The sequence below is a fragment of the Lactuca serriola genome, chromosome 1, assembly GCF_051521515.1.
Source record: "Lactuca serriola cultivar US96UC23 chromosome 1, Lser_US96UC23_V15, whole genome shotgun sequence".
NCBI lineage: Eukaryota > Viridiplantae > Streptophyta > Magnoliopsida > Asterales > Asteraceae > Lactuca > Lactuca serriola.
This window is the reverse complement of record NC_136408.1, coordinates 141,115,471-141,187,559: the sequence shown is the minus strand read 5'-3', so window position 1 is coordinate 141,187,559 and position 72,089 is coordinate 141,115,471. Positions and strand designations below refer to the sequence as shown.

Below are 72,089 nucleotides of genomic sequence, written 5' to 3'. Positions count from 1 at the left end.
CGATACTTGAGCATTCTGAGGAGGGATAATCTGGAGTTCGTATCGAACTCGGCTTATCGGACATTTGTTGAGCTTCAGGAAAATGCCCGGAAGAGGGAGATTGAGTTAGAGACGCAGGCCAGGGTAGAGTTCGAGTCTCAGGGGATGGATAGGCGGGCGGCACAATCTCAGCCGGCAGCCAAGCGGGCAAAGCCCGCCGATTCGAGATCTGGAGGCCAGAAGGGCCGAACTTGCGGAAAGTGCGGCAAAGGACACGATGGGGTTTTTTGATCTGGTTCTTGCTACAAATATGGCAAGGAGGGGCATATAGCCAAGGACTGCCACAAGGGATTCATGGTTTGCTTTCATTGCAACCAGACGAGCCATCGGAAGGCCGAGTGCCCGCAGCTGCGGGGAACAGCGCAGGGAGCACAACAGGGATCGGCCCCTGCCGCCGTGCGCGCTGCTAAGGTTCGTCTGATGAAGGTCGAGGCGCCAAAGGCTCGCAGGAGAGCCTTCCAGTTGACAGTGGAGGAGGTCTGCGCAGTGCCCGATTTCGTGGCTGGTATGTATTCTTTCATTTATTTATGTTGAGTTTGAGGTGTTGTGCTTATATTATGATATGTGTAGGTACTTTTCTTGTGAATTTTGTACCTGCTTTGGTGTTATTTGACTCGGGTGCGAGTCGGTCATTTGTTTCCGTGGCATTTAGTCAGCACATCAGTATCCGACGAGAGGCGGTGAGTCGACCTCTGCGAGTTTCTATAACTGATGAGCGAGCGGTGTATGCTACGGATGTGATTCAAGGATGTAGACTTGAGATCTTCGGTGAGGATTACCCGATAAATCTGGTCCCGATTGCGATGGGGGACGTATGTGTCATAATGGGCATGGATCCGTTGAGCGGATTTGGAGCTGCTATAGACTGCGAGCATCAGTTGGTGACGATACGGGACCCTAGTGGGGGAGTACTTACAGTGTACGGCGAGGGTACCCGATGCGGGTCAGCGTTTTGTTTGGCTGCCAGAGCGAGACAGAGTTTGCAGTAGGGCTACAACGGGTATGTAGCCTATGTGATTGACACACGAGTGGCCACTGGGAAACCTAGCTCTATTGATGAGGTTCCAATAGTTTGTGAGTTCCCGGATGCTTTTCCTGAGGAATTTCCAGGTGTGCCTATTGAGAGGCAAGTAAAGTTCCGTATCAATTTAGTTCCGGGGGCAGCACCTATCGCCAAGGTGCCTTATCGCCTTGAGCCACCAGAGATGTAGGAGTTATCCTCGCAGCTTCAGGAGCTGCTCGGGAACGGTTTTATTAGACCGAGTAGCTCACCTTAGGGAGCGCCGATCCTTTTTGTCAAGAAAAAGGATGGTTCACACCGGATGTGCATTGATTACCGAGAGTTGAACAAGTTGAAAGTCAAGAACCATTATCCATTACCAAGGATCAATGATTTGTTCGATCAATTGCAGGGGGCGTCTTGGTTCTCCAAGATAGACTTGATTTCGGGATATCATCAGACGAGGGTTCGGAATGAAGATATCCAGAAGACGGCGTTCAGAACTCGCTATGGACATTACGAGTTCGTGGGGATGTCTTTTAGGCTCACCAATGCACCAGCAGTTTTCATGGATCTCATGAACAGGTTGTGCAGGCCAATGTTGGATCGGTCGGTGATCGTGTTCATCGATGATATTTTGGTGTACTCGAGATCTAGAGAGCAGCACGAGGAAAATCTGAGGGAGATTCTCGGGGTATTGAGGTCGGAGACTCTTTTCGCCAAATTCACCAAGTGTGATTTTTGGTTACGAGAGGTCCAGTTCTTGGGACACCTCATTAACCAAGGTGGGATATTGGTCAATCCGGCCAAGATTGAGGTGGTTATGAGATGGGAGGTGCCAAGATCACCCACCGAGATTAGAAGTTTTCTAGGGTTGGCCGACTATTATCGGAGATTTATCAGTTATTTCTCCACGATCGTCGTGCCTCTCACCAGGTTGACCCGGAAGGGTGTTGCTTTTTCATGGGGTTTGGAGCAGCAGACCTCGTTTGAGACACTTCACCAGAGATTGTGCGACGCCCCGGTGCTAGCCTTCCCGGAAGGGATGGAGGATTTTGTGGTGTATTGTGATGCATCGATATCGGGGTTGGGTGCAACACTTATGCAGAGGGGGCATGTGATAGCGTATGCATTGAGGCAACTGAAGCCTCATGAGACGAGGTATCCCACCCACGATTTGGAGTTGGGGGTAGTGGTGTTCGCTCTCAAGATCTGGCATCACTATTTGTATGGGGTTCAGTGTACCATCTACACGGACCAAAATAGTTTGAAGTATTTGATGGACCAGCCCAATCTGAATATGTGCTAAAGGAGATGGCTGGATCTGGTAAAGGATTACGATTGTCAGATCCTGTACCACCCGGGCAAGGCTAATGTCGTAGCTGATGCCCTGAGTCGTAGGGCGGAGAGCGCCCCGATTCGAGATATTTGTATGCGGTTGAAAGTGATGACTCCGATGTTGAACACCATTCGGGAGGCCCAGGCGGAGGCCGTGAGACCGGAGAACCGGAAGAGGAAGCGAGTGATCGAAAAGGTTCCGGAGTTCATTACCGATAGTCGTGGGCTGATAACCCTTTAGGGTTGAGTTTGGGTGTCGTATGCAGGCGGAGCGCGCACCACCTTGATGGAGGAGGCACATAAATCGATATTTTCGATCCATCGCGGGGCCACTAAGATGTATTTGGATTTGAAGAAGGATTATTGATGGCCATGTATGAAGAGGGATGTAGCATGGTTTGTTGAGAGGTGCTTAACGTGACACAGGGTTAAGGCCGAGTACTAGCGACCGCATGGCCTTTTGCAGCCACTTGAGGTTCCCCAATGGAAGCGGGAACAGATTTCTACGGATTTCATCACCAAGTTGCCGAGGACCGCGAGGGGTGTTGACGAAATTTGGGTGATCGTTGACCGGCTGGCGAAGAGCGCTCACTTCCTTGCCATCAGTAAGAGCTTTTCTGCTGAGAGGCTGGCAGAGTTGTATGTGAGAGAGGTGGTATCGCAACATGGAGTGCCGATCTCGATTGTATCAGATCAGGATGTACGTTTTACTTCCAGGTTCTGGAAGAAGTTCCACGAGGATTTGGGCACGAGGTTGAATTTCAGTACTGCTTACCACACGCAGACGGACGGACAAAGTGAGCGGACGATTCAGACGCTCGAAGCCATGCTTCGGGCATGTGTGTTGGACTTCGGAGGGAGTTGGGACATGTATTTGCCATTGGCTGAGTTTTCTTATAACAACAGCCACCATTCGAGCATTGGTATGCCTCCCTTTGAGTTGTTGTATGGGAGGAGGTGTCGGAATCCTATCTGTTGGGGAGAGGTAAGAAAGCGAGTTATGGGCAGCACTGAGATAGTTCTTCAGATGATAGAGCAGATACAGCAGGTCAGGCAGAGATTGTTGACAGCTCAGAGTCTCCAGAAAAGTTACGCGGATAAGCAACGATCCGAGCTCGAGTTTCATGTCGGGGATTTTGTACTTCTGAAAGTGTCTCCTTGGAAAAGAGTGATTCGATTCAGGAAGAGGGGCAAGCTGGGGGCCCGGTATATTGGGCCGTTTAGGCTAATCGCGAGGGTGGGTAGAGTAGCATATCGTTTGGAGCTACCTGCGGAGTTGGGCCAGATTCATGATACATTCCATGTGTCTCAGCTGAGGAAGTGTATAGCCGACGAGTCGACAGTGGTACCGTTGGAGGATATCCAGGTGGACGCGAGTCTAAATTATGTTGAGAGGCCGATCACAATCTTGGATCGGAAGATCAAGGTTCTGGGGAACAAGGAGGTGCCCCTGGTTCAGGTCCAGTGGCAGCATCGGAGGGGGTCCGAACTGACTTGGGACACGGAGTCGGAGATGCGGGAGCAGCATCCGGAGTTGTTTTCGACATGAGACTTCGAGGGAGAAGTCTGGTTCTAGTGGGGGAGAATTGTAACATCCTGAAATTCAGGTAAAGCTATTTAACCCTTCTTGTTTCCCAAGTTGTCAAATTAAGTCCCTTAGGTGAAATATTAGGCATGTGAGTACGCTGAGCGTACTAAGGAGTACGCTGCACGTACTCGCGCGCTTAATTTTGGACGCGGACTCGCCTGGGTACGCTGGGCGTACCCAAGGTTACGGTGGGCGTAGCGAGCCCAGATGAAAACCCTAATTTGGGGCTTGTGCACTATAAAAGGAATGTTATGGCATTGACCTCAGCCTCCATTCCAAAGAGTCAAACCCTGGAAAGGCGTATGTGTTGTATGTGGTATTTTGGGGAACTCACTAAGGTGTTGGTTGTTTTTTCGAAGCGAAAATTCATGAAGTCTGCGGACCACCTCTGCAATCCTCTATAGCAGAAGAGGTGGAACAGACGGCTGCAGCCTATAATAAGAAGCATGTTTGTTTTTTAACATCTGCAGATTGTTGCAGTAAACTGAAATTTAAATAAACTAATTTTATAAACTGAAAATAGTTCTCAACACCGAAATTTAATAATTCTAGTTTTAAAACATTGAAATAATAATAAAAAGAACATGTAAAAAAACAAAAATATAAAACTTTTTTTTTTAAAAAAAATGTAAAAAATGTAAAAGAAGCTAATAGTTTTATTCTAGAAAAAAAAACTAATTTTAAAAAACATTAAAAAAGAAAATAATAAAAAAAATTTAGAAAGTATTGCAAACGTTGTCTACAAAGTTCGTAAAAAATTACACACGTTAAAAAAGATGCAAGTGAAATTGAAAATATTATTAATAAAACGGTAAAAAAAATAAAAAAAAAAATCAAGTTAAAAAAAAATCGTGGAAATTATAAAAATAAATTGTGTCACATCCGTAAATAAAAATTTAAGAAAATCAAAGTTAAAAAAAAAAAATTAAAAAAAAAAGTTATACAAAAATTCTTAAAAAAACACTTAGAAAAAATGAAAGGTGGAGAGGTTAGAAGAGGCAAGTCAAGTGCTGCGCCACGCAGCACAAGCGCAGAGGTTTTGTAGTATGAAGTCTTCCAAAAAACAAACTGTTGTGAGAAGGAAAGTGCTGCGCGTGTGCTGCGCCGCGCAACAATAAGTGGTTTGAAGAGGTTTTTTTATAGAAAAACAAACAACACCTAAGCATTTATGTTTACAGTGTTGTGTGATGTGTTTCAGGTACGAGTGAGGATCGCGGGAAGGCGTCGTCTTGATCAGTACACACACATTAGGAGTTATATATGTTATGATCTTGAGATATGATGTTATGGATTGTTATGTGATACAATGACATTTTTATAACAATTATGAATGAAAGTGTGTTTTTAAAATGTGAAAAATTGTTTTGAAATTTACGTCGTTACATTCCTCCTGAACGCCAAGTCGAGTTCATAATCGACTTGATTCCAGGAGCTACCCCCGTAGCCAAATCCCTATACCGTTTAGCACCGATAGAGATGCAGGAACTATCAAGTCAAATGACGAAGTACTAAGCAAAGGATTTATCAGACCTAGCTTCTCTCCGTGGGGAGCACCAGTCTTATTCATGAAGAAGAATGATGGATCATTCTGCCTGTCCATAAACTACCGGGAATTATATAAACTCACTATAAGAAAACCGATATCCTTTACCTCGAATCGATGACCTCTTCGACCAGTTACAAGGATAAAGTTTCTTCTCAAAGATTGATATAAGATCAGGATACCATCATCTACAAGTCCAGGAGGAGGGCATTCCTAAGACTGCATTTAGGACTCGCTACGGTCACTGTGAATTCGTAGTAATGCCCTTCGGTTAAACAAATGCACCCGTAGTGTCCATGGACCTGTTGAATCGCGTGTGTCAACCTTACTTAGACAAGTTAGTTTTCATCGACGACATACTAGTCTACTCTCGAAGTAAGGAGAAACACAACCAACACTTACGAAAGTCTTGGAAGCATTAAGGGCAGAAAATTTGTATGCAAAGTTCTCGAAATGAGAATTCTAGATTCGAAAGGGGATTTCCTAGGTCACGTGGTCAGGGAGGAAGGAATCCACGTGGATCCTTCCGAAATCAAAGCAATTGAAAATTGGGCAACCCCAAGAACCCCAACAAAGATTCATAAATTTCTAGGCCTCACTGGCTACTACAGAAGGTTCATTCAAAACTTCTCTAAGATCGCAAAGCCGCTCACCGCCTTGACTCAGAAGGGTGTAACCATCAACTGGGAGGAGAAACAAGAAACTGCTTTCCAAACACTATAGCAAGCCCTATGTAGCGCCCCGATTTTGTCCCTTCCAGAAGGGATGAAAGATTTTGTAGTTTATTGCGATGCGTCCATCCAAGGGCTAGGCTATGTTCTTATGTGGTGAGGAAAGGTCATTTCCTATGCCTCGATACAAATTAAGAACCACGAGGTCAACTAAACCACGCACGACCTCAAACTGGGTGCAGTAGTTTTTGCTCCAAAGATCTAGAGGTATTACCTATATGGTATGAAATGCATAGTCTTCACGGATCATAAGAGCCTCCAGCACATCTTTGATCAAAAAGAGGTAAACATGAGGCAACGACGATGAGTAGAACTAGCCAATGGTTAAAAATGCGAGATTCGCTATCGTCCAGGCAAAGCCAATCTAGTAGCAGATGCCCTTAGTCAAAAAGAGTACTCGGGCCACCAAATAAATCTTTAACTATGACTATCCATACACACTTGTCTACGCAGATCAAAGAGGCTCAGCTGGAAGCCTTAAAACTCAATGATGTGGTAGGTGAAGCCTTAAGATGAATTGATAAAAACCTGGAAGTTAAGGGTGATGGAGTTTGTTACCTCGTGAATCGAATCTCGACACCGAAGTTCGGTGGGTACAATGATGTTGTCATTAAAGAAGCACACAAAACTCTATACTCCGTTCATCCTAGTTCAGACAAGATGTACCTGGACCTCAAGAAACTTTATTGGTGGCCAAACGTTAAAGCTAAAATCGCTACCTATGTGGGGAAGTTCCTGACTTGCACCAATGTCAAGGTAGAATACCAGAAGCCTTCAATTTTACTACAACAACCAGAAATATCTAAATGGAAGTGGGATCAGATAACTATGGATTTCATAACCAAGTTGCCCAAGACCATGGGTGGTTATGACACCATTTGGGAAATAATTGACCGATTAACCAAATTCGCGCAATTCCTGCCAATAAAAGGAACTGACAAGATGGAGAAGTTAACCAGGACGTACATTAAAGAGATAGTACGATTGCATGGTGTGCCAATATCCATTATCTCTGATAGAGATAGTAGGTTTACCTCGCGGTTTTGGCAATCAATGAAAAAGTCCTTGGGAACCAAACTCGTCATGAGTACAGCATACCATCCCCAGACTGATGGGTAAAAGCGAGAGAACCATTCAGACGCTGGAAGACATGTGGAGAGCTTATGTGATAGATTTTAGTAAAGCTTGGGATACCCATTTACCACTCTTTGAATTCTCGTACAATAACAAATATCACAATAGCATCAAAGATACTCCATTTGAAGCCCTCTATGGCCATAAGTGCAGATCCCCTCTGTGCTGGGTTGAGGTAGGTGATACGCAACTAGCAGAGAAACAAGTCCTTGACAACACTCTCACCGGTCCCGAGATCATTTGTAACACCGTAATTTTTCAAACAAATTTTTGAAAATTAAAATACTTTATCTCTTTAACGCTTTTCATAAAAATCCCATTTGTTTAAGTTACAAAACATAACTCTTTTGTTCGATCAATTAATAAACCAGGATCCTCAAACAAACGCTTCCCCCGGTGTGTACAATCGAGTCGGTGCCGTCCCGTGAACCTGAGAAACCTGAAACACATAACACAAAACACTGTAAGCACGAAGCTTAGTGAGTTCCCCAAAATACCACTCTAACACATAATACCACTCAAGGCTATAACTTTGTTGACCCTCTGGTATGTGTGTCTCAATGGGACCCTCCAGTCCCAATTCTCTGTGGACCCTCTGGTCCTAACTCTATGGACCCAAAGGTCCTAACTCTGATAACTCATAATCATGCCTATAACATATCACAATAAATCTCAGAAAACAAATAGCATACAATTACACTGGCACATAACTCTAAACCTAACTCTGTGGACCCTCTGGTCTTAGCTCTGTGGACCTTCCGGTCCTAACTCTGATATACACACAGCATAAATCACATAGAAATAATGTAGTGCCACACATCGCATAGATAGCATCAAATAACTCTGTCACATAACTCTATTACCACTCTAGGTAAAGTATAGTGAGAAGACTCACCTGCTACTGCCGACTGAAGAACAAGATCACGCTGCTCCGACCACCGCCACGAACTCCACCACTGAATCACCGAAACCAATAAATACCAATAACAACCAAAATACCCCTGGAAGTCAACTCGTCAACTCTTGGTCAAAGTCAAAGTCCTTAGTCAAAGCCAACCCTCCTGACTGACTCTACTCGCCGAGTCAACCCGCTGACTCGTCGAGTCCCCATGCTCTGAAACTCCCATAACACGACTCAACTAACCGAGTCGCCCCACGACTCGCCGAGTCCCACACCCCTGAGTCAAACCGTACTCAACTCACTGAGTCATCCCTTGACTCACCGATTCTCAGCTTAACCAGAAAAGGTTAGGACCTCAAGACCAGACTCGCCGAGTCAAAGAACAGACTCGCCGAGTCCAAGGCTATCTTCAACCAACTCGCCGAGTTGTTCTTCCAACTCGCCGAGTTTCTGTCTATCTTCATGCAACTCGCCGAGTACACCCATGTGACTCGCCGAGTACCACTAGCTCTTAATCCATTCAGTGGCTTTCCAAGCCATGCAGGGGCTCCAATCCATAGATCTATCCTTCCACACGCTATTCCTCTCGTAAAGTTGCAAACTTCACGTGAATCCAAAGAGATCTAAGCATAAAACACTCTTGGGCTAGGGTTTGGGATAAAAAGGCTTCACTAACAACTCTTGGGCATGAACTTTATGGCTTCCTGGACCACTACAACCCTAGATCTGAGGTAGCAACCTCAGATCTTACACTAAACTCGATATGGACCTCATTTATGCTCCGAAAACCTCACAATTGATAAATCTAGATGCACAAAAGCTCAAGAACAGATCTCTTACCTCCAATGCAAGCTCCTATTGGAGAATGAACCAAATCTCTGCAAAGCCCCTTGCTCCAAATCTTCTTTCTCTTCAATTCCCCTCCAAGATTTCCTCCTCCAAGGATCTAATTACTCACAAAGGAAAGCTCACACGAATCTAGGGCCTCTGGAACTCAAAGGGAAGGTAAGTAGGGCGGGGAGTGGGTATTATGCTCTTTATATAGGGCTCAACCCCCGGGATTAGGGTTTTCTCCATACAGCACCAACACGCCGAGTCCCCCCATGCGACTCGCCGAGTTGGTCACTTATCACGCGACCTGAAACGCGACTCGACTCGCCAAGTCTATCCATAGACTCGCCGAGTCGACCTTCTTATTTACACTTTTAGCCTTTCAACTTTACTTCTGAATTTCCGGGATGTTACAATTCTCCCCCACTTAAATTAGGCTTCGTCCCCGAAGCCTGCTGCAGCACACAAATCCAATAACTATAACCCCACACTGCAACATCGGATCTTTACTGACCTAGATCCTTCCAACACTTATATCATCCCAAAAATGATCCAACTCCTTGCTTACCGATTCATATCCACTGTCTCAAGCCGACCACCGGCTCTTTCCTCAGATAGAGACACTTATCACTTTTGATCTCCATATACACTTGCCTCTCGCAAGACTAGATAATACCCTGAACCTTCAAGTTCTGATCGGGTACTCACTGCTACCAACTGCTATCCCTTGCCTCGATTAACACAACCTTATCGGGTTCACTGCTGGAACTTATCCCTCTTCCTTTCCGAATTCGACTCTACTCCTTTCATGCTGACAGGATGATACATACTTTAGCTCCTGAACCACTCTCCTGAGCTCTCCTCAGCAATCGCATACACATGTTGAGCCTGCTCTACATCCTCGGGTTGGAAAAACCCGACATATTGACGACACCATCAGACATCCCCAGGATGAATTACCACTATATACATAACCTCCTAATCACAATCATACTTAAATCCAAGGCTCTATCCTTGCATTTCTTCCGAACTCCTCTAGTTCTAAACCACCGGAGATTCTTCTGCAACCTCAACAGACACCCAACCCGGATGCGCTTCCATACCACTGGCACATACACAGTGTTCAACCACCATACTCTTAATCATCCATTCTCACTACTGCTTTCACTTCCGTGAACCAACACTCCTCCCGGAGTTACCTACCTTTCTCTTTCCTTACCCAAGGAAATCTACTTGTCAACCTTGCCACTTCAGACAAGTGCCACAGTGCTCACACCCCACTCTACACTATCCCTAGTAGAGTAATCGCTACTCCATGTATTGCACATGCTCTGAATCTGCTCGCAAGGACTCTTGGGTCCATGCACCACCTCTTCCCAGCAAATGGGGTTCCGACACCTCCTCCTATATAACAGCTCAAAGGGTGGCATACCAATGCTCGAATGATGGCTATTGTATAGGAAAACTCAGCCAAGAGTAAATGTGTGTCCCAACTCCCTCCGAAATCTAATACACATGCCCGAAGCATGTCCTCGAGCATATGAATCGTCCGCTCGTCCTGAAGTGTCCTCAGACATCACCATGATAAACTCTAGCTTATTTCTCATATCCCACATTGATACTGAGCACCAGGTCAGCTTTTGACTCCACAGCTGAACCTCCAAAGATCACCTATAACATGATCCAAAATATCTCACTAGCTTCCTCCCCGTGACCACTATCCCGGCCCAGTGACTCACAAGTCACAAAATTCTCTTTTCCTCATATGAAAAATACAATCCAACCGAGGATCGACTCAACTCTGACCTCCAGTTCCGCCCTTGGTTCAACCACTAGGCTCCAAAAACTCTATACTAAGGCTACTCATACCTAAAACTCTTCTGCATCATACCCTGATCGGGGTACATTCCAACATCACACTCTCTTGCCGTCTAGTGAGTATTACGGCTCCCCGCAATAACACGACAACCTCTGACTAGTGAGTACTACGGCTCCCCATAGTACCACGACTCCCTCTATCTGACTTGTGAGTACTACAGCTCCCCGTAGCATCACAACACCTTCTGACTAGTGAATACTACGGTTCCCCGTAGCTTCACCCCATACTCTCATTCTCATCCCAATGACACACTACTCCCACTAACTCATGCTCCGTAGACTATCATAGATAGCTACACACACTTGTCCCACATATGCATCACGGACTCTGGCGGCAACCGCTATAACAAAATACCTACCTCTGCGGAGATCCACTTTCTTAAATAATCCCTCTTGATGCCAATACACAAAGGGCTCCCACTGGAACTGAAAATACATGATACACCACTAGTCGTCCCAACTCAAGATTCTAAATAACTCCGAAATCGGGACATTATACCCGGTCACCACGGAACACCATTACAGAACATTGCGATGTCCTGCCTTAACCACTAATCTCCTACTCCCAGCACCATACAGATACAACAACACATTTCCTCTGAACTCCATAAATAATTCCTCATTTTACCCAATGCGCAACTTCAATGTATTCAAACACTCAATTGGAATATAAAAAAAAAAAGCGCTAACGCTTCAGAACACGCTGATGATCCTTCGAAACCCTTTCCCTTACTGCTCAAAATCCAAGCAAGAATACACATACCGGCCCGGGAGTTGGCTGCTTGATAATATTCTATCCACCCTAAAAAGGGCATAAATAATCCATACTTCGACCCAGAAGTTCTCAACTGCCCATACCATCGTTATGAGTCTTCCCTTTGAAACGGCCCTGGCCACCACCAGATTCCTGACCATTGGCCAACTGCCGAGGAGACACCCATCCTTTCTTAGACACATACCACATGCATTATCTCACTCTGCATCTTTCTTTGATCACCAATGACCCTAGCCTCATGAATTCGAGCCGCAGATTTCTGTATCCAACCCCTAACCTCTCTTGCACACATCTCTGGTTCCCTCAATAAAATACCCTGTTCTCCCCCACTTAGGGTTCGAACCATCACCAATTGACGTACACACCATCCCACAGACTGTTTCCACTAGCAATATCCCACCTGCCCTTGGAAGGTGCTACGCAACGCCCGATAATTCCTTTAAAGAGATCAAGCAACCTCAAATACCCTGAATCTCAGAAGAAATCCTTAGGAACTTCTCATCACGACTGACTCTAGTTGTTCAAAGCCGCATACCATCCCAATACCGAACATCTCAACTGTCATGTAATATCACTGACTCTTAGACTGAAACAATAAATCATCGTACTCCTCAACCTCGACTTCTCAACCCAAGTTCCAACACCTGAATCATCACAAGAACAGGGACTCCACTCCTATACTCAATATTTCTCATAGACAGAAGAGCCGCCGCCCTGATATACTCGACTGGATTACCCGCAGATACCGCCACCACACGCCCTACTATACTCAATTAGGGTGTAATGTGGTCCTTGACCATCTCAGTCCCCACTGACTACCTGCTCATGGTAGATCATTTCCACGCGGCGTACATGCTGCCTGATACTCTAGTGGAAAAATCGACATCAATGTCAACCCGTAGGGTTTTACTCCTATACCCCAAAACCGAAATCTCATGTTTCTCCTATTTCCCACAGAAACATAAATAGCACCCATCAGGTCACAGAAGGTGACATCACCTCCATTGACTCATCGCTCACTCAGGCCGCAATCCCCCATAAATGCCTTCTCTACAAATCCCTGAGTCTTGCGACTACATCTGACATCTTACCAATAACACTCTGAAATGCTCCCGACCTCCCTCTCAAGGGATGCCTCTACGGACTCAATCATGGCCCTCAGACCTAAAACTCCATTGCGTCCAAACTCCACCAATCAATCCTGATCGGACAACCAGAGAATTACAAGCATCAATTTCTAAGAACCATGGTACTCAGCCCCTGACATCTCTTCTCAATCTGCTACAATGTATGGTACTCGAACCATGACATCACTCCTCAATCTTCTACGATGTATGGTACTCGAACCATGACATCACTCCTCAATATGCTACTTAGAACCTTCAGAATACTCCCTACATCGAGTATGGGTCCTCTGCTTTCGGTAGTACGGGCCCATACTACCTGCCACATCTACCCATACTTTCCACACGGACCATCCCAGAGCTCCTAAGTAGCTGCTCAACCTTCTCGTTCACCAATTCCGCCACGCGTGCTCGCTCCTCAGCGAAATGCTCTACTCCACCAGCGTACTAATCTGGCTAAGGTCACTCCCACTTCTCCGCCATCAGCTGCTGAAGAGCTCTTAATGATGCCAGTCATCTACCTCCTGAATATCGTCATATTCACTTGGTAGCTGACTCCCATCATCGAGAGTTCCACAAAGCACGAAGCAAGCAGCATTCGGGCATCGAAGAATACATAGAGCTCACTTTGGATGATAATTCCGCTTGCTCTGCTCATTCTCAAGGTACCACCAAACTCTGCAACTCTGCCCCTCGCGGGTTCTAACTATTCTTCGATAAACACCACAATACTCATCAGGGCGTCTCTCCTAGATTACTCCTCTACTCAAATCCCATAAAAGGATTCCAACTGAATACTCTCACTCATACTCAAAAGCACATCACATATAACAGCAACTCCTAGACTAAGGCATCACAAATCAGGCCACTCTAGTCCTAAGATATGAAATACGTAGCCTGTCTCTAGCATGCATAATATCTTATAAAATGTATTATAAATATCTCATAACACAAAAGTAAGGGTATTTTGGGAAATCACCGTTCGGGCTCTGGCTGATTGTACACACTGCTCTTTCTCGCTTCCTCTTTGAACTCTTATTCACTTTTAGAAAATCATTTCTTTTGAAAACTTTTCGTACTTCCTCAGATTGAGTCCAGATTTACTCGAAGGTGCATCTGAATCCCTCAAACCAAGGCTCTGATACCAACTTGTAACACCGTAATTTTTCAAACAAATTATTGAAAATTAAAATACTTTATCTCTTTAACACTTTTCATAAATATCCCATTTGTTTAAGTTACAAAACATAACTCTTTTGTTTGATCAACTAATAAACCAGGATCCTCAAACAAACGCTTCCCCCGGTGTGTACAATCAAGCCGGTGTCGTCCCGTGAACCTGAGAAACCTGAAACACATAACACAAAACACTGTAAGCACGAAGCTTAGTGAGTTCCCCAAAATACCACTCTAACACATATTAGCCACTCAAGGCTATAACTTTGTTGACCCTCTGGTCTGTGTGTCTCAATGGGACCCTCCAGTCCCAATTCTCTGTGGACCCTCTGGTCCTAACTCTATCGACCCAAAGGTCCTAACTCTGATCACTCAGAATCATGCATATAACATATCACAATAAATCTCATAAAATAAATAGCATACAATTACACTGGCACATAACTCTAAACCTAACTCTGTGGACCCTCTGGTCCTAGCTATGTGGACCTTCCGGTCCTAACTCTGATATACACACATCATAAATCACATAGAAATAATGTAGTGCCACACATCGCATAGATAGCTTGCAATAACTCTGTCACAGAACTCTATTACCACTCTAGGTAAAGTATAGTGAGAAGACTCACCTGCTACTGCCGACTGAAGAACAAGACCACGCTGCTCCGACCACCGCTACGAACACCACCACTGAATCACCGAAACCAATAAATAACAATAACAACCAAAATACCCCTGGAAGTCAACTGGTCAACTCTTGGTCAAAGTCAAAGTCCTCAGTCAAAGCCAACCCTCCTGACTGACTCTACTCGCCGAGTCAACCCGCTGACTCGTCGAGTCCCCATGCTCTGAAACTCCCATAACACGACTCAACTCGCCGAGTCGCCCCACGACTCGCCGAGTCCCACACCCCTGAGTCAAACCGTACTCAACTCACTAAGTCATCCCTTGACTCACTGATTCTCAGCTTAACCAGAAAAGGTTAAGACCTCAAGACCAGACTCGCCGAGTCCAAGAACAGACTCGCTGAGTCCAAGGCTATCTTCAACCAACTCGCCGAGTTGTTCTTCCAACTCGCCGAGTTTCTACCTGTCTTCATGCAACTCGCCGACTACACCCATGTGACTCGCCGAGTACCACTAGCTCTTAATCCATTCAGTGGATTTCCAAGCCATGCAGGGGCTCCAATCCATAGATCTATCCTTCCACACGCTATTCCTCTCGTAAAGTTGCAAACTTCACGTGAATCCAAAGAGATTTAAGCATAAAACACTCTTGGGTTAGGGTTTGGGACAAGAAGGCTTCACTAACAACTCTTGGGCATGAACTTTATGGCTTCCTGGACCACTACAACCCTAGATCTGAGGTAGCAACCTCAGATCTTACACTAAACTCGAGATGGACCTCATTTATGCTCCAAAAACCCCACAATTGATAAATCTAGATGCACAAAAGCTCAAGAACAGATCTCTTACCTCCAATGCAAACTCCTATTGGAGAATGAACCAAATCTCTGCAAAGCGCCTTGCTCCAAATCTTCTTTCTCTTCAATTCCCCTCCAAGATTTCCTCCTCCAAGGATCTAATTACTCACAAAGGAAAGCTCACACGAATCTAGGGCCTCTGGAACTCAAAGGGAAGGTAAGGAGACTGGGGAGTGGGTATTATGCTTTTTATATAGGGCTCAACCCCCGGGATTAGGGTTTTCTCCATACAGCACCAACTCGCCGAGTCCACCCATGCGACTCGCCGAGTTGGTCACTTATCACGTGAACTGAAACGCGACTCGACTCGCCGAGTCTATCCATAGACTCGCCGAGTCAACCTTCTTATTTACACTTTTAGCCCTTCAACTTTACTTCTGTATTTACGGGATGTTACATCATTCGAGAAATCAGAGAAGATCGTCCAAATTTGGGAACGACTAAACGCATCTAGGGACCGACAAAAGAGTTATGCGGACAAACGAGAAAAACCCTTGGAGTTCTAGGTTGGTGACCGCATCATGTTAAAGGTCTCATCCTGGAAAGGAATGATTCGTTTAGGGAAACGTGGAAAACTAAATCCAAGGTACATCGGGCCATTCGAGATTCTTGGTAGAATCGGCTTGCTAGCTTACAAACTCAAACTATCGAATGAACTCAGTAACATACATCCCACTCTTCATGTACCCAATCTAAAGAAGTGTCTGTATGACGAGACTCTTGTAATTCCACTTGATAAAATCGAGATAAACGAGTGTCCACACTTCGTAGAGGAACCTATGGAAATCATGGACATGGAAATAAGGAGAACAAAACAAAGCCGTATACCAATAGTGAAGGTTCGTTGGAATACCAAGCGGGAACCAGAATTTACTTGGGAATGGGAAGATCAGATGAAACAAAAGTACCCACACACCACTTTAGAAATAATTTCGGGACGAAATTCCCTCTGATGGGGGATAATGTAACAACCTGTTATTTCGGGTCAATAAAAGTAAATCTTGTTAAATAAAAGTCAATTTGTTAAATTCATTAAATTTAATTAGTGATTTATACCCCACTTAAAGGGGTTTCGGTTTTTAGAATCAAATTCCATACTAAAACCGAAAACAAAAATTGTGAAACAATTAGAACCGAAATCAAAAGCCTAGACCGAAATTAGTTTAGGCCGAAAACCCTTCCAACCAAAATCATCTTGTGAGGACCCCACCTTCGGACCGAAAACCTTCTCTTTTTCACCGCAAACTCCTAGACCGAGAACCCCTTATGACCGAAATCAAGATGATTCCGGTGGAATCTTGACCGAAATCTCTTACTTTTTTAGGTGTAACACTTTAAAAAGAGATAAAATACACTTCCCAAGGTAAACATCCCATAATTTTTATCACATATTTATAAGCCTAAATCGAAAACACACTTAATTTCTCACATTTCCACTACGAAAACTCCTCATTTTTCTCTCAAAGCTCATCTTTAAACACCATATATTCATAAGTTTTGCCTATATTATATTCAAACCTTCTTAAATTCCTCAAGAACATTCTTATGATCATCAAATCTTCATATTTCATCCAAGAACACCAACAACACCTTCATATCTTCACGGATACTCAAGAACAACTTCAAACATCTCTATGGATTATTGTAAGTATATCTTACATAATCTAGTGTTGTCTAACACTTAAATTGCTATTTCACTAATTTACATACAATATCAGGTATAAATATTATTAGGATACAACTATTTTCACGTGTTCTAGCCCGATGATCATCGCTAGCACTTCGTTATCAAAACCGCTAATACACATAAAGTGAGTTCATACCGCTACACTTTTCACGATTTTTCTATGTTTTAGGAGGGGGTATACAAGTAAAACACAACGAATCTTGTGTTAATATTCAAACTATTTCAACTGTTGTTTTATCAATATATATATATATATATATATATATATATATATATATATATGTGTGTGTGTGTGTGTGTGTGTGTGTGTATGTATCTGAAATTTGTTTTTTTAATTTTTATTTGTGTCATTTTCTTCACATAAAAAAAATTATTGTTTTTTTTGAAAAATATGTAAAATATTATAATAAAATATTACACTGTAAATATATTCCAATGTGATTTTTACAATGTTACAATATTATGATATTCTACTAGATTTGTCAGATATATAAAATATTTTAATATTCTTGTAGAAGATTCTAATATTCTGCTAGAATATTTCACAAATATTTCAAAAAAAATGTTATTTTTCTTTTTTATTTATTTTTATTATTTACTTTTTTTGGATAAAAGAAGTGACGAAAATAATATTTTATAATTTCTTTTCGAAAATTTCCAGTTATTTTGCATTAAATTTTTTTTTCTACAAAAAGAGTGGCTAAGATTGCATCTTCACGTCTCACAAAATATGGCAGTCTTACATGAACCTAACCATATATATATATATATATATATATATATATATATATATATATATATATATATATATATATATATATATACCATCTTATAAAGAGTATATAAATGTGGGCCCCATCAAAATTAAGACTAAGTCTTAAAAAACAAGGAGAGTGGATGTTGGCCATTGGATCTAATTTACATGATTTGGATCTAATTTGAATGGTCTAAGATGGTGATCCTTGAGAATAAGAATCAGCCAATCAAAATAATAGGATTACATATTTAACTTTTACAAAAAGCAGACTCTTCATTATATAAACTCTAGCACCAGCATTATACCCTCACATTCTCTCTCTCTCTCTCTCTCTCTCTCTCTCTCTCAAACGTAGCCCCCTATTCTCTTTCTTTATTTCTTTGTTTTTTTGAACATTTTTTTTGTTCAGCCTCATTATCTTTCTATACACCACCAGGTAGCACTTTCTTCACATTCATCTTTTCCTGTCAAAATAAAAAGTAGCATAATGTTAGCCATTTTCATTGAACATCAATAACTTTCTATAAATTTATCGTTTGGTTATTGTACATGTTTTAAGCATTCAAAAGGTTCATTCTTCACTTTATTTAAAACTAAACCAGTAATACTTATTTTTGACTGGTAGGAATTTGATATCATAATGTTAACCATTTTCATTGAACATCATTACAGCAAACCTATCAAGTTTTCTTATGGGGTTGAATTTTGATGGTGACATATTAAAAAAAGAGGTTTGCATGAATCTCTCATCCTGATTAAGATAACTACTTGGTGTTTGGTGTCATGGAAGGTGGCTTTGGTGTATTTGTGTCTCATGTTAAAAAGGATTCACTTTCATCTGTTGACAAACAAGAATAGTTCCCGGTTAAAGCTTAATAACCATACATATAATGTACTTGTGATTTGAGATTTGTAGGTAACATTAGCTTCCTATTTCTTTCCCAATTTATTATTTATGATTTTAATTATTTTTAATCTTCAAATATATATAAGAAAACAATGAGTTTTTTTCAAGGTTCAGATCTAAAATGTGAGAAATTGAATTGAGAAATTGAAATGAGTTTAATCCTTGGTACTATTATATTATTTCCTTTAACAATTCTGATCCATAAACAAACTCACTTCAGTTTCTCAATCAATTTTGAAGACAAATATAGATTTTAATACAAAGTTTCAAGGTTCAAAACCACATATGTTCTTTAAAAAGCCTATAACCACCATTACACATCGCATCTGGAATACATATGGGCACAACCTTAATAATTAAAATCCAGTCGAGCCAAAATCCAGATCCAGAAAATAAAATTAACTTTAAAATATTCAAAATTAAATTGTTGAGAGTTTTAAGTAATGAGGATTTCATTTGTTTTCACCTTACAACCGAGACCAGAGTCAACAATTGTTGCTTTCGTTTTCGCCTTACAACCAAGGCCAACACTATTGATCTTCGTTTTCCAGCATCAACCCACAAAAGAAAAGGAAATAAGAAGAAATAACTAATATTTGAAATGGGACAGCAAAGAAAATTCCAATAAGCCTTACATCTACTGTTTTCGTTTTCGTTCCATTTCGTTTTCGTTCCAACAAACCAACAACCACCACCTTATATCAACCCCTCTCGAACATCACTGATAACGATCACCTTCGCCTACTGCTGCCATCGAGAATCTGAGACTAGAACCACCTGCTGGGTTGCCATTTTTTTGAAGAACATCATCACCACCCCACTGCCGCAATCGAGCTCCTCCGTCTTCGACAACCCGACTTCACCAGTAAAACCCAAGAACCTCGAAGATCCTGCAGCTTCTTCTTCGTTTTTCACATCCAAACTGGAAACCAAACTTCACGACACCATCAAACCAAGAAAGATAGATTAAGAAAAAAAAACAATATTTGATTTATTTCAAACTCTTGATTGAAAGGAAGAACAAGAAAAAAGATTTCTTGATTTCTTTTGTTTGTGTCGACTTGAACAAGGAGAAAGAACAAGAAAGAAAGAAATTATTTGTGTTCCTTTGGTTATTGATGAAAGAAAAGAAACAATAAGGATATTTGTTCTCTTTTGTCGGCTGGACAAACAAAAGATTAGGGCAACAACAAGGATTTGGGCTTAACCTAATCAATTTGGGCTAACTTCAAAAGTTTATTTGGAACCCAATCATAATCAACAAAGCAGTTTATAAATTATTTAATTTTATGTGTTTAAAGTTTAATTCCATGTTACTATTATTTGAAATTATAAACGTATTATGTTTTGGTTATATAAGGTAAAATAAATGTAATAAAAGAAAAGTAAAAAGATAATGGTATGTTTAAATAAAATCTAGGCTGTGAAATCTTAATTGGAAATGAAGAAAAAATATGGCGTGTATATTTTTGCTTGAAAATATGAAAAGTACTCGAGTCTACAATTTATTTGTAACCCTCTTTTTCCTTCATTTAGCGTATATTCTCTGTTATTGTTATTAATTTATATTATAAAAAATAATGAATAAAAAAGTTGAATGTACACAAAAAAGAAAGAATAAGCCTGTTAAAAATAATGAATATATTGTGTTTTAAGTTGAAGTCTTTAACTGATATTAAATGGAATTGTGAGATGTGAGTTTGTACTACAAAAGCAATATAGATTAATGAGATGTTATTTTTGAATTAAAGAACAATCTATATCTAGGTTCTATTAAAATTGTTCATAAACAATTTAATTTTATCTTTAACCAACACAACAAAATATATTTATTTTTAACACAAAAAAGCAACATTATATGTAACCAAAATCATCAATATCCTTATCTATTTAACCTAAAAACAATATATTACATGATTTATAAATAAAAATAATATACGAAACATATGTATTCACCGATTTAATACAATATGCCGAAACAAACAAATCGTCGAAATTAAGCAAACCAAAACGAAACTATTTGACGATCGTCAAAACGAAATGAATTTTGTCTGAAAACTAATCGTCGTCACCGCTGAAAACGAAAGGAAACTAAATGTCGATCAAACCTATTCCCGGATCCTGCATTGAAGACCGCTGCATATACTTTTACATTTAATCTAATCGTAAAATAAAAACTAGAGCAATAGATTACACCGAATTTGAAACTATTTCGACGAAACTATTCGCCGAAAAGAACTATCTGCCATAACGAATTATCTCGCGCCGCCGCATCGCGCGGGTACACTACTAGTATATATATATATATATATATATATATATATATATATATATATATATATATATATATATATATACCATCTTATAAATGGTTTATCTTTGTGGGCCCTCTATAATTTAAGACATTTATCTTAAAAATCAAGGAAACCAATTATGGACCTTTAGATGTAAATTGAATGGATATGATGTTGCTACTGGCGATCCATGTGAAATTGTTTGAACCATTGAGGATCGAGAAAAGCAAATGCACGGATCCTCGATCCATCATGCCCTAATTTACAACCTAATCTTTCTTTCTTTCTCATTCCGCCATTACACTCCCCATCAGCAATTATTGACGTCCAAAATCCCCTCATCTCGTAATCATGAATCAGCCAAAGAACTCTCCTCCTCCTCTCGTATACCATTCGTCCCTTACCCATCGTCACCACCATTGTTACACCCACCAAGTTCTCTACTTGGAACCCCATTAGCCACAAAAAACTCACCAAAATCCCCTACCTTTTTATCCTGTGTTAACCGATTTTGGTTGTTTGTTTTGATTTCATGTGCTAGGGCTTATACAAGTTGAAGTTTTTGAAGATTGTGCGGAACAAACAATAAAAAGGTTCGTTTTTTTATATAACTTGGTTTGGTTTTTGAGTTTTGTTCTCCAGAATGTCGAACGAACGACATTAGCCCCAAAAATCTCTTCAAAATCTCCCACCTTTTGTCTTGTTTTAACCGATTTTGGTGTTGTTTTCGCTTCCATGTGTTAGGGCTCATACAATCTTGAGGTTTTAGAAGATCTTGCGGCACAAACGAGAGAAAGGTTCGTTTTTTTTTTCTAGCTTGGTTTTCTTTTTCAGTTTTCTTCTCCAGAATGATGAACAAACGCCATTAGCCACAAAAATCTTGCCAAAATCTCCTAACTTTTGTCCTGTTTTAACTTCTTTTGGTGTTGTTTTCGATTTCATGTGCTAGGGCTCATGCAATCTTGTAGTTTTCAATGATCCTGCGGAACAATGAGACAAAGGTTCGTTTTTTTCCTTACTTGGTTTGTTTTATTGGTTTTCTCCTCAAGAATGTTGAATAAACACGTTTTTTTCAGGTCTAAAAAACCGATACGAAGCATCCCATGGATGTTCAACGAACCTCTGATTTTATTTGGTGTTTTAGAATATTAGCAGACTATATTTATGTTGAAGGAACCATTTCAGCATTTTCTTTTTCTATCACGACCCTTACAAGTTTGTATTTACACAAAAATTTTGATTTTGTGATTCTTTCTTCTAATGTATATATGAAATGCAAGCAGATCAAGAAGGAATGATATCAAATTTGCATCAACAAACTTTTATGTTATTTATGTATAATTATTGGTGTTTATTTAACTTCAATTAAACATTTATTTTATATATATTCATGTTAAACTCATAGTTTATATATATATATATATATATATATATATATATATATATATATATATATATATATATATATATATATATATATTTCAAATCTAATGAAAGTGTGTGCTTAATTGTTAAAGAAATACTTATTGAAGGTAGTTTGTAATTTTCTAAACTCTTAATATATTTTGAAAGGTTGTTTTAATGTGATATCATTAAAGAGAAGATATATTGTTTTTTGAAGTTTATGTTAGACATGAAAATGTAATTTCTTTTATTTTTGAAGTTTTATATTTCATATATGTAATATACATCATAACGTACAATATTTTTAAGTTTTTGGAAGATATACACGAGATCTCCAAAATGTTAGTTGAAACATTAAGTATTATGTTTGTGTTTTTTTCAAAAGATAAATTAGGAAAATTAACATTTATCTTTGATGTTTTTATATTTTAACATTTTTGTTATTTATTTCATTGTTCATAAAAGTTTTTGTTGTAGTTTTTTTGTTATCTTTTAATTTTCTAACAAAAAATGTATACCAATGATAAATGATTTGTGAAGTTGAAGAAATTGATTTGCTTTTCTATGAGGTTGTTCATATCCAAAAGAAGCGATTATGTTTTTCTTAGTTTTTTAAATTTACTTTTGGTTTTTATTTTTATAATTTTGCTGTATAACAAAGATTGTAGAACAATTTATGCAAATTATTATTATCTTCATATTATAGAATACAGATCATGGGACTTTAAAGATAGACATAATTTAGTCTAACTTATTCCTTTTTGTTTTTTTAAAAGCTTTAGTCTAAATTATTGCTTATCATAACATATTAAAACAATTTTATTTTATTATTTTTTGTTATTTTTTAGTTATCATTTTGAATATTGGTTATGTTAATTTAAAAAAATAAATGATATACGTGATGAAAAATAAGCATAGTCATTCGCATGGATTATAAGGTGAAAAGTTGAAGTTATAGATTCAATAGAATATTAGATGTAGTTTATGTTTTTTAGATCTGATGAAAGGGTGTGATTAAATGTTAATGAAATACTTATTGAAGGTAGTTTGTATTTTTCTAAACTCTTCATTTATTTGTTAAAACAAGAGAAAGAAAGATCTTCATACTTTAAATGACACCTTTAATTGATTTAAATAAAAAAATGAAACCTTTTTATTTAACTGAAATGAAATTATGAAGCTTTAAGGCAACAATTAAAGTTAAATTATTTTTATATAATGCACTATTTGATGCTATATCGTGCTTTGTAAATACAAACTTTTATTGATTCCTTTTTTTTTCGTGTTGATTTGTAATATATTTTAAATACAAAGTGTGAAATAACATCATAATTTCTTTGATCCGTTTTTTATTATGCACTTTTTTTTTCTCATTGAAATGAAAATAAGATACTCTTAAGTCAACAATTAAAATACGATGCAAATATGTATACGATTCATGATTGTTTTATGATGGCTTATATTTTAACTTTTTTTTGCTAGTTACAAGTTTTTGATGTGTTTTGACAACCTTCAAAATTAGTATGGGTAGAAATATGATATTTTTTCTATTATGTAATTCGTTCATAAGTTTGTAATTGTATGTATGTATGTTAAAGTAAGATTAAATGATAAAGAATTATTGAAAGTACCTTGTTATTTCCAGTTTTTTAATACAAAGTAGGAAATAACATCGTACTTTTAAAGATTTCTATATTATGGGATCCTACTTTTTATGCTTTTCTTTGTTATGAAAATAAGTTGATATTCATGATTATGTTTGCATTAAAGCACAATGATATTTCTTGCCTTTCCTTGTAAGGAATAAGAAATATCATCATATTTTAATTGATTCCATTATAATATAACCAAAAATTTAAATTATGATTCTATTTCTTGCATTGTAAACATTGATCATACAAATTTTGAAATGTGTCATAGCATTCTAAATTTATCTATATGTTTTTGAAATGTGTTAATGTGAAAGTAGGATTTTTTTATTAAATAATAGAATAAAAAAAATTAATGCATATCTTATAAGTTAAGGTACATTTTTCATATTTTCTGTGTTTATGTGAAATTAGGAATCTATAATAACGAATAAAATAAAAACTAAAGGTATTTCGTTTATTTTAGACACAAATTTATGGCATGTCAAAAATGTATTTTTCTGATTGTAAAGTATTTAATTAGGTACAAAATGTTGACTGTGAAAACAACAATGTAGGTAAAACAGATGTCAAAAGCAGTAAATCAGTAGGTAATTAGGTTGTCATAAATGGTATTTTTCAGACTGTCGAAAATACTGTTTATTAGACAATAAAAAACAGTAAAATATTTGTTTATTAGACAATAAAAAACAGTAAAATATTAGGTAAAAGCATGTCAAAACAAAAACAATAATTTATACTCCTAAAAACAATGCTTACAGACTGACAAATAGCCTAAAGCCTAATTGAACACTATTTTCTAGACCATCAAAATCGGTACTAGCAAAAGATTCCAAAAGTAAAACCAATATAAATATGTTCATTGTTTGACAAACAAATTGTAGATGCTCAGTTTAAAAAAAAAAGGTATGCTTCCTTTTTCTTTCTGTTGTATTTTGATATACAAAAATTAAACATAGCAACAAGTTTTTAGTTTATATTTTAGAGTGACACTTACAATTTTGATTAGATTTGATTTGGTTTTTAACAACTTATTTTTGTTTTAATCATGTCTATGATACAGGCCGATGTTTACTTTTGACTTGTGACCAAAATAGAGGTAAATTGGAAGACTTTGTTTTTCTATTACTATTTTTTAACAATATTTTTATTAACTAGAGAGAAAAAATGGTGGTGGTTGTGCCTATCTCTTTAATAGGAAGATACCTAAAAGGAGGTATGGAAGGCTGCTTATATTCTATAAATCATTTTAAACTCAATTGCACTCCCGATGATTTCCCGAAGTATGAAGGATACAACTTTTTTGATGATCAACATGTCATAATTGTCAACCAAGCTACCCGATTTACTCTACTTGAGTCGGTCATTGAAAATCATTTTCCGACTTATCAATTGGTTGAGTCTATCGAATCTGTGGTGAGAAATCCACGTCAACCAAATCTTATGGGTAAATCTTAAATAGTTATTACAATATAATATTTAACTCATTTTTTCTAAAATAACTAAAATTTGTTTTACTCAAATGGTGGTTTAGATGTTGTTGGCAGAGTTATTTACGGACGTCTTTTACACAATGATTGTACGATTGATTTACTTCTTCAAGATCAATCGTAAGTTTTTATATTATTATTATCAATATTATTATTAAGAGTTTAATTATAAGTACTATTAAAATTAATATTTCAAATTATTATATGGCAATGTAATTCAGCTGATTTTGAATGATGGCCCTGAAGCCTTACCTTTTAAACTCGCACGATCAATTCAAGAGAAATGGATCATATATGTATCTCGTGTTAAATATCGAAGCGTGAGGGGGAAGTAAGTATAAACTTTTCAGTTCAAATCATTTAAAAAATTAATTATTTTTATTATCCATATGAAGTATTAATGTATAAAAATTAATTTCAGTGAACTTTTTGGATTCTACATCCATTTCGAGGGTTGCATTTGAGTCGGTTATGGCAGAAGCAATTGCTATTAGGGAGATTTATGGATGATATAATTATGTATTTTAATTTTAAAAATGAACAACTTAAGAACCTTTATTGGTGGTTTGTTTATGTAAGAATATTAGCTATTGGTATTTTGTTGTTGTAACTTTAATATATCTATTATGTTGCAATTTATTATCGTTGATCTATATTATTCAAGTATTGAACAAATTTATGTATTGAGTTGATAGATATAATATATTTTTTATTTATGTTTTATAAACTTATAGTGTGAAATGGGGACCCAAGATAGTGAAAATGAAAATGGCGATTTGACGCAAATTTCTTTAGAAATCGAAAAAAGTATGCATAATATATTAATGATAATCATATATCGTTAATTATTTATTTGAACTAAAAAACTTATACGAAAAAGGATTTTATTATTAATATTATTGCAGAAAGAAGAAAACAATACAACAAAGAATACTGGAAAACACGATTTACGCAAAACAAAAAGCAAAAACTTGTTATTTGTGAGGAACCCCAAAGTAGTGCAGAAAAACGGAAAAAAGCTAATCGTGAATATTATGTACGAATTAAGACCAAACAACAATTAGAAAAGGTACCATTACAAAACTTGGAAAACCAATGTAGTGGTGGAATAATGCTATCTACAGATAACCATTCAACATCGCATGGTACTCGAGCCAGAGACAAAGAAAATATTATGCCACATAGTAAGGATAAAGCTACTCAAAATAGGAAAGATACTAATAAAAAGCATTATAAACGCAACAACGAATAAAGGAGAATGCTTGAAAGAGATCACCAACAAAGAAACAATGAAAGTATATTTGCTACTGTAGAGGTCATTCACAAACATCAGTTAAATGTGTTGAGGAAAACAACCAAATATATTCAGGGTTAACACACCAAACATTAGATGGTTAGTCCTAATTTAATTCTACAACAAATATTAGTATAAACCATCATTATTTAAAATGAACAATTACATCTTTTTTTATCTTTCATTTTAAATAGTTTTTTTTTTCATATATTATAGACGTTGGAGATTGTAGCGAGGTCCATGTCAATCAAATAATTCTAGATGACATTCTTCTAGAGGATCCCTACCAGTCTATTTTCAATGGTATCCCTGAAGTACATTCTATTTTGGAGGGAAGTAATATATGTGTTCATTGTGGAGCCAAACGATTCAAACATGAATTTGCTACTTTTTGTTGCATGAGTGGGAAAACAAAGTTGGCATCTTCCCAAATTCCTGATGAGTTATATCGTCTTTTTATATCAGAAGAGGAGTCAAGCAAAATATTTAGAGATAATATGTGTGCTTACAATACAAACTTTTGTTTCACATCAATGGGAGTAGAGTTGGATGATGATTTGAACAATATGAAATCTGGAGTATATACATTTCTTGTCAACGGAGCAATATATCACAAAATTGATCAGTTAGTACCAAGGGATGGATCACCTAGGTACTTACAGTTATATTTCTATGATTCCGAAACCGACTTTACACATAGACTTCAATGGCCAAATATTGATCGAAAGATCATTCAAGTGTTAGTGGGCGTTCTTTCAACAAACCCGTATATTACAACGTTTCGAAGCCTTCGTGAGCTAGGACCTCTCGATAACTATAGAGTCACTTTAAATGCATCAGTGGAACTTGACCAAAGGGTATTCAATCGGCCGACCACATCTGAGGTTTGGATATAATAATTATTTCTCTTAATTTGAAGTCATCATATCATTTATCGTATTATATATTCACCATACTAAAATCACAAATTATATAGGTTGTTGGTATTTGGGTAAAAGGTAATGACAACATAACAACATATAAAAGAAGCATTGTTGTATATGGGAGATCTGACTGTAGTACACAAATTCAACCTTACGAAGGTTGTTATGATCATTTGTCTTATCCATTGTTCTTTCCTAATGGTGAGTCTGGTTGGCATGCAAAAATAGCAAGGGATGGGGTGTCTATCAATGAAGTTGTGGGTAATGGAGAAAATATTGTGGATGATTTAGAAAGTACATACATTTTTGAAATATGAAAATGAATGATTTTAGTAAAAATATACATAAATAGAAAATTTACATGTTTCTAACATTACCCTTATGCAGGGGCTAACTCAAAGAAGGGTAGGAATACTGTAACAATGTATGAGTACTACTGTTACAAATTCCAGATTCGTTCATCTAAAAATTTAATTCTATTGGGAAGAAGATTGTTACAACAATTTGTGGTAGATATCTACATAAAGATCGAGACTTCACGCTTGATTTTTTGTAAGCTAAACCAAAAGAAGATAAGATCTGACCTTTACCAAGGAATTGTTGACTGTGTTAATGCCGGTGAAGTTGAACCAAGTAGAGTTGGTCAACGGATAGTCTTACCTGCATCTTTCATCGGTGGACCATGTGACATACTGTAATGACCCAATTTTCAAGACCAAAAAAATTTCTTTTTAATTAACTGACTCATAAAAACATTCATAAGAAAATACTGTGAAATCACATCATCTCGTAAAACAATGTATCATGTCTGAAAACCCAAGTCATAAAATAAGGACATGTCAGAGCACAATCCCAAAATATCCATAGTGCGGAAACCAAAGAGTGTGTGTATGATGTGCCGCTACAGCGCCAGCTCCTTCCCTTTCGCTGAAGGGGTACCTGAAACCAAAACTGTAAACTGTAAGCACGAAGCATAATGAGTTCCCCCATCGTACCACACACCATACAATCACATAGCATACATACTATCGGGCAATTCTGGGGTGCCCGAACTACCCGGTTCGGCCATTCTAGGGTGCCGACTTACCCATACGGCCGTTCTGGGGTGCCGACCTGCCCGTGTCAAGCCATTCTGGGGTGCTGACCTTCCCATCAGCCCTAACAACCGACCATCGGGGACTATTCCACCCCTACTACTACTATCAAATATATCTAACATAAACGTACTATCAGACATATCTGGGGTGTCTGAACTACCCTTCGGTCCTAACAACCGAACTTGGGGACTATTCCCCTCCTACTACCACTATCACGTATAACATATCATGCCCACATATAAACATGTCAGGTAGTAGCAAACCTAGATGATATCACAAAGACAATCATCTAATCGTACAACTCCTACTGGTGGGCCGACATTGTGGTCGTAGACCCACTGCTACTGGAAGGTAACTCACCTCGAGCAAGTAGCTGCTGATAATTCGTATGGGAAGTCTTTGTCTGCTGCTACTCCGGAAATCCTCCGGCTACAATCCCCACAAAACACTTAATCAGAAACTTACATCTACTCTTAGGGTAAGATGACTATTTTACCCCCAATCCAGTTCAAGTCAAAATCAGCTTCAAGTTGTCCCGACACATCTAGTTGAGCCGTCAACTCGTCGAGTCCATAACCCTTTACACGTCCACATCCCTGACTCGACTCGTCGAGTTTGGCGATGAATCGACGAGTTCCTCTTCTATAAGAGCATCGAATGATCCTTCATCGGACTCGCCGAGTTGTATGAACAACTCGTTGAGTTCATCTTCAATCTTAAGGAGATTGCCTTGGACTCGCTGAGTCTGTTCTAGTACTCACCGAGTCTGATGAATTCCAGGTCTAAAACTAAGTCCAATGCATTGGGTCACTCTTTCTATCCTGCTATAACCCTTCTAATCACCCAACTGAGTTCTTTGACCCTCAATAGATATGGGACTCAAAGCCTTGGACTCGTCGAGTCCCAAGAACGGACTCGCCGAGTCGATAACGTCCATGCTTTATTTCCTCGATTTCTGATGTACAAAATTTAACCAAATGATAGATCCAAGCCCTTAAGCTCGATCTAGCACGTAAAGTTTCGAACTTTACGTGCATGCATGGGACTTTTGAGCCAAAAAGGCTCTAAAATGACTCTTATGTTGCATGGGACCTTCCTTGGGTGCTAAAGCAACCCAAATCTGCTTTGTGGCTCCTTCCAAGACTTAGATCCGAAGTCTTGACCCCCAACCATGTTTGCAATCATGGTTGGCCACCTCATTTGGCTTAAAAAGCCCTAAATCTTCCCCAAAAATGGATCTAACAATCGAACAAGCAAGGTACAGACTTTATACCTTTCAAGGACTGCAAATGATGCACCAAACTTAAATTCTTCAGTGTCCTCTTGTTCCTTCTATGCTCTTCCTTTTTCCTTGAGGCCAAAACCCACAAAAATCACCCAAGTGCCTTAGATCTTGCACCAAAACACTTAGGGTTTACTAGGGAGGGTTTCTTGGAGCATAAAGGGACGATGGAGGCTGTATAAGGTTGTTTAAATAGGGTGCAAACCCTCAGATTAGGGTTTTTCCCAGTCAGAGCCTACTCGTCGAGTCCGGGACCCGACTCCACGAGTCCATCAATTAAATCCTGTGTCTCAGGCCAAAAATGAAAAAATTACTAAAATAGGATGCATACCAGGAATCAGGTGCTACAAATCTCCCCCACTTATTTTAGACTTCGTCCTCGAAGTCTGCTGCTCGTTCCCGGAATAGCTCTGGGTAATGCTCCATCATCTCATTCATTGGCCCCCAAGTCCATTCTGAGCCCTTTCGGTGCTGCCATTGCTCCTTCAAGAGCTCCACTCTCTTGTTTCTTAGATCCTTCGACTTCCGGTCTAGGATTGCCATAGGTCGCTCGATGTAATTCAGGCTGTCATCAACCTGAATATCCTCTAAGGGTACCACTGCTGAGTCGTCTACCAGGTACTTCCACAGCTGGGAGACGTGGAAAGTGCTGTGGATCTGGCTGAGTTCAGCTGGCAGATCCAACATGTACGCCACCATGCCCACCCGGGCTAAGACCCTGAACGATCCAATCTACCTAGGGCCCAACTTGCCCCGTTTCCTGAATCAGATGACGCCCTTCCATGGCGAAACCTTCAGGAGAACCATATCCCCGACCTGAAACTCCAGGTCTGATCGGCGCTTGTCGGCATAACTTTTCTACCGACTCTGAGCAGTCTGAAGCCTGCTCCGGACCTGCTGAATCCTCTCTGTCGTCTTGAGCACTACTTTAGTGCTCCCCATTACCCTCTGGCCAACCTCGCCCCAACATATCAGGGTCCTGCACCTCCTCCCATACAGCATCTCGAAGGGAGGGCGGTTAATGCTCGCTTGATAACTATTGTTGTAGGAGAACTCTACTAATGGAAGGTAGGTATCCCAACTACCTCCAAAGTCTAACACGTATGCTCGTAGCATATCCTCCAGAGTCTGGATGGTCCACTAACTCTGGCCATCCGTCTGCGGGTGAAAGGTGGTGCTAAAGTGCAGACGAGTACCCAGCTCGTCATAAAACTTCTTCCAAAATCTGGAAGTGAGCCGCACATCCCTGTCTGAAATCACAGAAACTAGCACCCCGTGTCGCGCCACTACCTCCCTGCTGTAGATGTCGGCTAACATCTCGGCCGAGATGCTCTCCTGAATCGGAATAAAATGGACGCTCTGGTTAATCGATCGACAAGGATCCAAATAGAATTCACTCCTCGCGCGGTCCTGGGAAACTTTGTGATAAAATCCTTCGTGATGTCTTCCCATTTCCACAACGGAATATCCAACAGTTGTATCTTGCCGTGAGGTCTCTGATGCTCGGCCTTGACCTTCCTGCAATTCAAACTCCGTTCCACATACCATGTCACATCCCACTTCATGCAGGGCCACCAGTAGTCCACACAAAGGTCCCTATACATCTTTGTTGCCCCGGGATGAATGGAAAATCAGGATTTGTGCGCCTCCTCCATCAGAATCTGGCGCACACCCCCGAGGTATGGCACCCACACCCTACTGTGTAGTGTCAGTAATCCTCGACTGTCATAATCAAAGGAGGAGACCTGCCCCACTATCCGCTCGCTCTTCCGATGTTCCTCCTTCATAGCCTCCTGCTGGGCCTCCCTAATCCACTCCAACAACGGATTCACCACTGTCATCCTCAGACAGATATCCCTAATCGACACTGCCTTGCGACTAAGCGCGTCGGCCACCACATTGGCCTTCCCCGGATGGTAAAGGATCTCGCAATTGTAATCCTTTACCATCTCTAACCACCGACGCTGCCTCATGTTCAGATTCGGTTGATCCATGAGGTACCTCAAACTCTTATGGTCCGTGTAGACGGTACACCGAACCCCATAGAGGTAATGACGCCAAATCTTGAGGGCGAATACAACAGCCCCTAGCTCCAAATCATGTGTCGGCTAATTCGCCTCATGAGGCTTCAGCTGCCTCGACGCGTAGGCAATGACATGCCCTCTCTACATCAGTAATGCGCCTAATCCCGAGATGGACGCATCGTAGTACACCACAAAATCCTCCATGCTCTCCGGCAGGGCTAAGATCGGCACCTCACACAATCTCTGCCTTAGTGCCTTGAATGCGGCCTGCTGCTCAGACCCCCAACGAAAGACCACGACCTTCCTTGTTAGCCTAGTCAGGGGTACAACTATCTTGGAGAAATCCTTGATGAATCTCTGACAGTAGCCGACTAATCCTAGGAAACTCCAAATCTCACATGGAGACTTCGGAACCTCCTATCTCATCACGGCCTCCACCTTTGCTGGGTCCATCGAAATCCCATTCTTCTTGACGAGGTGCCCAAGGAACTGCACCTTGCACAACCAAAACTCACACTTGGATAACTTAGCATACAAGTTCTCCCTCTTCAAAGTCTCCAGCACCTCCCACAGGTGCTCCTCGTGCTCCACCTGCCGCTCCGAAGGTATCCCAGGCAACTCCTCGGGGAATACGTCCGCAAACTCTTGTACCACGGGCACATCGCCCACTGTCGCCTTTCCGGCCTCCCGGGTGTCCATGACATAAGCGACATATCATGCACAACCCTGCTGAAGGTAACGCCTCGCTCTTGCTGCTGAACATACCGCTGGTCCTCGTTGTGGCCTCTCGCCCTGAACTACCAACTCTCCCCCACTTGAGGTCCTGATCCGCACTAGCTGTCGTGCGCAATCTATCACTGCCCCATTGGGGATCAACCAATCCATGCCTATAATTACCTTGTTCCCTCACAGCGGAATATGAACCAGGTCTACCAGGTAACGCTCCTCGAATAATCTCAGCACACAATCTCAGAATACCGCCGATGCTCGCACCGATCGGTCATCAACAATCTCTACCTCTAAAGGGCAATCCAACATGCCCGAAGACTCAAGAAACTTCTTGCTAAGCGCAAGAGAGACAAATGGGCGGGTAACCCCCGAATCAAACAGTACCTAAACTGGAATACCGTTCACATGGAACGATCCTAAACAGAGAACATACATAACATATCAAAATCATAGCATCATATCATAATAGCATAAATAAGAAGACATACCCATCACCACATCGGGTGCACCACATCGGGTGCAGCGCGTGCCTCCTCGGTAGTCAACTGGAAGGTCCGATTCCTCACCACTAGAGCCTCAACCTTGACCTGCCGGCCATCAGTAATCCACAGGGTCGCTGGAGCTGGTGCCTTCACTGGCGTTGCTGCTGTCAACTGGGGACAGTTGACCTTCTTGTGGCCCCTCTGGTTGCAGTGGAAACACAACAACTCAGACGTCTGAATAACCGATACAGGGGTAGTACAATCCCTGCTGAAGTGCCCTGAATTTCCGCACTTGTAGCAGCCCGACGATCCCAATCTACATGCCCCCTCATGTGGCTTGTCGCGTTTCCTGCAGCGGCCTGGTCGTGTCTGACCTTTCGGCCTGCCATCTGATCCCTTGAGCTTCTTCCCCGAAGCCCCAGTCGTCTGCCCTTCTCTACCTTCCTGTTCCGGACATGCTCCAAGTCGATCTCCCTCTCCCTTGCCCTAGCAATCATGGACTCCAGGGTAGGGCAAGCTGAAAAACTAACATGCTCCCGAATTTTGGTCCACAGCATGTCATAATTGCGGGTCCTCCTCATATCCTCATCTCCCTCATACTGGTGCACCAGCAATGCCCTCTCCCGGAACTTGGTGGTGATCTCCGCCACAGTCTCCGTAGTCTGTCTCATGTCCAAAAACTCTTTGGCCAGCTGTTGAAGCTCTACAGCTGGTGCAAACTCCGCCCTGAATCTGGTCACAAAGTCTGACCACGTCATAGCCTCAACAGTCGAGGCTCCCAATGAGTCACCAACAGAATCCCACCAGTCTCTAGCTTTGTCTCTCAAACACCCTGCTGCATATCTCACCTTCGACCCCTCCGGGCAGAAGCTAGTCAGCTGTGCAGACTCAATGTTTGCAATCCATCGTTTGGCAGCAATGGGGTCCTTTGCCCCATGGAAATCCGGCACACCACTGCTCCTGAAGTCCTTAAAGGAAAGTGTGCGGGATCCTGACTGGCTGGTCACCATGTCACTCCTGAACGCCCTAAGGCGATCCTCCATCAGCTCAACAATCCCTTCCTTGATCGATCCAAATATGACCGGGGTCGCATCAAGGATGCCTCTTGTGATCTCAGACGTGATGAACTCACGTAGCCTCTCGTCCACTGGTTCGGAGCCTGAACCCGAACCCGATCCCTCTCCTGAGCTGCCCACTGCTGGCCTCAGACGTAGGTCCACCATTCTTCAATTCATCATGACAATCGTTAGTGATACTGGTACATCAAGAGGGATCACACCTACTACAAGTTCCTTTGTCTTGCCTCAGCCTTCCCCAATTCGAGTACGGATCCTCTGCTTTCAGTAGTACGGGCCCATACTACTATCCACATCTATCCGTACTTTCCTCGAGGACTACCTTGACTCCACCAAGTCCCTTTTACCACTGTTGATCTCTGCTACTCTCATCCTAGGCTTACCCTAGGGAAAATATCTGACTCCACCCAAACCGGTCCTCAGCTGTTGAAGGCCTCCTTGTGATGCCAATTAGCCATCACCTGAATACCATCACATATAACGAGGCTCAGATAATCCTTTAAGTAAAAGACTTGTCCCTACAATGGTTAGAATCAAACGAGAGCTGCACAATAGGGCCAAATCCATCACTCTGAGATTATTCAATCCTAATCACATGTGACACAATGTACTCACCTAATGGCTAACTCCCATCATTCAGAGTCCCACAAGCACGGAGCAAGTAACATTTGGACACAGGAAACTACTCAATCAACTCTATTGTCCTAACGAGAAAATGTACCAACATACAATGTTGAGCTCATAGTATCAGGCATAACCTAAACAGGCTATCCTATTACTGTCTACTCAATACTAGCATGCAATTCTCATAAGTTGGAGCACATAAAGCAGGCACATAAGGCATCACTCCTAGATCCTTAGTCCTATTCTAGCATGTTGTTCTACTGATATTGATAAACATAATATAAATTTGTATGGGTACATTAGGGAATACTTACTTGAGCTTGGCCGGTCGCGCACACCACACACTTTGTTCTTTCCCAACACTCTTTTATCTTAGCTTTTAGGAAACCATTTTTCTTGTAAAAAAATCTTTTAATCCCTCTATTTGAGTTCAGTCACTCCCAAGGGTGTGTCCGAATTCCTCAAACCAGGGCTCTGATACCAACTTGTAAGACCCACCGCTACTGGAAGGTAACTCACCTCAAGCAATTAGCTGCTGATAATTCGTATGGGAAGTCTCTGTCTGCTGGTCCTCCGGCTACAATCCCCACAAAACACTTAATCAGAAACTGACATCTACTCTTAGGGTAAGATATATATTTTACCCCTAATCCAGTTCAAGTCAAAATCAACTTCAAGTTGACCCGACACATCGAGTTGAGCCATCAACTCATCGAGTCCCTAACCCTTTACACGTCGACATCCCTGACTCGACTCGTCGAGTTTGGTGATGAATCGATGAGTTCCTCTTCTATAAGAACATCGAATGATCCTTCATCTGACTCGCCGAGTTGTATGAACAACTCGTCGAGTTCATCTTCAATCTTAAGGAGATTGCCTTGGACTCGCCAAGTCTGTTCTAGTACTCACCGAGGCTGTTGAACTCCAGGTCTAAAACTAAGTCCAATGCATTGGGTCACTCTTTCTATCCTGATACAACCCTTCTAATCACCCAACTGAGTTCTTTGACCCTCAACAGATATGGGACTCAAAGCCGACTCGCCGAGTTGAGCTGTACAACTCCTACTGGTGGGCCGGCATTGTGGCTGTAGACCCACCATTACTGGAAGGTAACTCACCTCGAGCAAGTAGCTGCTGATAATTCGTATGGGAAGTCTCTGTCTGCTGGTCCTCCGGCTACAATCCCCACAAAACACTTAATCAGAAACTGACATCTACTCTTACGGTAAGATGACTATTTTACCCCCAATCCAGTTCAAGTCAAAATCAACTTCAAGTTGACCCGACTCACCAAGTTGAGTCGTCAACTCGTCGAGTCCCTAACCCTTTACACGTCCTCATCCCTGGCTCGACTCGTCGAGTTTGGGAATGACTCAACGAGTTCCTCTTCTATAAGAACATCGAATTATCCTTCATCCGACTCGCCTAGTTGTTTGAACAACTCGCGTACAGTAAGTACTCGCCGATTCCCATGAACTCCGGGTCTAAAACTAAGTCCAATGCATTGGGTCACTCTTTCTATCCTGCTACAACCCTTCTAATCACCTAACTGAGTTCTTTGACCCTCAACATATATGGGACTCAAAGCCTTGGACTCGTCGAGTCCCAAGAACGGAATCGCCGAGTCGATAACGTCCATGCTCTATTTCCTCGATTTTTGATGTACAAACTTTGACCTAATGATAGATCCAAGCCCCTAAGCTCGATCTAGCACGTAAAGTTTCGAACTTTACGTGCATGCATGGGACTTTTGAGCCAAAAAGGCTCTAAAATGACTCTTATGTTGCATGGGACCTTCCTTGGGTGCAAAAGCAACCCAAATCTGCTTTGTGACTCCTTCCAAGACTTAGATCAGAAGTCTTGACCCCCAACCATGTTTGCAATCATGGTTGGCCACCTCATTTGGCTTAAAAAGCCCTAAATCTTCCCCCAAAAGGGATCTAACAAATGAACAATCAAGGTACAGACTTTATACCTTTCAAGTACGGGAAATGATGCACCAAACTCGAATGCTTCAGTCCCCTCTTGATCCTTCTATGCTCTTCCTTCTTCCTTGACGTCAAAACCCACAAAAATCACTCAAGAGCCTGAGATCTTGCACTAAAACACTTAGGATTTACTGGGGGGGGGGGGGGCTGGGAGCATAAAGGGGCGATGGAGGCTGTATAAGGTTGTTTAAATAGGGTGCAAACCCTCAGATTAGGGTTTTGCCTAGTTAGAGCCTACTCGTCGAGTCCGGGACCCGACTCGACGAGTCCATTAGTTAAATCTTGCGTCTCATCCCGCTTCTACTCGGCGAGTTGGACCTTCAACTCGCCGAGTCCCAAGCCAAAAATGCAAAATTACTAAAATAAGATACATACCAGGAATCAGGTGCTACAGATGCGACGATGGTTCTTAGATGCAATGACGTTAGTTCAAGATGACGGAAAGCCTGCTATATTCCTTACAGTAACATGTAATCCAAACTAGCCAGAAATTGTTGATGATTAGAAACCCGGGCAAAGTCCACATGACCGACCAGACCATGTATCAAGAGTCTTTCATGCAAAATTAGAGGTTATAAAGGACCAACTTCTATAGCACCATATCCTGGGTGTGGTTCGAGCATATGTTTATGTGGTGGAGTTTCAAAAGCGTGGTTTGCCACATGCACATTTCCTCTTGATAATGAGACCAGAACACAAGATGACAAATGCTGACCATGATGAGAAAATGGTGTGTGCTGAACTTCCCGATCCGAAAAAGTATCCCAAAATGCACGAAATTGTTGTGAAGCATATGATGCACGGTCCTTGTGGTTATTTATGAGAAACTAGTCCATGTATGCAAGGAGTGCCAAAACAATGTTGGTGGAGATATCTTAGACAATTTAATGAAGCGACGACACAAGGAGAAGACTCATATCCATTATATAAGAGGAGAAACAATGGGATAGAGGTCAAGGTACGAGGAAATACACTTGATAATAGATGGGTAGTAGTATATAACCCGAAGCTGTTAATGATGTTCAATTGCCACGTGAATGTCGAGGTTTGCTCGAGTATAAAATCTGTGAAATATGCTATTAAATACGTTTACAAGGGACATGACAAACAAGTTGTCGACATTGATCAAGATGGAGCGGAACCCATCATCAATGAGATCAAAAGATATCAAGATGCACACTACGTCTCACCCCGTGAGGCAATATGGCGGATTCTTAGCTTTTCGCTTTCTCAAATCCACCCTTTTGTAATGTCTTTGCATTTTCATCTCCCGAACCAACAATTGGTTAGATTCTCAGATAATAATTCAATGATTGATATTGTCGACAGGGAGAAAGATAAGAGTTCAATGTTGACCGCATTTTTTTGACATGAATAAAATGGATGAGAATGCGAGACAATATCTATATAAAGAATTCCCAAGATACTTTACATGGAAGGCAACCAAACGTTGTTGGAACCAAAGGAAAAAAGGAGAAATGAGAGGCCGATTGGTTTCTGCTAACCCTGCCGAAGGAGAGAGATACTACCTTCGGGTTCTCCTATCACATGTTAGAGGGCCAACATGCTTTGAAGTTCCTTACACGGTGAACAACGTGTTACATCCAACATTTCGTAAAGCTTCTCTTGAGAGAGGGTTAATAGAGACCGATGATAACCTATCTCAATGTCTTACTGAGGCCTCATTATATCAATTTCCAGGTGCTCTTAGATGGTTATTTGCAACTATACTCATTTATTGTGAACCCGGAGATGTTCGCAAGTTATGGGATGACCACTATAATTCACTTTCTAAAGATTATATGTGACAATGTGAAAGTGTTGAGCGAGTTCAAACCATGGTTCTTATGGATATCTCTATAATTTTGCAATCTATGGGTAAGCATCTCAATGAGTTTCGTCTTCCTATGGTAAATACAAACATCAAATTGGAATCTGGAGATTATTGCGAGGTCCAAGAGGAGTACTCCATCGTTTTGGATGATGAACACCTTCGTGCAAAATATTCTGTCAATACCGACCAAAAAAATGCATATGATGAGATCATGAGCCACATTAATCATAATCATTTGGGTGTGTTTTTTATAGATGGTCTTGGTGGAACTGGAAAAACATTTTTGTACAAAGCCTTACTTGTCGAGGTTCGTTCCCATGGTCATATTGCACTTGCGACAACTTCATCCGATGTTGCAGCTAATAATATGCCCGGGGGGAGAACATCTCACTCACGGTTTAAGATTCTGATAAATCTTGATAATAACTCAATGTGCATAATCAATCAGCAAAGTGGGGTTGCTCAACTACTTCGTTTGGACAAAATAATCATATGGGATGAAGCATCAATGGCGAATAGGCAAGCAGTAGAGGCGGTTGATCGAACGATGCAAGACATTACAAAGGTGAGCCTCCCTTTTGGTGGAAAGATAATGATCTTGGGAGGTGATTTTAGGCAGGTGTTTCCAGTAATCAGACGTGGTACTAGAGCATAGATTGTAGACGCCATCTTTAGGATGTCACCTCTTTGTTCTTTGATTAAAAAAATACGTTTAAGTATAAATATGAGAGCACTGGCCGATCCATGGTTTTCAGATTTTTTAATACGAGTTGGCAACGGAGATGAAGAAACCATCGATGAAAGTTTTGTCAAAATACCTGATGATATGTGCAATCCTTACATCGACCAAGACATATCAAAAAACAAGTTGATTAATGCAATCTTTCCTTCTTTGCACATCAATGGAGGCTCTTCAGAGTATATTATTTCCAGGGCGATACTATCAACAAAAAATGAAAGTGTTGATGAAATGAATGATCAAATGATTGATAGGTTTTGTGGAGAAGAGAGGATTTACTATAGTTTTGATGAGGCAGAAGATGATAAGAACAATTTCTATCCGATGGAATTCTTAAACTCTATAAATATCAGTGGTTTGCCTCCTCATTACCTTCGACTCAAAACTGGATGCCTTATAATACTATTAAGGAATATTGATCCTTCGAATGGTTTATGTAATGGCACAAGCTTGATATGCAGAGGTTTTCAGATGAACGTGATCGATGCGGAAATAGCGGTTGGCCTTCATGCTGGAAAACGACTTTTTTTTACCAAGAATCCCTCTTTGTCCATCTGACGATAACATGTTTCCATTCAAATTGAAAAGAAAATAGTTTCCAATTCGGCTTAGCTTTGCTATAACAATCAATAAAGCTCAAGGTCAAACAATTCCAAATGTTGGTGTTTATCTACCAGAGTCAGCATTCTAGCATGGGCAACTTTATGTGGCGCTTTCTAAAGAGATATCACGTGAGAATACAAAGGTCTTAGTGAAACCTACAAAAGAATTTCAGGGGAGAGCAATCTACACATTAAATGTGGTGTATCAAGAAGTTCTGCGTGATATACAAAATCAAATTTTGTATAAACCTTATATATATATATATATATATATATATATATATATATATATATATATATATATATATATATATATATTAAAATGGTAATGATATTTTTCAATTTATTTGTGTTCTTAAAAATATTTTATTTTCTATATATAACTAATTGAAAAAATTCAATGAAATACAACCGATCCTCAATATTAAACTATTTCATTTAATTATGAATGTGATGAAATCTTTTTTACATGATTCTTGTGAAAAAAATAAAAATAACAAGTCTTTTACATTAAATGATTATAAGCATTTGTTGTATGAATTGATAAAAAAGAAAACATATTTTGATTCCTTTAAAAATCTCTAAACAACAAAAGAAAAACTCTCAAATTGGAGGAATATTGGAAACATTATGGTTTTCATTTATTATCAGATACAATTACAGTCGCACCGCCTCACTGAGATAACTTCACCTAACAACAACTAATCGGCGCCTAGAAACATTTTGTCGAAAGGAACAATCGTCGTCAACGCATCGCACGGTTACCCCACTAGCCCACTAGTATATATATATATATATATATATATATATATATATATATATATATATATATATATATATAATTTACGGTTTTGATGTAAACTAGATGGAATTAGATGTGTCGTTGGCGCTGTGTACCTTGTTTTCTTTGGTTATTTGAAACTGTGGTAGATAAGCAAGCATATTATAATATTTATGACAGATTGTAGTGTTGAAACTTAAAAACACTCACTCACATTGCATTATTTTTGCTGCAAGACATCCAACCAACCTCGTATCCATAACAAAAATAAAAGTTAAAATCCATTTTTAATATATATTTATAGGAATGTATAATGCTATTTTTGGTTTCGATGAGAAGATAATAAAGATCACCGTGTCATTATGTCAGTTCCAGCATATGCAAGTTGATTTTGCTCATGATTGTGAGACTGATGAGGGTTTGCTCAATCACTTCTGAAACCAATTTGTAAAAGAAAAAAAAATTAATGGATATTTTATAAATATAAATTATGGAAATAAGTGAATAAGTAAAAAATAATTTACTACCAAACTGAAGAACAACCATCCCTGGTGGCTGGTGCACCAATTGATTTTCTAAGCTGGACTACATCCTCTGTTATAACTCCCTGTTATTTCTAAAAATATTTAACTTTATATATATATATATATATGTTTCTTTTTATTTGCTATAAAAAAAAACCAGAAATAAAACCTACATTTATCATTGTTTCTAATTGAAATCTGTAATTGGTATTTGAAAAATGGCAATCCGAGTGAAAACATTAAAGAGAACCCGCTGAACCTATTGTGCATGGAGATCTTTCCAGGCGGTACCCCCGGTACAGCCGTAGACCGCTAGTTAACCCACTCACGACTCCGAGCAGCCGAAAACAGAAAATAAAATTAATCTTAAAAATATAATAAATTAAAAAAATTACAATATGTAAATGCTGGTAGCCATTATCGTCCAATGAGAGCACAGATTCCATAGTTGAGGTTTCCATTGCTGAGATGGTATCTTTAATGACCATAGTGTCACTTTGGAATTCCTGAGTTGGCAAATCTTAAATATTTTAATTTACTCAGGGGGAACTGACTGATTAGCCTTTAAATGGATCTCAATCTCACAAAGAAGCAACAGTTGTTATTCTCCCACATCCTACAACAATTTATCGGAAACTATAAGCACATAATAGGAAAATACGAAGAAGAAAAAAATAGCAACAAACTTAAGTTTCACTAATAAGGAGCGAAAAACACATGGTCAACTTACCGTAGGTCATAGCACAAGTTGGACCTGACTTTTCCACAGATAAGCAGGTGTTATTCCAAGAAACAGATTAGGAACACCAGCAACTGTAAGGATCTCCTGAGTCAGGCATAATGTTTGTGCATTGCCTTGAGTTTGGGCTTATTGTGCTATAAGGGAAACCTCTCGATAATCCACTCCATTTATCTAATTCATACTTATGAATCTCACCATGTTTTGAAATTAAAGGAAGTCTCTTAATTAAGATACAAATTAAGAAAATAAAACCCACATGATATATAAAATAATTATACCTCAGCTTTGAAAACATCAACCGCAGAGCTATTGAAATAACTGATAACAACCTGCTGAATGTTTGAACCGATATTATTAGGAGTTTTTGTCACAGAAAGCAGCAGCCCTTGGCCTCTGGCTGTAAAACATGTGTATATTCATCTTTGGTTGACCTTAATCTACAATTTACCGTAATTGGTTGTCTTGTGGGGGAGAGGGTGGCGGTGAGGAAAGGTATTTTATTTCTATAACGTGGTATCAACAACAAAGGCATAGTAATTGAAGATCCAGAAAAAACATCAAATTTCCCAAATATTCCATACTTGAACAACAAATCGGTTTAGAAAAAATTGAGAATAAGACGAAGTAATTGCGGTCACCTAAAGTCGAATTCCAACTTCCTCTTTCTCTTTCTCCCATTCCATTCTCCGTGTTTCTGTTGTTGTCATTGAGAGATTCCTTAAGGCGCTGCGTTTGGAGTACGGTAGTATTAGCACAAGTAGGCGATGGTAGAGGATGGTGGTGGGCGACATGAAAAGTGTGGTGGCTGCTCTATGGATTTAAGGTTAGAGAGGGATCGAGAGTATGTTCAGCAGTGGAAACCAAACCTAAGAACGTCATCGGAAGGCAAGGTCGGTGGTGGCCTGTTGATGGAGGTGGGAATGAGAATTAAGAGGGAAAACGAAGTTGAGGGCATCCAGCAAAACAGAAAACCCTCATCCCGACCAATGATTTAAGGTCGAGAATCGGGCTGTGGTGAGGGATCGAATTTTGATGAAATTATGCCGATACAAATTGATTTTTGGGTGAAGAAGACGAACGGGGATGAGATGGAGAAAGTTGGAAGGACACGGAGAATTGGTGCGAAGAAGAAGGATCTACAGACCAGTTAGAAGGACTACTACTGAGTGGAGGCAGAGAGATGAGGCGATGGGATCCAAAAAGGGAAGGCGAAGGAATAGTGAAAAAGAAAGAAGAGGAAATAAAGAAAAGCGAAAGAAACGGTATTTGACAAAACATCAAATCATGGCTATAATAAATCGTAAAGGATATTTGTTTGATAATTAAATATTAAAAAAATTAAATAAGGACCATGTATTTGGTAAAATGAATTTATGATTGGACGTAACTAGTATTGACTACAATTAACATTACCGGTAATAGTACCTAAACCGGTTTCGACGTTACTGAATAACGAATTATGTGATTTTGGAGTACCATTCCATATTATTAAGTTCGGTATTAAGTTCGGTATGGTATTGTTATGGGATCGAAATTTTGTACAAAATGTTCATCCTTATATAATAGAATAAACAAAAAAGGTTGTTTATATAACTAATTAGGAAATGATATTTTGATTATAACTTTGCGAGAAAATACTAGAAAGGTGAACAAATTCGTTGCTAAATTTCATCTTAAGTTTCTTTTACAAATGTCAAATTAGTGACGGAATTTTTTTTCTAAAAGTCACTTTCTAGCTAGTTTCATGCTAAGGTAAATTAGTAAACCAACTTCTGTGAGCTCTTGACGTAAGGTTCAATCAAAATCATAACATTATAACATATATATACGTAAAAAAAAATCAATATTCTGTAAATATGCAGGGATCACATTTGACAAGTTTATCAAATGCCTCAAAGGCCATAATGTTTTTGAGAAATTATAGATGAATATATCATGCTTTAAATTCCGAGAATGCTATTACGGAGTTGTGTCCACCAATACCAAACGAACTTGAAATTGCTGCATGCATAACGAAAGCGATTGAATAAGTTAACTTTATTAAACATGACATCTGAACCATGGAGAAAGAGAAACCAACTCACCAACGTTGATTTCATGCTGTTGCTTTTCATTTGTAACTGTGTCGAATTCAACTTCAGGTTCTGGGTTCTACAGTTGCAATTAATGAGGACGTTAAGATCAAACTAAATATGATAAAACGCAAACAAATATGAATGTAAGTAGCACATACAAATTGATTAATAGTGGGATGCAACCATCCTGTTTGAATAGCTTTGATTGTAGCAATGGCTTCCAGACCTCCAGCTGCTCCCATACAGTGCCCAATCATACTCTGAATAAAAACACAAAATAAGATAACGTCAATATCGAGAAGACACACTAAGAACACAAAGTTGACTATGGACGTTCTCAGTTCTCACTTTAGTAGCGTTCATTTTGATCTCTTCCTTGCTTTTAAACACCTTCTTGAGAGCATTAACCTCTGCCAGATCTCCTACCACTGTTGAAGTTGCATGTGCATTGATGTAATTTACCTACAAACAAGATTTAGCTCGACAAGATAATGTATGAAGCTCTTTTAATTTTCAACATTCTTAACATAAAACTGAAGTACCTCCTCTACAGATACACCAGCATCCACAAGGCAGCTTCGAATGCAAGATGAAACACAGAGCCCATCATATCTCGGATTAGTTATATTATAAGCGTCACAATTAACCGCACCTCCTAAGTATTCCGCAAGTATCGGAGCATCCCTTTTCATTGCATGCTCTAAACTCTCCATTACCTACAAACAAAGGAGATCAACGTTCACATGTAACCAACAAGATGGACTAAAAAGATAGAAGTGTATCTAATGAAAAGATGAGTGCTAATTAAAGTTACCAAAACACCAGCACCTTCGCTCAAAACGAACCCATCTCTGTCTTTGTCCCACGGTCTACAAGCAGTCTGGGGATCATCGTTTCTTTGAGACAACGCTCGACAAGCAACAAAACCCCCCAATTCCACAGGAATAATGGGAGCATCGACCCCACCAGCAATCATCAAATCAGCCTTCCCTTCACGGATATGATTAGCAGCAGCACAGAAGCAAAAGTTGGATGTCGCACAAGCAGCTGAGATGGAGTAGTTCGGTCCCATAAAGCCAAGATCTTTAGCAAGTAACGCAGGACCCATGTTTGATATGCAATAAGGTATGAAAAAAGGTGTAATCTTCTTATAACCTCTCTCCATCAGAGAGTCGACGTTATCAGAAAAGATCGTAACGCCTCCCAATGCTGATCCTACAACCACACCAGCACGATCCTTCTCGATCTGCACACCATCAAAGTTTACTGTAACAAAATGTATCAAATGTTTAGAAACATGAAAAATGGAAGAAATTACAAACTTTGTAGAGTTCTTGGTTTCCAAGACCAGCATCTTCAAGAGCTTTTTTCCCCGCAACAATACAATACCTTTGACAATCATCAAGTCGATTGTCACTTTTGGCGTCTATATAACCTTTTGAGTTGAATCCACGAATTTGGCCACCAAACCTTGTTGGGAATGATGAAGCATCAAATTTGTCTATTAAACTGATTCCACTCTCACCCGCTAGGAGGCTATCGTAGAACGTGCCGACGTCACTCCCAAAGACGGAGACGAGACCCATACCCGTTACAACAATCCGTTTTTTGGCATCTTTCTCCCGTTTCGGTGCGATGGCTGAAGGGTGGGAGGCTAGTAACTGGCGACGTGTGGCACGGATTCGTTCTTGTGATTTCACAATTATCCGTGAAGAGGTTTTGAAGATTGTGGGCGCCGAGGGAACTGGTAACAGCAGAATAGCTTGAGCTTCCATTATTGGGTGCAGTCTAACGTTTGAAGAACGTGAAGCTACAAAAAAATTTCTGTAGAATATATACAAGCCCTGCAGCTACATTTTAAATAACCCCAGGCAGGTAGCTTGTAGCCCTACTATTATGTTAGTATTCAATTTTTACGTCAAAGTCTTGTTCCGGGTTTGTTTGTTTTGGATTGTCGACATATTGGTGTGTATCCTACTTGCTACATTGGGCATAGACTTCACCTTATATTTCACACATTTTAGCGAAAACTTATCATTGCATGTTGTGGGTTCTCATATTTATCATGCTATTTTTTTTATTAATATAGAAAAAATAAATACTTCAAACACAATATTTTTTAATTGAAATTCAAAAAAAGAAAAAAAAAACATAGAAATTAAAAACATCACAAGACCAATAGAAATTCAGAAATAGGGATGTTATTTGGATCGGAACTGGACCGAAACCGAATAAACCGAAAACTAAATAAAAGTAATTGCATTAACCCAAAACAAATCGATTAAACAATATAGGTTCGGTTCGGTTCGGGTATTAATCAGTTTGGTTCAGTTATTACCAGAATAACCCGAATAACATGTATAAGATTATTAAGAACCTAATATAACTGAAAAAAACCGAATAAGCCGTATTAGGATTGTATACGCCCGAATAACCCGAATAATAAATTAAGAATGTGCTTTTATACATTAACAAAAAAACATTCAAAGACTAAGGTGGTGTTTGTTTTTTTTTTTAAAACAAATATTCATGAAGTCTGCAGACCACCTATGCAACCATCTGCAGTGGAAGAGAATAAACAAAAGGTTGCAGACTATAATAAGAAACATGTTTGTTTTTTAACATATGCATGTTGTTGCATATATATAAAAAAATAAAATAAACTGATTTTATATGACGAAAATAGTTTTTTGTCACCAAAAATTTACTAATGTATAACATTTCAACAAGAATTTATGATATTTCAGCAAAATAATAATGATATTTCAACAAAAATAATGATATTTCAGCAAAATTATCATTATTCAATATTAAAAAAACGAAAAAAAATCATTTTGCAAGAAAAAAAAACAAAAAAAAAAGAAGATGAAACAAGATTTCAACAATATATAATCAAGATTCATCAATATTCGAGCATGAAAAAAAGAGGTTGGAATAGGCAATACAAGTGTTGCCTCAAACACAACAAGCTTAGTGGTTTTTTACTCCGAACACTTCTAAAAAACAAACAACTCCGAAGACTTCTAAAAAACAATCAGAAACATCACACTAGAAATTAAAACACACAATCTACTAGAAATTAGAAGACAAACACTTCAAATTGGATTTCATTTGGGGCACTGCCTCATAATTTCCCAAACTCAACAAGCTTGAAATATTTGTCAGTTTCAAAACGGTGAGCCTCAAGAGCAATTTCTAGCAAAGTATTTTCGTTTTCACCATTTTTGACTCCATGCATCACCCTACGAAACACACTGGTAAACCGAGTTGCGAGTGCATGTGTGTTTCTCCATTTGGTGTAGACTATATCTTTTCCTCGACGTGGAAGGGTTTGACGGTTGTAAATGTCGACGACTCTCCTCCAAAAAAGTAGTCGAAGAGCTGTCATTATGGGTTGGATCTTCAGCTACATCAATCCATAAACGAGCGAGTGCAATCTCTTTTTTCAATAGACCAAACAATAACCATTTTTAGTGATGAGGTGTACAAAAATATGGAAAAATAAGAAAATTAAGAGAATAGAATTAAGGAGATTTGAAGGGGGTGTAAAGAGAATAAGGATGGGGGTATTTATAATTGAAGATTGACGATTTAAAAATTGAAATTTTGAAAAACAGAAACGATTATATTTTTGAAATTCGGTATTTTTTTGGGAAAAATGGTATTTTTTGAAAAATGGAATTTGAATAATAAATGGTTATTGGTATTCTCTCTTATCGCTAACTCTCTGCCAAATTGTTGAGCCGAGCTGGGCATGCCGAGGCCTCGGCCCGTTTACAACGCTGAGCATGCCGAATGGTTTCCGAAGGCACACCGACTAGCCTAAATAACCACTGCACTTAAAGAACCTATGCACGGTAAGAATAAAAAATACAATTACATAATACTAAATGGAAAGCAACACCAATCTACCCGCTTATAATTCCCAAAATACCCTCTGTTTAACCCAATTAAAAACTAAAGTAATCGCTTCATCAACCAATTTATCCAGAAAAGTACAATTTTTCTTGAACACTTTTTCATTTCTTGTTTCAAAATGCACCAAAATAACCCGTAAATGATCCAGATTAGGATCTTCGGCTTTTTTTGGCAACTCCCCTACTTTGCTGCAAAAGCAACAACATCCCTTATGGAAACAAAGCCATGAGTCGGGATGTTGAACCACCTTAAAATCTTACCCATAACTTCCCGAGCAAACGCACAACCAATGAAAAGATGCACAAACTCATCAATACCATCAGAACACAAGAGGAAGGAAGGGTCGTTAATAGGCACCCCTCGACACAATAGATCACTCGTAGTGGGAATTCATCCGGTTCAAGTTCTCCACATGAAGTATTTCACTTTAATAGGAAGAAGAAACAACCAAATAATGTCATTAGGCATTGAATCAGTCAAAAAGGAATCAATATGTGACCTCAAGTTACGAACATGGAAATTCCCATCCCTAGATAAGGTCGACCTCCAAGAGTCCTCCATATCAGTAAGAGGGAGATGGGAGACCGCTAGTTTCAAATCAACAACATCATTAATTTCCCTTTGAGTCTTCGGCTGACTCTTCCAAACCCACTATAACAATTGCGACTTTTGGCCACGAACGTTATTTACAAAAAGTGACCAATGTCAAATATAATAAGCTTAATAAATAATATATATCAATATATGACAAAAATATATGTTTCGTATTAAGATAAATAGGAAAAATCAACCGAATCATCCGTAAGTTTTAAAAATTAGTGTGTCGAAACATATATGTTATTATATATTTAGAAAGTACATGTCACCCCAACTCGAAAAATATAAATTTTGTAAAAATCTGAGTTAGGGAGAGATGAATTTTATAAGATATAAAAATTAGTTGTGTAGTTAAAAAATATTAACGTTAAAAGCTACAAAGAGAATGGTTAAGTTTTGAATAAAGTCACCAAAAGGAAAGTGGTAGTACTCCGTACTTGTTAAGATATAATTTTTTGTAAAATGAACGCCAAAACTGGAGTCCGTATAAGAGAGTTATGATTTTTGCAAATTCATTAATTTTTTTAAAAATAAGGGCTAAATATAAAATTCAGATTTAGCCAACGCAACTTAAAGGAAAGTTATAGATCTCGTCGATATCTTTTCGTCTATACAAAGAACGTCGAGAACAGAGCTTGTATGAAGAAGTTATAGATTTTTGAAGTTTTGCGAAAAACGTCTCGCGCAGGAAGATTGCACGTCACACATGCTTCTAAATGGAGATACGCGGACCACCAGGATTATGCCATGTGTAAGCACCGGACCCCCTCTTGAGTACGCTGGGCGCACCACTTTAGTATGCTGGGCGTAAATCACCTATTTGGCCCTATAAATTCGCTGCAATGTTGATTCCTTTCAAAATCATTTGTCTTTCATTTTCTCTTGATTTCCTTCTATATTTAACTCCAAAAATCATAAGAAAATTTATTTTTATATTTTAGTTATATATATTTTAACCTCGAGTTTGGTCAATCCCGAGGCGATCTTCGAGTCCCAAGTCTCGATTCTACCCTACATCAGCAGTATTACGCTTCAAATGTGTGAGTTTCACGACCGTTTTTTCTATCGTTTTATAAAATATAGGGAGAGGGGGAATACATGTTATAAAAATACTTTATCGGTTATACAAAATATTATTATTTGTAACATATTAGTAGTTTATTCAATAAATACGTTAGGATAATATGACGATATAAACCCTGCCTAGTTTTTAAGCAATGATATTATCCCTAGTCGTTATACTGGCAAAGTTCATAGGATAAACTTACACCTAGTCGTTAGGTTGGCCACTTCTAGGTGATATTTATTATACGTTGTTGTCACTATGCCCATATAAATAGTGATATTTAGCATACGCCGCCATTACTCTGCGCCCATATTTATCGATAATTAGTATACGACGTCATCACTTTCTCCGTATAAATAGTAATATTTAGAATACGCCGCCGTTACTCTGCCTGTATAAATATCGATAATTATTCTACGCCGTCGTCACTCTACCCGTATATATAGTGATATTTAGTATATACTGCCATTACTCTGCCCATATAAATGTCGATAATTATTATACTTCGTCGTCACTTTACCGTATAACTAGTGATGTATAGTATACGTCATCGTTACTCTGGCCGAACCTCTAGAGCAACATTATACAGAGTTGTAGCAGAAGCTAACTTTAGGATAAGGCACCATACCAAGTTTTTACTCTACCCAAATATCTTGTTTCCAAATAACCACATTTAGGTTATATATATATATATATATATATATATATATATATATATATATATATATATATATATATATATATATATATATATATATATATATATCGTAAAATAAAATATAAACATATATATGCAAAATAATTGTAAGATCTAAAAGATATAATTATCAAATATAAAATTATAGGGGATATAATTATTTGTACCCTAAATATTACACACTAAAATTGTGTATAGTGGTAAAGGATTGTAATCACAAAGATTTGTTGAATTTGTTACTTCTATGAAAATCTTGTGGTACAAATACTTGTAAAACTAAATTAAAATAAAATTGGGGGGCTTTGATGTGACAACCAGAAATTTTTTTGCTTTAAAGACCCTGCCAATCAACTCAACTGAGTGTCAAACTCATTAGTACTAAGTTCTAGCCCGGTTAAAGGTCATTTTAAGGAGTTTTGAGCCTAATACACTTAAGGAATAAGTGTTAGAAAGTACCTAATAGAACCACAGTGTAGCAAATCGAACCTTAACCCCATCTAAATGAGTTCACGGCCACAAGACCATGAGTTTATGTCCATAAACTCATGTGACCGAAAACTCAAGTGCATATATAAGGCATTTGGTCATTTCTTCTCATTTCTTCATTCCTTGGCCGGTTTTTCTTCAAATCCTCTCAACTATCATCCAACTTTCACCTTAGATCTTCAAAAGTGTAACTGTTCTATCCCATGATTAGTTGATACCTCGTATTAACTAGCTACATACATTGATTTCATCCATGGAAATCATGTTTGTTTAGATCTTCAAGTTACACCAAGAACACCAAGAACACACACTAGTATTCTTGGCCAATATCAACCATTTCAAGCTTCTAGATCGTAAGTACTCTTCCCTATACTTCATATCTAGTTAGTATCCATGCTTAGAGACTTGAAAACATCAAGAACACAAGAACAAAAGGAGTTTACGGCCAAGCCATCTCCCAAGGCTGTAAACCCCTTTAAGGTTGCCATTTTGGCCACAAGCCCTCCTAGATGCAAAGCTAGTTACCCAAGACCCTTCATGGATAAGATTAGGACCTTAAACTACTCTCAAGTACACAATGACCATGATTTTAAGGCCGTAAACTCCTTAGGGCCGTAAACTCATCAAAAGCCTCAATGGAGGTGGTCTTTCTGATACTAGTGTAGAACGAAAGTCCCTAAAGCTTCCCTAGCCTTCAAACTTGCAATCATTGTAAGTCCCTAAAATTAAGGATCCAATTTAGTAATCAATGAAGTTAATTGCAATTAGATTTAGATTGAGAAGAAGAAGAAATTGAATCAAGCATGCACACATTTATATCATATAAATGTCAGGTACACCTTGGGAAAACACACACATACGTCACTGACTTCTAGCAAAAAGTAAAGACTGACACACCTCAGTTGCTATAAATAGTACTCCTCCTACCAGCACAAGTGTGTGCAGCCAAGCACATGTGTGCGGCCGCACACCCAATGTGCGGCCGCACACACACATGTGTGGCAGCACACATTACATGACTACAAACAAAACACTGCAAAATGACACAATTAACTATACAAAATGATGCCGAGCTCAAACCATAAATTATGTTCTTTCAGTCTCCCCCTTGGTTTGAGACTAGCATAGTCTTGTCATCATTCCTTCGGCTCCTCAGCAGGCTTCTCAAACAGCCTCAGATCTGATCTCCCCATTGAACCCATCCACAAACTTCCATTTATGATTGTAGCTACCATTGCAGTGTATTCTTTAGTGGCAGCTTCCATTACTTCTTTTCTGCAGATTATCTGGTGACGAGCCAGAGTCCGGATGTCCCTTTCTCGAAAACGAAGAAGATCTTTTCAATTTATCAGCCTCAAAACACGTTCTTGATCCTTGAATTTGATGGCAGCAGTTGCAGTTTCGTCATCGTATGCCCAAAATTCCATATTGTCAAGATATCCCTCCTGGAAATGCTGAGGGATTGGAATTTCTTTCTGCTTTTTTGTAGCAGGCCATAAGATTATCTTCATAGGTTTTCCTGTTTCTGGATCAAGAACATCTTTATCCTTTCGATAAAGGGCTTTGGCAGTTTTCATACTGGGAAAATTTTCTTTGACCTGCCTATCAAGAAACCTCTTAAAGTTAGATGCACTTGGATCTTGTGAGGGATTGTGAAAGGGGACTCTAGATAATTCTGCTAGATCAGTCTTTGTCCAAGAATTAAAATCATGGGTGCTTTTGTAACACTCAGATATTCCTGAGTTTCGCTTTACCACCCACAAATTAGTTTCTGGATCGAAAGCCCACATACGGATACCAGATCTGTCACCGTACTCATCGCCAAACTTTCTCTTTTTCAAATCTGTTATAGTCAGGGCAGGTTCTTTTGCTTTGCGATTTTCATTTGTATTTTTCATAAACAAAAGTCCTTCGCGTTGGTTTGCAGTCACAACTCTTTTGCCCTGTTTAATTGTGATTCTAGCTCTGCTTCCTTCTGGTTCATTTTCAAATCTGTCGACAATGGCAGTTGTTCTTGGAGCAGGTGGGTCAACAGGAAGATCATCAGTTGCAGGAGGTGATTGAGCAGAAGGAGGATCAACTACTCCATGAGGCTGTTGGAAGAGGGCTTTAACTTTTTCACCAAAAGCATCACACAATACGTTCTTGAGATTAAAATAACTGGCTAGAACGGATCCAAGACTCGTTTGTAAATCTTTGATTTGTTTGGTCTTTTCTTCATCCTTTGCCCTGAGCTCAAAGATATATGCAGAAAGTTGATCCATTTGAATTGATTTTTCAATGAGCTGTTGGCGGAGAACTCCAACTTCCTCTCGAAGATCAGATGAAGAGAATTTGTCATCATCTGTCCGACCCTCGTTAAATGATATTCCTTTCCCGCGTGAAGAGGTTGGACTTGATTGAGCCAAATGTCTTACTAGTTTGATAGAAGCTTCATCTAGAGAAGGTCGATTTGGAGAATATTTTGGAACATAAGAGGATCCACCAATCTCGAACATTGTGCTTGGACCTTCATTAGTCTGCTTTGGAGGAGAGTAAGCAAAGGTTGCAGTGATTGTTGAGGTAACTTGAGGAGCACTTTTTACAGCGGGAATCTCCAGACTTTCAAGAGATTGGCTTGTTCTTAAGGAAGTCTGAGAAGTCTGAGGTTCAGATAAGTCGGAAATGATTGGAGCTGATGTTGAGACAAGTGACACAGAGGGAGGAATCTCTGATGTCACATCTCCTTGGCTTGTTGTGACCTCCAAGGGCTTTGAGGTGGAGAGTAGAATTTTGAGAGAATCTTCTTCAACTCTAGTCTTGGTTGCTAGAGAAACAACTTCATTGACTTTATTTGAGCGGCTGCTGGTGATACTGAGAAAAGGATCAAAGTCTTCATCATTGAGATCAAATTCTATGTTTGCTGGAATGTTATCATTGATTCCTGTAAAGTTAATTTCTTTCAAGAATTCTACATCATCATAAAGATTATCGTCATCATCCCCTTCAGAAGATTTTGAATCATTTGCCTTCTGATAATCATGTTCATCAGCTACATAAGCTGTAGGGGAGTGATGAATCTCCTCCATTTCAGGTTTAGAGGGAGAATGATGAGTATCTTCATTTTACATTGGCATAGATTGTTCTTCCGATTCGTCTCTATCATCTTCTTTAAAAATTCCAAATTTTATCAATGGGAATTTTCCTTCAAAAACAAATTTCCCGCCTCTCTTCTGTTTCATTAGCCCAAAAGCACTTGGACCAATGGATTTAAAATCCAAGACATCATTTCCTCTCTGCAGCTCGGCGTGATTCACGTTGAGGATGATTTGCAGAAATCTTGGATACATCTAGAATTTGTCTCTTTTGTTCCCTTCAAGATTCACGATCATTTCATTCAGTATGAATTTTGAGAAATTAAACTCAAAACCTGCAGCCAATGCTGCAATGGCACCAGTGTTAGCAAGAGAGATCTCATTAGCTCCAGATCTCCTGCCGGAAATACAGCTCACGAACACATGAGCCAAATACTTCCATCATGGAGGAAGCAACTTCTTGATTGGAGGGGGAATGTTCCCTCATTGCCCATATGCTCCAAGACATCCTGAGTCTGATGAATATCAATATCCATGGTATACTCAGGTCTGTCCGATATTTGAAGGGATTCTCTTATGATGCTCTCCGTTACTTGAATTTTCTTTTCTTCAATTGTTGCTTCAACAAATTTGTCACCCTGACCATTTTTCTTTACGACAACATTTCTCCAAAATTCTTTGATCAAACTCTGGTAGATAGCAGGACTTGTTGTTAGGGCATGAACCAAAAATGATTTCTTCAATCCATCCACAATGAATTTCATGTCACTGTGGGCTGCAGGAGGATCTTCAAGAAAAATTGCAGAATTATGAGCTTTAGCAAATTCCTGGTGTCCCATTTTAATCTAAAAGTAAACACATGAAAAATTAGGGCAACAAGAAAATGTTCAGCCGCACATTCACAAAATCATGCAGCCGCACACAGTCAGCCGCACACGCTTGTCGGGCAGCACACGGTCAGCTGCACACTCATGTGTGCGGCCGCACACGGTCAGCCGCACACTCACGTGTGCGGCCGCATACACAGTGTGCGGTTACCCAACCAAACATTTTTTATAAAAAACTAACAGCAAACAATAGATAAATTTTTGAAAAATGATGAAAAATTCAGCCGCGTTCATAAGAATTACCGAGTACGAGCTTGTTTTCACTGAAATTTGATGGAAATTTTCAAAAAAGATTGAGAGAGAAAATATGTATGTGCGGTTGAGGCAACAGTAAATGACGGTGAAAAAGCCTCACCGCACACACACTATATATATTCATAGTATTTACACATTCTCCCCCTTGTCTTTTAAACATTTATTCCAAAACCCCTTTTCGCACACAATTTTATTAAAAGGAATTGTTTTGAGGATTAATAGATTTTTTAATTTCAAAGTTTTAATAATAAATAAAAATAAAATAAAAATAAAAATAAAAATAAAATAAAATAAAATTTAAAAAATTATTAATCGACAAGAATCAATTTAAACCTTTATAAATTCCTTTAATCTGTTGAGGATTAGGGATCAAAGTTTTTAGACGACCATTATCTGCTTGTCGGTACCTTTCATATTCAGATCTTTGTCTGGTCGATTATCGGTATTGTTGTCCACTTAAGCACGAAAAATTGTGACAAAAATAGGACATACTATAAGTGACAAGACAATGTGATCCTAAGTTCCTAGATATTATATCTTAAGGACCATTAGCTGACGACGACCAGGGATATTGTTGTCCACCTAAATTGAGCAGCGAGATCTATAGACAATCTGTGTATGTTCAATTTTTAAGTGTACTAGAACGTGTTTCCCGCTTCCTGATATGCCCCAACCATCAAGAACTTCCAGAGTACTCCTTACACCGGGTGAGCAGACAACCATTCAGAGAGAGAAGAGATACAGAATTCTTCAGAGGGGTTGAGAATAAGAAGGTTGCATATGCTGTGTACTAGGTCGGATTAGAAGTCGCGCAAAGGAGACAGCATATGGCTAACAGATAAGAAGTTTTTCACACATTTCACACATTTATATATATATATATATATATATATATATATATATATATATATATATATATATATAGCTTGCAGAGAAATAGACTTGCATATGTTGTGTACCAGGTCGGATTAGAGATCGCGCAAAGGAGACAACATATGACTAACTGAGGGAAAGAAAGAAAATGATATTCTACAGACCTAGTTTATCGGAATTTACCAGTCGCCCCATCCAACCGGAATTAAGGACAGAATCCGCACATCGAGGAAAAGTTAAACCACGGTTCCAAGTACGAGTTCAATTAATGTGACGAGTAGATTCCCATATATATCTGCCTGCTCAACCTATCCGAGCGTCGTATTGTCAGGCTAAACGGAACTATCTAGGTCAAGATTTGTCAAGTCATTTGATTTCCTAATTTCAATTCTGCCTAGTCATGTCCATTTAGAATCTTTCGTGGCTACCGACACATCAAACCAGAGTATAGACCCTTCAACTTTGGGTACGTTACACAGACTCAGGTTTCCTGTTATCACATGATCATATCACTTCCCAAATTATGTCCCTCAAACACAATCTATAACCAGCATAATTTTATTTTCTAATATTTTGGATTTTCCTTTTTTTAATGTTTTTGGTTTTTCTAATTTTTTTAATGTTTTTGGATTTTCTCTTTTTTAATGTTTTTGGTTTTTCTAATTTTTTTAATGTTTTTGGATTTTCTCTTTTTTTTTAATGTTTTTGGTTTTTCTCCCCCTAAATTTGTGCATAAAAGAAATGAAATGCACAAATTTATTTAAAAATTAATCCTCAAAACGAATCATTTTTAGAAAATTAACTAGCACATCGAATCGAGCTTTGTTAAAAGGCTTGGTGAACAGATCTGCTACATTATTATCAGAGCGGACCTGTTCTAGCCGAATAAGCAAACGTTCATAACATTCTCGAATAAAATGAATTTTAATGTCGATGTGCTTGGTTTTTGAGTGCAAGACCGGGTTTTTGGCAATTTGAATCGCAGCCTCATTGTCACAAAAAATAGGGGTTTCTTGAAAATTGAAACCGTAGTCCAACAATTGATGTTGGATCCAGATGACTTGAGAACAACAAGCAGATGCAGCCACATATTCTGCTTCTGCTGTTGAGGTTGAGACTGTGTGCTGCTTCTTGCATTGCCATGACACTAATCTATCTCCCAGAAATTGGCATCCTCCTGAAGTCGATTTTCTATCAAGCTCACACCCGCCACAATTGCTGTCTACAAAAGCATAGAGATCAAATTCGGGATTTTTCGGATACCAAAGACCCAGTTTTGGCCACCCTTTGAGATACCGAAAAATCCTTTTAATAGCAATTAAATGAGAGAGTTTAGGATTAGCCTGGTAGCGAGCACATTGACAGACCGCAAACATGACGTCTGGGCGACTAGCAGTAAGATACATGAGTAATCCGATCATTGATCGATAATGAGTTTGATCTACGGATTCACCCTCAAGATCAGGAGTCAGAAGAGGCCGTTCCGCCATGGGCGTAAGAGCAGGTTTTGCGTCTTGAAACCCGAACTTCTCCAGTACATCTTCCACATATTTTGCTTGATGAATAAGGATTCCGGTTGAAGATTGTTGGACCTAAAGCCCTAAAAACGTGGTCATTTCCCTAAGTGAACTCATCTCAAAGCGCTTCTTCATCACCGCTTCAAACTCCTTGCAAAGTTGCTGCCTTGTCGACCCAAAAACAACGTCGTCCACATAAATTTGAACGAGAATTTGATCTGGACCAACATGCTTGAGAAATAAGGTTTGATCAATGGTGCCTCGGGAATAGCCGTGATTGAGCAAATGTTGAGTAAGAGTAGCATACCAAGCTCGAGGAGCTTGATGCAATCCATACAAAGCTTTGTCTAACTTGTAAACATGGTTTGGAAGAGATGAATTAACAAAACCCGGTGGTTGGTCAACGTAAATCTCCTCCTTGACTTTGCCGTACAAGAAAGCCGTCTTGACGTCCATTTGGTATACAGTAAAGTTCATGTAGGAAGCATAAGCAAGGAAGATACGAATGGCTTCCAAACGAGCAACCGGAGCATAAACTTCTGTATAGTCAAGACCCTCAACCTGTCGAAACCCTCGAACCACCAATCTTGCCTTGTTGCGCACAATGACACCTGAATCGTCTTGTTTATTTCGAAATACCCAACGAGTATCAAGAGATTTCTTTCCTTTTGGTAGTTCCACCAATTTCCAGACTCCGAGTTTCTCAAATTGATTTAATTCATCATGCATGGTTTCAACCCAGCTGGGCTCATTCAGAGCTATTTCGACAGATTTAGGTTCTATTTGAGATATGAAGCAAGAGTAAAGATATGTATTTACATCCCCACTTTTACTTCTGGTTTGAACCCCGTCGCCCAACTGGCCAATGACGTTCTCTATTGGATGATCTCGCTGAATGCATGAAGGGATCTGATAACTAATATCATTGACCGAAACAGGAAGATTATGAATGTTAACCGCTCCATCATTTGCTGTATGGTCTGTAGAGGATGAACAAGGTTTGTTAGAAGAATCCGCCACAAACTCTTCTGCAATATTTTCTGGAAAAAGAAGTTCCATCAAAGTTGAAGTTACAGCGCAAGTCTCGTGATTCATGAACTCTTTTTCCATTGGAGTTAAGGGAGTAGCAATGGCATCAGGAGAAGGTTGTTGAGGAGATTCAGAAGATTCAAAATGAGTAGGGGGTACCGAGGGAGGATTAGTGGAAATTAATGGAGGTCGATAAACAACTTCATCTTCTTCGTCTTCACTAGGAATCTTCGAATTAGAAGTAGATCCTTCTTGATTATCTGAAGACACATTGAATGATTTGAAAAGAGATGTGTAGTCAAACAACCAGTCAGGACCCACTCTAGCATCTGTCTCATTTTCCTCAAGCCAACGAACATCAAATGATTCTACAATCTGTTTAGTCTTCTTATTGTAAACCCTGTACGCAGTTCGAGCAGCATATCCAACAAAGTAACAGTCATCAGCTTTGGCATTGAATTTGGTATTGGATTCCAAGTGGAGAAGGGTGCAAAGGCAGCCACATACTCAGAAATGACTGACAGATGGCTTGTGTCCAAATAAAATCTCATATGGCGTCTTCATTCTGGCTTTGTTGATTAGCACACAATTTTGAACATAACACGCAGTGTTAATCGCCTCTGCCCAGAAGAATACAGGAAGCTTGGAATCACAGAGCATCGTCGTTGCAGCAGCTTTTAGAGTTCGATTCCGACGTTCGAACAGAACTGGATTGACGCACAATCCCTTTCTCAGCGCAAAAATGATCAAGAACAGTGTTCTTGAACTCTGTTCCAATATCAGTACGCAGCGCTTTCACTTGATTGTTAGTCTGATTTTCAATCATCACAATGAATCTTTTGATAAGGTTAGGAATTTCAGCTTTGTTAGACAGAAAGAAAACCCAAGTGAAACGAGAGTAATCATCTATCACAACAAGGCAGAAAGAGTTGCGATTGATGCTCAAAACATTAACCGGATCAAATAAATCCATATGCAATAACTCGAGCACATGACTTATGGAGTTTATCTGCTTTGGAAAGTGTGGTTTTCGATGATGTTTTCCCTAGGCACACGAAACACATTTCTCAAAAGTAATGAAATCTTTGATGGGTAGCCCACGAACCAATTCGTTCTTCGCAAGACGATTCAAGTTCTTTGCATTTGCATGACCGAGACGACGATGCCACAACATCGTATTTTGTTCAGAAGCTTTGGAGAAGAGACACGTGACATCATCAGGGAAATTGCTATTCATGTCTATAATGTAGGCATTTCCATCCCGTTTAGATCTTACAAGAATCCAATCATCAGGGATAATAATGCCAGGTTTTAATATCAGACATTCCTTATCTGTGAAATGAGTAGCGTAGCCCTTGTCGCATATCTGGGATACACTCAGCAAGATGTGCTTCAGTTCTGGAGCAAAGTTAACATTCTCAAAATTCAACACTCCATTGGACACAGTTCCTCTTTGAGTAATTTTTCCACCCTCTCCACCCGCAAAAGAAACATATCCCCCATTAAAAGTTTGAATGTCGTGCAATTGGGATATGTCTCTAGTCATGAGCCGGGAGCAGCCGCTGTCGACATACCAAGGTCTGGCGACATTCCTCCGCAACTGTCCCTGCATGATGAATGGAATTATTTAGTTTTGGGAACCCAGGTCATCATAATCCTGGGTTGACTCTTTCCTTTTACAAGTTTTTCATTTGATTCTTTCTTTGCTTTTGAATTGGAGAGTAATGGAGATTGATCTGAAAAAGATTTTTGAATCCATTGAAAGTTAGGTTTCAAAAATTTGTGAGTTTGCTTTGAACCGGTGGATCTCTTATTTGAAGAGTTAGAAGATCCTGTCCTGCTCTTTGACAAATTCGACTTAGGCTTGGCCTGAGTTGACTTTGGCAAACTTCTGTTGTTTTTGCAAAAAACCTGTTTATTCTTTTGAAATCTTTCGAATTTTTTGTTTAATGTTGTATTCAAATATCCGTTTCTAGAATGAGTTTTGGGAATTTTTCTAGTCAAAGATCATCCCCGAAATTCATTCTCCCCTCTTTTTGTTGTATGAGATACAAACATCCGGTTCATGCAGTTTCTTGCAATGTGTCCAGCAGTGCCACAGTTAAAACAAATTTGTTTGTTATCAAAAGCTTTGGCACTGCTGTTGTCAGTGTTGTTTTTTGCTTTTCCATTTCTAACACAATTACACTTGCAAGATCCATCATAGAGTTTAGTAACAGATGTGTTAGATGCAGTCTTTTTTGTTGTTGTTGTGAACGTACATTACTGGCACCATGGTTCTTTCAGAGTTTTCTCGCTGATTTGGTTTTGGACATTCCCTCGCAAAGTGTCCTGGTTCATGACAATTATAACAACGTAACTTTCCTTTGCTAAAACCCATCTTTTTGTCTGAATTTACACCCCAGTTGTTCTTTCCAGTCTTTTTTGAGAATTGTTTAGCCCTGAATACTGCCATTGCCATTTGCCAAGTAATATCCATCTCTTCCACATCTTCAGGATGAATTTGATCAAGATCAGTGAATGAAAGTTGTGGAGAGAGCTCTCCAGCAACAAAGGCATTGTAGCAGTTCACCAACCCATTAGCTAAAGCCATATTTTCCTCCTTTTCTTTTGCAAATGAGCTTTGGGAACCAATTCCATGAGATTAAATTAAAAAATCTGTGGAAGGACTAACACTAGAACCAGCTTGAGATATGGTTTGAGGGATTTGAGTTTTTTGCATGTTAGGTATGATGTATGGTATGTTTTGATGGACTGTATGAGGTTGAACTTGAGGAACCTGGATTTGAGTATTTTGAAGAGTGGTAAAGCTTGAAAAAGCGGTGTTGTTATTTTGAAGTCCAAGATTGGCTGTAGAGTATGAATTGACATGATTGATTTCTCTTTGTTTATCATCAAGATCGCAAGCTTTGATGATTGCCATTGTTTCAGACAGGCTTAAACGATTCAGATCTTTTGTCTTTTTAATCACCGAGACATTCATGTCCCATGATTTTGGAAGAGAATTTAGTAACTTCTTGTTGATTTTAGATCTAGTAACCATCACTGCTGCGAAGCTCATTTCAGTGGTTAGTGTGATAAATCTTTGCAATTGATTTTCCAATGTTTCTCCCAATACGTAGTTAAACATGTTGAATTTTTGTCGGAGCATGTCTTGTCGACTTTGCTTCATGTCTTCATTTCCTTCATAAACTTCTATGAGTGCTTCCCATAATGCTTTTGCTGATGTATACTCACGAAATCCTTGTGCTATTTCCGGAGACAATGCCATAGTCAGTGTGGCAAGAGCCTTTTCTTGTTCTTCAACTCGTTCAAAATCATCATCAGTGTAGTTTTCAACTTGTTTGTCAATTACTGTTCCATCTTCTAAAGTAGAAGTAATCCGAATTGGTCCTCTCAAAATGCTTCTCCAAATTTTGAAATCCTTCATTTTGATGTATTTTTCAATTCGATATTTCCATTCAGGAAATCCTTCAGGTGATAGCAATCTAGGAATACGAGTAGTTGTTCCCATTATTGCATCCAAATCTTGATGAACAGTCATGTTTTGAGATTCCATTTTAGTAATTTTCAACTGCACACTAAAACTCTTAAACACACACTCCTTAACCGCACACACTTATCCAGCCGCACACTGAATTGAGTCGCACACTAAACCGGCAATCACTTTAACCGCACACACCTTCAACCGCACACACCTTTAACAGCACACACCTTCAACCGCACACACCTTCAACCGCAAACTCGTTCAACAGCACACACCTTCAACCGCACACACCTTCACAACAAACCTTGAAAGTCAGCAGCAAACCTTCAACAGTTGGCAGCAAACCTTCAACAGTTGGCAACAAACACTCAAAAAGCAACTTCAATTGATACCAAATTGGCTCTGATACCAATTGTAAGTCCCCAAAATTAAGGATCCAATTTAGTAATCAATGAAGTTAATTGCAATTAGATTTAGATTGAGAAGAAGAAGAAATTGAATCAAGCATGCACACATTTATATCATATAAATGTCAGGTACACCTTGGGAAAAGACACACATACGTCACTGACTTCTAGCAAAAAGTACAGACTGACACACCTTAGTTGCTATAAATACTACTCCTCCTACCAGCACAAGTGTGTGCAGCCGCACACACACATGTGTGGCAACACACATTACATGACTACAAACAAAACACTGCAAAATGACACAATTAACTATACAAAATGATTCCTAGCTCAAACCACAAATTATGTTCTTTCAATCATACATGAGTGACCATGAGTTTACGGTCGTAAACTCCCTTAGGCCATAAACCCATGGTAGTAAACTCATGTGAGTGCCATTCTACCTTCCTTTGTTGAATCACATGTGATTCCAACACTTGGTCAAAGTGTTTCCTAGTCTCGAGAGGTGTTTCCTTTCATATAGTTGTTTCTAAACACTATATTCATGCCAATATGTCTCATTATATGTCATTTAGGACCTATTGTGTCTTGGGACTTCATTCGTGGAACTTCTCATCCTTACACGCATACCCGTTTGAATCACCCACGTCAGGTGACTTCATACCCCGTAATGAATCTTTTAATTGTTTTAAATGCTTTTAAGGGGGGGGGGGATACAGTACACAATGATAATTTTTTAATTGTTTGTTATAAACATCTTTCAAAATGCTACTTATGCCTTCTATAGTTATGTTGCTTTATAGTTTAACAAAACTCTGTTTTTAAAGTACAAGCATAACTTAGTAGTAAAATGTGTCTTTTCAATAATAGTTCAAGTAGAATACTAGTAAACTATAATAGGCATAGTTTAGAGGTTCACTTCATACTAGATACAATACACGATAACAGAAAGAACATATTAAGATACTATAACAAGAGAAAGTACTAAGATACTATAACAGAACGAACATACTAAGATGATATAGTATGGAACACTTACAGGATCTAACTATACCAATGAATCACTAACACATTGTTCTAAACAAAAGGTGATAGTTATATTGGGTATACATGATCATATAATTTTAATGTGGGTGTTCACGGCTTGCAATTGATTGCAGAGGTCGCGTTTGGTTCCCAGAATCTTTTGACCGGGAGAGCGTTTAGTATGGGATCTGGCCATCACATTATACGTTATTAATCAATTTAAGGCAATTAGTACAACAGTAGTTACTATATACGTTACTACATTACTTACATTTTACAAATGACAAACAAAATAGTCGTGTCTAGTACATTCAGTAGAAAGGGACCATAATGCTAAACTTATGATTCCTTAATGTATACATCAAGAGATATATATATATATATATACATAGGATCCGACAGGTAATAAGATGCGTGCTTTCCGCTTCATTTCTAGTTCCTTGTTTGGTTGTGGGCTTAGAGCAGATTCACCGAACCTATTATCTATTCGATTTTAGTTATATATATGTTTCGTATACATTAAGTCATCATAAGGGGTACCAGGTATGGGTCAAGTCACAGGACACTAATTCAATGCATAGTTTTCTAGTACAAAGCATACTTTTCAAACAGAGCTTTTAGTACTCAAAGCTAGAAACTCACCAGTAGAGGGTTTAATCCATTTTATTAAACCAGTGTAGACTTAAAGGACTTTAGGTGATTGACTCTATAATACCTTAGTTTATACATCATGGTTATATATCATTAATACCCAACAGGTAGTTGGATGTGTGCTTTCCGCCTTATTTCCTGTTCCTTGTTTGGTTATGGGCTTAGGGCAGATTCATCCAATCAATTATCTATTCGATATTAGATTATATATAGCCAGTATAAACTAAGTGATTATAGAAGTAGTCACTGTGGTCACGATTTTATTATAAGAAATAAGGGTTCTCTTAAAGGAGCTTTTCATTAAATATAAAGGAACTATTACAATTAACTCCATGAGTAACAAGTGAATACACCAGGGTTAAATACAACGAGGAACTAACAAACAATGGGATGTGTGTTATCCGCCTTACATCCTGTTCCTTGTTTGGTTGTGGACTTAGGGCAGATGCGCACAACCAATTGTTTGTTTACTCTGAGTTTTATATAACTTGTATTCATTTAGTACTCATAGAAAGGATTGTAGAATCATTTTTATGTATCTTTCATCAAATTAGGAAATATAGGATTTTCTAGAGGAACAGGCGAACATTTCTAAAAACAAAACGTATAACTTACTACATTTCAACTACATTTTTCAACTTTCTACAACTTACTTATATCACTAAAATCTTATGAACTCACCAGCTTAATTTCTGATAAACTCTTTCAAATAACTTGTATTCTCAGGAAACTAGTAGACAGGTACACGCTCTGGGAATTTAGAAGATGGAGCAGTATAGCTTCAAGTCTTATTTTGTTATTTGTTTATATACTCTATGTTTTGTGAACACAAACTTTGTAAACACTTTCTTTCTAATGAAATTGTTATTCATTACTTTTCTTACTATGATGCATGTCTTGTGATACTAAACATGACGTCCTCCACCCCCGGACGTTTCTGCCGTTCCGGTTTTGGGGTGTGACGGATTGGTATCAGAGCATTGTTTATAGTGAACTAAGTATATCAACCGATAAAAGATATACAACTGTAAATACAATGAGGCTTAAGAGCTCTGGATAACGATATATATTAAGAGTATAACGATAAGTTATAAAAATATACCGACTTGCTTATACATGTATATATACTACAACGAGTATCACGAGGAGAACATAACTAAAGTATTTAAAGGTTGAATATTGTCGTCAAACCTGAACAGTTATGTAATCATAGCTAGAATCAATATAGCCTGATCAACTATATTTATTCGAGATGTGACCGACATGTGTTTAGGAGTGATGTGGTGTTGCAACGTTGTTAAAACTTAGCTAACATCAGTCAAGAGAATTCTAGATCAAGTACATTACTTTAAAGTACTATAGGAGTATTTTAGGCACTATATGAATAACTTATGTGATAAATTAAAGGACCCTTACAGATAGGTCTATAATCTTGCAATGTATACTCCCAAGGTTTTATATAATTGACTTTTTATAGACTTAGATTTTGTGATCTACGGTTCATTACATGTTCCTTGTTTGGTTGTGGTTTTGGAGTAGGATCACTTATTCGAAGGTCTATTTAATCTTGAATTATATACAACTTGTATACATTTTACAATTATAGAAGGACTCTGTAAGGATCACCCCATAAACTTACCTTAAAGCTCATAGATTCTCTAGTCACATCCATTGTTGCACGACAAACCCAGATAGATGTAACCACTTCCTCATAAGGGGTCAACAGAAGATTCAAGGAGGATCAAGGACAAGTTCACATGAAGTATTCAAAGAAGGATCAACCGGAGTAACCAAAACGTCATACACGTTACACTAATAAATAATAATCTTGGTTAACTTAATGAGTTAGTGGAAAAACTACTCACCCTATGTGTTAGGATTATATTCCTTACATGCAGGTGGTAACAGTTATTCAGGCAACATATATTCATTCGAGGATAGCCATTTAAAATTCATAAAGTTCATTTAGTATAGACTTTTTATGAATTGTTTCTAGAACCCTGTGGAAGTCAGGACCCGATACACCCAGAACTAGGATACTCTTGTCTTTTCAGCTTTCGGTTTGTGTCTATTGCTTTAGACTTATTCCGTCTCATCTTTGTGTTCTTTTAGCAAAGACGCCTCCTCGCAGATCAAGCAGACACACCACTCCGATCACTCCGATACCTTTTCCACAAATCGATGCGACAACTCTAAATGCGGCAGTAGCTGTGGCTGTAGCAACAGCCATGGCTCAATATCATCCTACCAGTTCCGGAGGAGGTGGAACACCCGTTCATGCCACTCAAAGTAAGGTCCATGTACGCTCGAGAGAATGTTCCTACAAGGACTTCATCAACTGCAAACCCCTTTCCTTTAACAGAAATGGTAGAGTCATCGCTCTAATGCGATGGTTCGAGAAAACAGATTCGGTCTTTGAAATCTGTTCATTCCCAGAAGGGAGCAAAGTGAAGTTTGCTGCCTGCACCTTCTCCAATAGAGCCCTGTCGTGGTGGAACAACCATGTTAAGTCACTGACCCTATCAGTGGCTAACTAAATAGGTTGGGAAAACCTAAAAGAGTTGATGCTGGAAGAGTACTACCCAAGAGGCAAAGTACAAAAGCTGGAACAAGAACTATGGGAGCTCAGGATGGTCGGCTCAGACATAGTGGCCTATACTGACAGGTTTCGCAATCGGGCAACACTATGCCCGAAAATGGTTACTCCAGAGAGCAAGAAGAAAGAAAGATACATCTGGGGTCTAGCTACCCCGATCCAAGTAGATGTGCTGTCTTCTAAACCAACCACGTTTGGTAGTGCCAAACGCCTGGCCCAGCGACTCATTGACCACGGAGTCTGCCATCGTGTAGAAGTCCTCGATCCCGAGCCATCAAAGGGAAAGGACTATAATCGGAATTCGGGGAACAAGAAGAAGAAGAAGCATACAACCCAGGAAACCCCGCAAGAACAACAAGCGATTACGATGTACGCCGCTACAATGCCAACTACTTCAGCACCTGCCAATAGGTATGTTGGAGCCCTTCCGAAGGGACACACAATCCTTTTCTGCAGGGCACCAGCTCAACCGATCTCCCAAGTCCCCGGAGCTGAAGAAAACCAAGCCTGTTATGGCTGTGGTGAGACCGGTCACTACCAGAGAGACTGCCCGATAACAAAGAACTCAGGCGCGGACAGATGGATCCTGATGATCACCGTAGGAGAATCAACCCCATAGTCGTCAACGAGCAGTGGTACGTCTTCGACCTAGTAATTACTTTAAAAATTGATTTATATTTATATAAGATTAAAACTAAGGGAGTAAACTTAAAAGTAATCTTAATCACTCACATATTGAAATAGGTCATGGTATTCAAGAGAACTAAAAGATCCGTTTAGAGAAGTTATGATGGCTTAGCAGATACATCAGGGTTGTGCATAACTAAGATGTTGCAAACTTAGAGTGAGTGATTCCGCCTTAATTCTTGTTCCTTGTCTGGTTGTGGATTGGAGGCAGAGTTACTAAGTCGACTGTCTTATTCATCTTAAGTATTCATAACTTTTATATGACAGACGATCGTAGTGGTACCAAGGAGGATCGTGATATTAAGTATCATCACCAGTTATCAAAGCACTTTTATTTGTATGTATGCGCACATAGCGGTACAATACATAGGAGTGTTAACATTGATGGAAGAACATAACACACTAGAACATTTACAAAGAGTACATTGTTGAACAGACTAGGGATACATCATCGTATAACAGACGCTTCTTTCAATTGGCCAAAACTTTGTTCAGTAAAGAGTCCGTTACTATCATTCGTCACAAGTTGGCGTGGTCCTCACCATAGTAAGTTCGTATGTTTCTATCGTGTAGATCCACAAATTTTCGAAACCTTCGTCTTTCGTATCGACAGTCCGACCTAAACCTCAGCTTTATCTCTCGTATTCTAAACCCCGAAGTACTTGTGCGAAGAGTACTTTGTCCTCCGAAGCCATACGTTAGATGTCCGCAAACAGTCACAAAATACCACTCATCCAGCAGACCAAGTTTGAGCACAGAGGCTAAGGACAAATACAACCCATGTATCACTATTCAGTGTATACGTGAGGGTGGTATATGATTATGATTACGAAGATCTAGTATGTGTGTTTCCGCCCTATCTCCTATTCCTTGTTTGGTTGTGGACCTGGGGCAGAGTCGCACATCCGACCGTCTTATTGATCCTAATCATATACGACTCGTATACACGAAGTAATGATAGATGGACAGAGTATGAATCCTATCATGAACAGAAAAGCAAAGTTTTCAGGTCTACGAGTTGGTATTCTGCCAATCAAAAGAGCGCAACCCCAGTAGTACTGTAAGAAAGCTAATTTCAGGACAAAATTCCCTCTAACGGGGGGATGATGTGACAACCCGAAATTTTTTTGCTTTAAAGACCCGGCCAATCAACTCAATTGAGTGTCAAACTCATTAGTACTGAGTTCTAGCCCGGTAAGAGGTCATTCTAAGGAGTTTTAAGCCTAATACACTTAAGGAATAAGTATTAGAAAGTACCTCCTAGAACCACAGTGTAGCAAATCAAACCTTAACCCCATCTAAATGAGTTCACGGCCACAAGACCATGAGTTTATGTCCATAAACTCATGTGGCCGTAAACTCAAGTGCATATATAAGGCATTTGGTCATTTCTTCTCATTTCTTCATTCCTTGGCCGATTTTTCTACAAATCCTCTCAACTATCATCCAACTTTCACCTTAGATCTTCAAAAGTGTAACTGTTCTATCCCATGATTAGTTGATACATCATATTAACTAGCTACATACATTGATTTCATCCATGGAAATCATGTTTGTTTAGATCTTCAAGTTACACCAAGAACACACACTAGTGTTTTTGGCCAATATCAACCTTTTCAAGCTTCTAGATCATAAGTACTCTTCCCTATACTTCATATCTAGTTAGTATCCATGCTTAGAGACTTGAAAACATCAAGAACACAAGGACAAAAGTAGTTTACGACAAAGCCATCTCCCAAGGCCGTAAACCCCTTTAAGGTTGCCATTTTGACCACAAACCATGCTAGATGCAAAACTAGTGACCTATGACTCTTCATGGATGAGATTAGGACCTTAAACTACTCTCAAGTACACAATGACTATTAGTTTACAGCCGTAAACTCCTGAGGGCCTTAAACTCATCACAAGCCTCAATAGAGGTGGTCTTTCTCATAGTAGTGTAGAACAAAAGTCCCTAAAGCTTCCCTAGCCTTCAAACTTGCAATCATACATGAGTGACCATGAGTTTACAGCTGTAAAATCCCTTGGGACGTAAACCCAAGGTAGTAAACTCATGTGAGTGCCAATCTTCCTTCCTTTGTTGAATCACATGTGATTCCAACACTTGGTCAAAGTGTTTCCTAGTCCTGGGAGATGTTTCCTTTCATATAGTTGTTTATAAACACTATATTCATGCCAATATGTGTCATTATATGTCATCTCATCTTCTTGATTTAACCATTTCAACAATTCATGACTCCTCTTCTTAGCCATAAAAATGCACTATGATTTCCATAGAGGACTAATTGTGTTATGATTTCTAAATCATTAAGATGATCACAAAACCTGATACTAAAGTACTCTCCCATCATTTCAGATTTGAGAAACTTTTATCTTTCTACCTAATTTGATTCTTCTCATTCGTTCTGCCATACATTGAAACTTTTCCAATGTGTGGTGGACTTGACCGGTGCACCAGAATGTGTACTCGATCCCTTGGTCCATCACTTGACTCACATATAGATGTGAACAATGAATTGATCTTAATTTTCCAAAGATGAAAATTCTCATTCAACATACTATACAACTTGCATGATTTCCAAGTTTCTGTCCAACTGAAACCTTGGGTGATGAGAATCTTTCCTTATTTGGTATATTAGACATTACCACAAATGAATGAAACAAATTCATTTTCCAATATTGCTATCAATAGAATCATATAAGCAACAATTTTTCACAAATGTCCATTGTAAGGATACTTAGAATAAACAAAATAAAAAAATTTCCTTTAAGTTTAAAACTTTGCGGAAAAACTTATCCTTACACTGCAAAAGCATATGAAAAACTTGTTTTTATCTATTCCTAAGCAATATATCATAACTCCTAAGAAACAACTCAAAATTTTGATCACTGAACCATGCGATTGAGATCCATCTTCGCGATCAGAATCAACATATACTTCCTTTAAGTTTCTTCACTTTTCTTTTATTCTTAAAACATCAACATGTGACCCAGTCACATCATGTAATAAGAATCTCAGAATAGAAACTTAACAAAGTTAGATAATGGACTTTACCTGAAATAAAGTCAAACTTCTTGACTTGATCAACCTTATGGACTTTCAGGTAAATAGGCAGCTTTGCAATCAGTGCCCCTTCCTTTGGCAAGAGACACATATGGACCATTTGGTAGGACTATCTCAGACTTAGCCATTCTCTTTACCATTTGGTCAAGCAAGTTGACTATTGTCACACCTCCAAACCAGAACGGCGGAATCGTTCGAGGGCGGATGACTTCATGTAGTATCGTAAAAGTTGAATACATAGTAAAGAAAGTAAAACAACCATCATATATATAATTTGAAAGTTTACATTGTAGAAAGTATTTGTTTCAAAAGAAATTACAATATGATGTCAAAATGAAATTAAACTAACGCCGCAGCGTCCCTTCTTCAAAAGCTGGAGTTTACCTGAATTACTAAATCCCTAAGAATTACAAGTAGTTTTGAAAGAGCAGGTCAGCATTTAAGCTGGTGAGTTCATAAGTATTTAGTGAAAATGTTTGTATGAAGTAGAATGAAAATGGTTTGTACATGTTTAAATGTTCCTAGAAAATCCCATATTTTCTACTATAGTAGATGGTAGTTTAATTGTTCCAAAAATGTAATGTAATAGTGCTTTTCATGCCTAAAATAGTAGGTTTATGTATAAATCTCTAAGGCATTTGAAAAACCCCATAAATCAATGTGATTTTAATACTCCAAGTGAGTCTTATAACCATACTATTTGACCAGGATGCCTATAACAACGTTCTTCAGGCGTTGGAAAGTTATGACGTTTATCACCCCAGGCCTGCCGGCTTAGCTGTAGCTAACAACTTAGGTGTGGGATTGTCAATCCCATATAGATCTATACACAAGTATCACGCTCCCCTACAGGGGATTATGGTATATAATACAGGACGTAAAATGCATACTCGAAAGTACGTGAAATGTCTCACAAAACTTAGTATAAAACAGATTTACATATGAAAATGTCCATTTGTTCTTGTGTATGAAAATATCTCTTTGATATAGTGTTTCTAGTATGTAAATGTTCGTGATTTTCTCGTAAACTAAACGTATTATAGTTTTTTTTAATGTGTGTGTTTCGTTCGTATAGTAAACCCTAGTGTAACGCTCACTTGTTATGTAAAGTATAACATTTATAGTGACATAAATGATCACATATACTTAAAGTATAAATAATGTGTTTGATTCGTATATATATATATATATATATATATATATATATATATATATATATATATA

General features: G+C 38.8%; 2 protein-coding genes and 3 long non-coding RNA genes across 13 annotated transcripts; 1 reads left to right on the top strand and 4 right to left on the bottom strand.

The window, feature by feature from the left end:
* Window positions 1-18,132: 18,132 nt before the first annotated feature.
* On the bottom strand, window positions 18,133-20,025 carry LOC145071214 (uncharacterized). The gene is made up of 3 exons (XR_013690310.1): window positions 19,528-20,025; window positions 19,359-19,430; window positions 18,133-18,449 (listed from the first exon to the last, which is right to left on the bottom strand). It is a non-coding gene; the product is annotated as an uncharacterized LOC145071214 (long non-coding RNA).
* A 1,382-nt stretch (window positions 20,026-21,407) lies between these two features.
* Window positions 21,408-22,505, top strand: LOC145071203 (uncharacterized). Of its 2 annotated transcripts, XR_013690299.1 has the most exons (4): window positions 21,408-21,779; window positions 21,931-21,983; window positions 22,136-22,187; window positions 22,263-22,505. It is a non-coding gene; the product is annotated as an uncharacterized LOC145071203 (long non-coding RNA). The 2 variants fall into 2 exon arrangements; XR_013690298.1 differs by having other exon boundaries at window positions 21,931-22,187.
* Window positions 22,506-28,866: 6,361 nt separating this feature from the next.
* LOC145099457 (uncharacterized) lies at window positions 28,867-43,735 on the bottom strand. 8 transcript variants are annotated; one of them, XR_013704617.1, is made up of 6 exons: window positions 42,459-43,735; window positions 41,902-42,344; window positions 41,732-41,811; window positions 41,558-41,638; window positions 41,419-41,453; window positions 41,041-41,344 (listed from the first exon to the last, which is right to left on the bottom strand). It is a non-coding gene; the product is annotated as an uncharacterized LOC145099457 (long non-coding RNA). The 8 variants fall into 8 exon arrangements; XR_013704619.1 differs by having other exon boundaries at window positions 41,419-41,433; XR_013704620.1 differs by lacking the exons at window positions 41,041-41,344; window positions 41,419-41,453 and adding an exon at window positions 28,867-28,885.
* Window positions 43,736-44,298: 563 nt separating this feature from the next.
* LOC145071195 (3-oxoacyl-[acyl-carrier-protein] synthase I, chloroplastic-like) lies at window positions 44,299-46,323 on the bottom strand. Its single transcript, XM_079018121.1, has 7 exons — window positions 45,868-46,323; window positions 45,360-45,791; window positions 45,088-45,261; window positions 44,894-45,007; window positions 44,704-44,805; window positions 44,555-44,621; window positions 44,299-44,471 (listed from the first exon to the last, which is right to left on the bottom strand). Exons 1-7 carry the CDS (start codon window positions 46,318-46,320, stop codon window positions 44,404-44,406), a joined length of 1,410 nt encoding a protein of 469 aa, XP_078874247.1. The 5' UTR covers window positions 46,321-46,323; the 3' UTR covers window positions 44,299-44,403.
* A 13,666-nt stretch (window positions 46,324-59,989) lies between these two features.
* LOC145062187 (uncharacterized) lies at window positions 59,990-60,490 on the bottom strand. The gene has a single exon (XM_079009819.1). The coding sequence runs from the start codon at window positions 60,488-60,490 to the stop codon at window positions 59,990-59,992; it is 501 nt and encodes a 166-aa protein (XP_078865945.1).
* Between the last annotated feature and the right edge of the window lie 11,599 nt (window positions 60,491-72,089).

Coding starts and splice junctions, on each gene's coding strand:
- LOC145062187 (XM_079009819.1), bottom strand. CDS start 60,490: ATGACTAGAGACATATCCCAATTGCACGACATTCAAACTTTTAATGGG.
- LOC145071195 (XM_079018121.1), bottom strand. CDS start 46,320: ATGGAAGCTCAAGCTATTCTGCTGTTACCAGTTCCCTCGGCGCCCACA. Junction 45,008..45,087: donor CTGGTGTATCTGTAGAGGAG/GTACTTCAGTTT, acceptor TCTTGTTTGTAG/GTAAATTACATCAATGCACA. Junction 44,806..44,893: donor TCAAAATGAACGCTACTAAA/GTGAGAACTGAG, acceptor GTTTTTATTCAG/AGTATGATTGGGCACTGTAT.